Below are 72,089 nucleotides of genomic sequence, written 5' to 3'. Positions count from 1 at the left end.
TCTTTTAAAATTAATACTTTATGACCTTCTGTCAAAAAATTCTTTGACAGCTATTTAATTATCTCTTAATTAATTTTTAAATGATAATTAGTTAAAAAAACTTTTTTAATTTCTGAGTCAGTTAATCAATTATCTTTTTAATGATATGTAACACTTATCTGTCCTCTTTATCCTTTATTTGTAATTTCATAGTAAATGCAACCTTATTAATTACTTATAAAAAATGTGTCAAAATAATAAGGTCATTTAATTTAAAATTATTAACTCTTAAATTAATTATATAAGAATCCTGAGGAATTATACTCTCTTTGGCCAATATAAATTACCAATAAATTTTAAAAAAATCTTTTTAGCACATCTTTATCTTAGCACACTTTTAGCAGAAAAACAGGCAACAAATCAACAAGAAGTTAAATGACAAATACTCTACCCAAAGATAACACAAAAAGTCAACAAGAAATAGCAAGATTATGAGGTGATTCTCTTGGCTGTGTCTAAACATTACTAATATACTACACACTTTTAAATAATGTAAAAGATTCACCTGGAGTTGGCAGGTCATCAAAACTTAATTCTAGGGATGTCTAAAAAAGACTATTGTATCAAAGGGTAATGGAAAATCTTAAAGTTAACTCCCGAGACTTGTTAGCTAAGTAAAGAAATAAAGCTAATGTTAGTGTGAGTTTTAGCACAATTAGGTGTCTTAATAAAAATGGTATTGGTTGTTATGTTACTGCCAGAAAACTGCTTTTAAGGATGACAGATAGGATTGAAAACTGTAAAAAGGAAAAACGAAGAAATGAAAAAGAAAGAAAAAGAGAAAAGGAAAAGGACAAAAATGACCAATTAAAAATGAAGAAAAACAAGAAAAATATAAAAAAGGTATAAACAAATAAAAAGTTTGAAAAATAATTTAAAAAAATAAAAAGAATAAAAAATTAAAATAAACAAAAAATAAACAAGGTTTAATAAAACAAAAATCAATTAAAAGCAAAGTACACAAGTTAAAAGAAAAAAAGTTCAAAAAATGTTCGAAATAATAATAAAAAAAAACTAAAAACAACAACATGAATATTGATCTCCAGCAATTATTCCACACCTTTCACATTCCTCCAAAAATATCAAAAGATTATTAATTTCATTAATTTTTTTTGTAGATTAAGTTTGTCATTTTGATTGCGTAAAATTTGTTATGTGCTGAAGTTGCTCATCTTTTTATTGTTGTTTGATGTTGTTATTAATTGAGTGTGTTCATATTTTTTTTGTCTTATAATTTAATATATTTAAATTTAATTTAGTCACTTTTTTTTTTCTTTTTTAATTAATTTAATTTAAGCTAGCTTTTATTTGTTAATATTGCTGTTGTTTTTTGTTGCTTTTTTTTTTTTTTTTTTGTTCAATTTATTTAGGTGTCACTCCAATTACTAATTTTTAACTGTATGAGTGGCACCTAACTTAATTTTGTTAAATTATAATAAAATTTGTAATTTTTCAAATTTTGGTTGAATGAATGGATTTTAAAAAAAGTTATTTTTTTTATCCATTCATTCAACCAAAATTTTTTTAATGATAATTCTTGATTTATGATTGAAAACCTCAAAATTTAATTTATCACTATAAATCACCTTGGACTTATCTTTTACTGACCAGTGAAGTCTTTCCTTACACCACTTCTAAGTGGTGTAAAGAAAGACTAAGGTCATTTTATAGCGTTAAATCAAATTTTAAGGCGTTCAATCAAAAATCAAGAATTATCGTTAAAAAAATACCTTCAGAGAAATATAAGGAAAGATTTTGTTTACCAAGAGTACAAAACAGTGGTGGCTCGATTGGTATATTGGGATGCATTTTTGCATGGGATGCAAGGGGATAGTATTTCAAAATGATTATACAAGCAGAATTAACAGATATAATAATAAAGCGGTGATGAAAAATAAGCTTTAAGATAATTTTTTGGAAAGCGCAAAAGTCAGATTTTCAAAAATATTTGGTTATGAATAGACAAGAAATTATCAAAAGAGTATGTGGAAACCGTTGCACAATTGAAACTTACACTGGAAAAAATTTATAACAAAATTCCAGAGTACTTATGTATGCATTTTGATTCTATTCTAAAAGGTATTCGAGCCTGCATAAAATGTTTTCAAGCAAGTGTAAAAATGTATTGAGTCTAAAAACATGGTGATTATGCAAAATACTGAATAAAAGCATGACCTTATATTTTTGACACATTTTTGTTATTATAGTTTTTTGACTTGATTTTCTTTTTTGATTAATTTTGTAGCCAAATGATTTTTTTTTTTTTAATTTTTTATTTAATTTTTATTTATTTTTGTTATACATATATTGAATAATAGTTTTTAAGAAAATCTCTTTTCTTTATAAAATAAAAGCATAAAAATAGTTTTAGTAATTGCTAAAAATTCTAATTTTATATTTTTGGAAATGTATTTACGCAATTTGACTAAATGGTAGCTAAAAATGAGTTTTGTTTTATTCATTGATAATAAATAAATTTTTGTTTTAAAATAAATTCTGTTTGTAGTCTAAATATTTTTTTCCATGTTTATAATTATTATTAATAATATTATAACGATTGCATTTTTTTATTTTAATTATTTTAATTGCATAGGTTTTTGAGATGCAAAATCATTTTTCGACTTCTCAGTTGGTTAATGAAACAACAAATGGTAAGTTCTTTGTATACTGTTTCTCCTTCATTTTAATGAAATAATTGTACTCTTTGTTTTATTTTAGTATACTTATTTAAAAAGTTGATTATTGTTTTTTCATAAGATTTTTGCTTAATGAAAATTAAGTTAAAACTTAGTGAAAAAACAAAAAAACTAATTAATGTTGACGGCATTTGCCCAATCCTGTTATAAACTATAACTTTAATAAACTGCACATTTTTAGACAGTTTTTGGCATGAATGTACAGATAATCAGATAGCGAACAAAACAGTTCATCAAAGGTTGATGAATCTTTTAAAGCATCAACAACAACTTCAAGATGAAACAATAAAGAATCTTACTGATAAAGATGTTAAGGTACATTACTACGGTATTATAGCACATTTTTTCTTTTATATGTTATATTTTTTTATCTTTTTTATTCATTGTTTTAATTACACCATTATATTCTTATTATTTTATTTAATTTTTTATTTACTAAATCTTGTTTAATGTATTTCAAAATTAATTTATTTTTAATAATCAATTTATAAATTAAGTTTTTGGTAAATGACATTCAAAATGAAGCTGAGGAAGTTCTTAATTTGGTAATGAGTATCCCTGAGTTAAATGAGGCACTATCTTCACAAAATATGCAACATCTTCAAAATGCCTGGATGATCGAGAAAAATTGTTTACTCGCTGTTATTAACAGTTTAAAAGATTTAGTTGTTAAAGTCAGTTCAAAAAATGTATGTTGTTTATTCTCTTTAATTCAGCTTAATAAAGTTGTTTTTTATGCTACCATTGTTTTCATTGTTTTCAGGCAGCATCTGGAAATTATAATGGTGATCGCAGGCTAGAATTAGTAAATGCATTAGCTGATTTGTTTGAAAAAGAACAAGAAGCTCTTTCTGTTGAATACAAAATAAATGACAAAGATAAAGAAAAACAATTTGACAATGAGGTAACTTACTTTACTTTTTTTTTTTCCACAAATTAATTGTCCAATATATTAATTAAATTGAATAAATTATGTACAATTTAAATCATTCTTTTTCAGATTTCTCCGCTATTGACAACGCTTCTTTCTAAAGATCGTGAAATGCTTGTTGATGAAGTAAAGAGACTGCGCTCTGCTACAAGTGCAGATAACAGTTTTGTTCTTCTTAATAAACAAATTGATGAATTAAAATGTGAAATCACCCGGTTAAATACTCAGCTAGATTACTTAAATAGCAACCTTGAAGCAGAAAAACTTGCAAAAAAACATCTGAGCTTGGAAAATTCAGACAAGTTTGATACACTTAAAGTGTTAACAACGCAACTTCTTCAATATCAACAGAGTAACAATGAAACCAGGTACGTAAGTTTTAACCTTGATAATTCAGAAATATTGTTTCTGATACATTTTTATGTTTTGGGTTTGTGATTTTTACATAGATTGCTTTTGGAGGAAGAGGTCGCTAAGTCAAACCATTTAAGAAAGCTTTTAGAAGATGCTGAAAGTAATGTTGTATCTCTGCATGATCTTGTGAAGAGTGAACGCGAAAGCCTCAACAACCTTTTAGAACAAGATAGTTGCTCTGTAAATGAGCTGGAGAAAATGCTTGATAATGAAATGGAAAAAAGAGCCTTATGCGAAGAAAAGTTAGCAAATCTTAAAGACTTACTTGAAAATGAAAAGTTGAAAGTTCAAGCTTTTGAGACAGAACTTAACAATCAACGTGAGAACAGGTTTAACTCTGAAAAGCTTGTTCAGACTCAAAAGCTGAAAATTGCAGAGTTAGAAAAGCAAAGGTGTGAGTTAGAAACAAAGTTGTTACAAAATTCTGATCAGAGAAAATCTTTTCAAAAATCAAATGATTCATCAGAGTCACTTAAAAATGATGGTGGTAAATCTGATAATCCAAAGTTGATAAAGGATGATGACACTGACAATTTTAGTGATAAAAATTTGCTAAAAGATAAAATTTTATCTCTTGAAAAAATAAACATCAACTTACAGGAACAATTGGAAAGAGGTTTAACTACACTAAATACATATGAAAAAAATATTGACCTTCTCAAAAAAAAGTTAGCTGAAAATGAAAGTATACTATCTGTAAAAGAAGCTCAGCTGGAAAAGTCATATGTCGAGTTATCTCAAAACAACATTAAGTTTGATAAAATAATTAAACTAAATGAATTTGAAGTCAGTAAACTCAATGATGAAATCACTCAGCTACGAAAGTCTGAAGAATATTTTAGATTAGCTTTATCTGCTCTTGAGAAGGATAAATGTCTTGTACTTGAAAAAGCAAATGTTGACTTAAGTAGTCAACTGAAAAGTAATGTATTTACATTAAATACACATGAAAAGCATATTGAGTTATTAAAGAATAAATTAACTGAAAGTGAAAGTATATTATCTGTAAAAGAGGCTGAACTGGAAAAGTCATATCTTGAGCTACAAAAGTACAAAAATAAGTTAACTGAAAGTGAAAGTGTTTTGTCTGTAAAAGAGGCTGAACTGGAAAAATCTTATCTTGAGCTACAAAAGTACAAAAATAAGTTAACTGAAAGTGAAAGTGTTTTGTCTGTAAAAGAGGCTGAACTGGAAAAATCTTATCTTGAGCTACAAAAGTACAAAAATAAGTTAACTGAAAGTGAAAGAGTTTTGTCTGTAAAAGAGGCTGAACTGGAAAAGTCATATCTTGAGCTACAAAAGTACAAAAATAAGTTAACTGAAAGTGAAAGCATTTTGTCAGTAAAAAATGCTGAAATAAAAAAGTCATATGTTGAATTACATCAACAAAGAAATGAATTTGATAAAATAAAAATGTCAAATGAATCTGAGGTAAGAAAACTTGAAGATATAATCCGCCAACTTCGTAAATCAGAAGATAAATATAATCTAGTTTCAGGGGCTCTTGATAAAGAATGGAATGCAAAGAATAACGCTTTGTCTTTGCGTGAAAATTTGTTAAAGGAGAAAGAAGCCGAGTTAGAAAAATTAATTTTAGAATTAGAAAAAGAAAATAACCTACTTTTGGAAAAACGAAAACATCAAGAGAATACAGAGCAAGGAAGTATTAGGAAAAAAAGTGAAATTGATAGGTTGGCTGAAGAACTTAAAGAAAAGATGAACAAAAATTGTTATGAAATCAATGCTGTGAGTTATATATCGAAAATAGCTATTTTGAAAATTAATTATATATATATATATATATTCATTTATTTATTTATTCTATTGTTTACACATTTAAGTATGTGTACACTAACTGGGTGTACACTACTGTAACATAATAAAAATTCTGAAGGCAAGTTAAGAATTAAGAAAAAAAAATTTTATTCTTTTAATTAATGTTTTTATTTTGTTTTAATTCAAATTTAAAAGTTAAAAATTTCATTTGTTAACTTGTTAGTTATAAATACATTTTTCACCTTTTTAACATGCACTTGTTTTCAAAAATGATTTTTAAGCTAAATTTAGAACTCAATTTTTTTGTTTTACTGAGTAAATATAATCTCTAGGAATCAAAAGTGTTAATTTTTTTATTTATTTATTATAAGTTGTTTAAATCATGTTTGTAATAATTTAAGGAAAAGATTTATTATTAGCTATTGAAGGCTTAGTCTTCTTTTTTGCTTCTTTTTGCAGAGCAGTTCTGATTTTAAAGATTTAACAGCATGTGGTAGTGAATCAATATTGGAAAGAACATGATCGTTTATGAGTTTCTTTAGCCTATTGACAGCAGCAGTTTGTTTGTCTTAGGCTAGTTGCTGTGGATTCCTTTGTAATCAAGGGTTAAGTAAATCAGCTACATGTGCATTAGAAGTAGTCCCCTACCTGATTTGTCATGGCAGTTTCCAAAGAAATCAGGAATGCTCACACTAAAGTGTTGTTTTAGTTTTAGAAATGGTAGCTTGCATGGTAGTATAAGATGCAGAGTATGATTTAAGTCTGCTTAAAACTCTCTTAGCATTTAACTCACATAACAACATTTGATGCTTTTAACACAACTGATTAGATTAAATGGGTTTCCATGGTTGTCATTTTCATATTTAAACATGACATGAAAGAATTGGAGCAATTTTTTACAAACCTATAACCTATTTTATTATTATTATTTTGGTCCACAAGAAGGATTACCTCCCAAGGTTACAAGCTTGTCATACTCACACCCAAAATTAATTAATTTATCAGCATTTTCCTTCTTCTAGGTTAATTTCTTTTACATATATATATATATATATATATATATATATATATATATATATATATATATATATATATATATATATATATATATATATATATATACAAGTATTCGTGGTAAAAATGGCTCTTAACAGCTCTTTGTGTTTAAAGATGACAAAATAAAATAAGCTTCATGTAAAAACCATTAAATTAATTAAGGAAACTAATTAAATTTTATTGTTTTTTTAAAAAACTGCAAAACCACAACTAAATATACTAGAATATTGTTTATTATTTTTATTTTTATTAAAAATAATCCTGTACAGACATTAGTCACATTAGTTTATGATTACTGTTTGATGATTAAAGAAACTCTCAAATAGTTGTTTTAAACTTATAAACACAACGATGCAACAAGCTATTTGGCAGCTATGCCACCAGTATTCAATGGTAACCACCATATTAAATAACATTTAACATGCTTGCTACCACAGATCTATTTAGTGCTGAAAGATCTATACCTGCCCGCATATCCAGAAGATGACTCAGTTACCTGTGAAGACATTGAGGAAAACCTTATGAAGCTTTTTAAATCAAAGTTATCTTTAATACTACTCTTTGAATTTTCAACAATAAAAAAGCAAGTAATGAGATTGACAGAATTTTCACTACGGGTTGCCAAAGTTGTTAAAGGATAAAAACTTATAAAGATGAATGGATACAAGACTAACTCATCACAGATTTTAATGACAGAGTTACAATCAAAAGTATATTACTGCAAACTGAAGAATTTATGTTTGCAAAGGTTGTGGAGGTGGCTGTTACTCTTAAACGAGTAACTTAGGAAGCACTACATTTGGATGGCTTTGATAATGTAGTTGCAGCAATATCGTCACTTCCCCAGACAACTGGTGTGTCCGTCAAACAAAACTACATGTTTCAATTGTGGAAAATTTGGGCATTATGCACAGAACTGCAAGGTAAAATGGAAGATATTCTCCCAGAAATGTTGTTGCCATAATTAAAAGTGAAAGCAAATGGAATGCTCCATTTACATTAAAAAAATTTGGAGGAGTTATCATCTATGGAGATAAAAACCATACTGTCAGAATGCTAGCATGTGATACGGTGAAATATAGTGCCATTTCTATAAAATGAAATAAAGAGAATGAAATAAACGGAATAAAATATAGTGTCGTTACTACAACTACAAATAAATGAAATAAAATGTTGTGTTATTAATACAACTTGAAGTAAAAAGAACAAAATAAAATGCTATGTGGTAACAAGAAGTAAAGAGAACAAAAGAAACTCAATAAAACATCAGCAATTCATGGCAAAGTTCGACAGGAAAAAGTAAACAGCATCATGGAACTGCAATAAAGATTCTGAAATTAATGATATCATTTTTGAATTTTGTACCATATAACAAACTAGCAATGGGACTGACTTAAGTATTAATACTGTTAATGTGTGTTGTGCAAGAAAACTAAGGCAAAGAGGTACGTACAGTGGTAAACTTCAGAGCTTTTAACAAATTTGTAAATTGTAATACAGCAAAAGCAGGCGTTTGTTAGGAGAAACTGCATCATTGGAGAAAATTAAAAAAAGGCAAAAAATCTTAAAAAAGCCTACTTTCAAATTCACATCAATAAATTGGATTATAAATTGGAAATGGTATTGTTTTACAAGAATGTGTTTTTGCATCAATATCGCCCTAACGGTAATGACCACAATTCTTTTCCACAAGCTCAATGTAAACCCAACCGTGCAGAAAGCATGTGCTAACAACATTGTTAATGTATTTGTTGATGAAAGTGTAGAAACTCCATAAAATGTTACAAAGTATCTGTATAAATTTAGATTACAATGTAAATCTCCAGAAGAAATTAAAAAAGGGTGTGTTTTAGGATTGAGTATTAAAAGAAATAAAATTAGGGAAATTTATATGTAAATGGGTTAATGTGGTACAGTTCGAATTTTTTAATGCAGTCACACAATTACAGTTTTTCAGGCAGTTAGGTAAACTTGTTGGACACTACCTGGTGGCATAAAGTTTGAAATTACAAGCTTCATCGGTTGAACATTTAGCTAAAACTATTCCTTGGAGTGATTTTATTTCCAAAGATTGTAAAGAAAAACTGAAAGAGTTACTTCACCATGTAAAAAAAAAGGACTCGGTTGGTGGGAAATGTCTTGTACCAGTGAATGGAAAAGCTGAGCCTTAGTGTGGTACATCATACATAGGACTTGGTGTAGTTCTTCGGTAGTTCTTCTCATTGGAGGAGTAATTGTTGAAGATGCAGCACAACTTTTGCCGGCGAGTTGTACACACCATATTAATATAAGTGAACTGAATATGATAATTTGAGAACAAAACTTAGTATACAGTATACAGTGATAACAAGAGTACTGTGGGATGGTTAAACGCAGATTTGAAGGTAGAATATTGCATGAAAAATCTTCATTTCTCAATTGTTAGTACAAAGACAATTGAATACTATTAAGGAAGTAGCATAAGATATCCAGATCATAGTACAATGGATTTCATCTGAAATAAATTTGGCTGATCGACTTTCACAAGTCTCCAAAAAATGGTGCAGAAAAGTGTGTGTATCAGAGGTACTTCAACAGAAAGATATGTAAAAAATGTATTTAATTGGTCATTTTAGTGTCACTTGGATATTCCAACTTTGCTTGCAAAATAACCAAGATGTTTCACGTAAGGGGGTTTTAACAGCAGTAGCAAATTGTAACCAGCGCAACTCTATTCATCCTTCTCTGTAAAATGGTAGTATGGTCAATTAATGTAAGAAGGAAATTTGAATCAGGTTGCCATCAACATTAGGCATGTAGGCGCAGAACTGTACTTATCAATGATTGACTGTGGTCTGTCATGGCATACAATATGGCATAAAATGGTAACCAAAACAGCTACTGAAGTTGTAGGGAAACTTGAAAAAATATTCTCTTTATTTGAACTGCCAGTTTGTCTTCTAATGGACAAAGAATTTTGGTTCAAAATGTTAAATTTTGCTGAAGAATGGTATGTTAATTTAGAATATCAAGCGGCCCATTGAGATCAAGGTAATGGTATAGTTAAATGCATAGGCAAAATGATCAACAGTTACCTGCTCAATCATTGTTCAATCAAGGAAAGCAGACAAGAATGATGTAAACAAGAAATTCAAAGAGGGTGTTTGGGTAAAACCAACTCAAAAAATAAAATGTGACCAGCCGTCCAGGTGTAGTACAAAAGCAAAATATCTTGTTATTTGACATCAAAACTGCAAATCTGGTATATACAGGTCATATCTCGCATATTCCAGACTTTCAGAATTCAAATGACTCACTCAAAATGTTCTTTATAGACCAAAAGATAAAACTAAAATGCTAAAAGAAAATATATCAATGATGTTGTTCAAGTCTGAAATAATTCTCTAGAACGTTTAGTGGTTTTCATAAATTTAGATGCACTTATTTTTTTTTACATATACGTAAGAAAATACTTAAAAATAAAATAAAAGTGCTACCGCTATGTTTGATATATAATTTAATAGAGGAAGTGAAACTCCTATTAAATTATATATCAAAACTATTATAGAGTACCTTAATTTTTTTACAGGATGTTTATTACTAATTCTATAGCAATTAACACAAAAAAAGTTAATAAGCTTGATTTTATTTTATTCATAAATTTAGACGCACAATCAAAAAAGTTTTATATCTTGTTAATTGATAGTTAATTTCCCATATTTCTCATTAATAGGCCTAAATTAGTTGATTTTGTCAAAAAACCTTATATAAGTATGACTTCCTGGAATTAGTTAATCATTATTTAATAAATAAACATAAGTAAAGCTAGTTTTGCACTAAAAAGATACGAAAAATGGGCAAAAGGCATATCACTTAAGGTAAAAGATGGCAAATTATTGCTCACATCAAAGAAGGAACCAAAAGAAATAGAGAAATTGCCAGGTTAATTGGACTTTCTGAGAAATGCATTCAGACAACGAAGCAAAACTTTCTTCACACTGGTGGTGCCAGTGAGAAAACAAGGCCAGGTAGACCCTTGTCAACTACCAGAAAGGACGATAGTACCCTTTTTAGAGCTGTCAGAGCTAATCCAAAAATTAGTTACAAAGAATTGACCACAGAATTCAATACAATGCGAAATACATCTATTTCTCAAAGCACTGTCCGCCAAATACTTATCAAATACAAGATTGGAGTCTACTCTGCTTTGTAGAAACCGCTCTTGGTCCATATGATAAACAAAGGAGGCTAAAATGGTGTCGTGAAAGAAGGTATTAGACAATGGAACAATGGAAAAATATTATGTGGAGTGATGAGAGTAACTTTGAGCTTATCAATCGCGAATCTAACATAACAGTCAAATGAATGGCTCACGAAAAGTATTATGCCAGGTACATTAGACCGACTATACAAAGTGGAGGAGGCTCGGTAGGAATCTGGTCATGCTTCAATTACAAAGGCGTTGGCATGTGCCAAACATACACCAGAAGAATCAACTCCAGAATATATACGTAGAAGTACTGGAAAACAACCTAATTCCATCAATTGACCTGCTTATGCTCAATGATAAACCATGGAAACTTCAACAAGATAACTTCAACTGCACATACTGCATACTATACAAAGGTTCAACAATAATATCAAGACAATACCGTGGCCTCCATACTCACCTAATTTGAACCCGATTGAAAACATTTGGGCTTGGATTGACCGTGAATTAGCAAAGGTTCAAGTTTCCACACTTGGCCAGCTGAAGGACGTCCTTAAGGAGACCTGGTATAGGGTCCCAGAAGCGATGTGCAAAAATCTTGTTGAGTTTATGTCAAGAAGAGTTCTTAGTTGTATTAAAGTAAAAGGCGGTTCATAAATTACGTCTTCTAATGTGTTGTGTGTCTAAATTTATGAATTATTTTTTTTTGTCTTATCTATTTAATACCATGTAGTTGTACCTAATTATTACTTAGTATTTGTATTTTTTTGTAAATTTTGTATTCTGTATGTATTTATCTAATAAATAAAAAAACACTAAACTGAAATTTTTCGTTATTGTTTTATCGCTAAAAAACTAAAAATTTCTATTCTCAAATAAGAGTGCGTCTAAATTTATGAAAACCACTGTATTAAATGGCAAGTAACACTTCTTATAGATTTGTGAGCTAATTTACCAAGAGGGAATGTTCTATTATAATGTTGGTGAATTATAATTGTATGTGTTAGATCTCATAAATATAAATGTATTATAGTCACACATTAATTTATGATTACTGTTTGATGATTAAAGAAACTCTCAAATTGTTTTTTTAAACTTATAAAGGCAATGATGCAATAAGCAACGTTGCAGTATCAACTGATAAATAGGTAAAACATGTGAGGATGTGTGCACACATCAACTGACAAATAAGTAGAACATACAAGGAATGTAAGGTAGAATATGCAACAACTCAGGCTTTTGGTTTGGGCAGGCAATCAATCAATTTTTAAAAATAATTTTTCAAAGTTTTTAATTTTTTTCCATTCTTCTAAATTTATTTAAAAAAAAAAGAAAATGTTTACATTTTATGGGAAAAAATAAAGACAACCATTTTAAATTTTGATTAGCTCCTACTCTTTTTTTTTGTTTTGTTTTGTTTTGGTCTATTGTTTTATGAGAAAAAAAATGTTACTCAAAAAAAAAGTAATAAAGAAGTATGAATAATTTAACAAATATTTTCAAAAAATAACTGTTTTTCCAGATCCCGATTGGTTATGAATTGTTAGTATCAGCTAGTATGATAGCTTTGAAGTCATTTTTGTGACAATTATTTTTGCTACTACTATTTGTTACCATATATTGTTATTGTATAATTATACATTATTATAATTATTATTCTATATTGTTATTACTTTATTATTTTATATACTATTAGTAGTTGTTATCTATGGGACATTATTACTTATAATCATTAAGAATATAAATTATATCATCAATTTATATTCTTCACAACATAAATTTAAAACGTTTTAGTGCTTTTGAATAATAATATTGCAAGGCTAATTTTTAATTTTTTACATGTTTTATTAATAAATCCATGTTTGTGATTAAATATTTAAATGAAAAATCAAAAAGGAAGTAGAAAGTCAAAAACATAAGCGTTGGCATAACTAATTTTAATATAAAAAGATAAATTAACATCTCTGCTTTTGTTTTCTGCTGGACAAATCACTCTTGACCTGATTTTTTGCACAGGGGGTCTTGTTTAACAAGATTTATATTTAAATGTTTTTCCGCAGGGGGTCTTGTTTAACAAGATTCATATTTAAATGTTTTTACGTAGGGGGTCTTGTTTAACAAGATTCATATTTAAATCTTTATGATTAAGAGAGTTTCAACTAATTAAAAAAGTATAAGAGCTTCAGAAACACAAATGTTATAATAATAAAAACTCATTGCTTGAAGTATATCTTTTAATTATTTTCAGACGAAGGAAATTTAAGAATAGGTTTTATCTTTTTAAAGTATCTTTTATGTCAAAACTAGCTCCATATATTGTGGCAATAATGACACTCTAAAGTTTTTTTCTTGAAAAAAATCAAAATTTGAATTGTTAGGGGTTACTATAGCTGATGCTCTGGTTTTCAAAACAATGAGGTACTTTCCAATGACAAGGTAAGCAAGGTTCTTTTGATTCTTGAATAATTCAAATTAATTATTAGACTAAATTTTAACAAAATCAAAGTTCAATGACATTCTGGTCTTTGGTTCATTGACTTTCTGGTCTTTGGTTCAATTTTTTAGTCTTTGTTTCAATGACTTTCTGGTCTTTATTAGCCTATAATTAAATCCTGTTCAATTTAAAACAAAAAAAGAAATTTAATAAATACATTTTTGTAAATACTCGAACTTTCTCTTTTTTTTTAAATAAATACTAATCAAATTTTTTTTAGATGTTTATATATAATTGAGAATTGTCCAATAGTTATATCTAAAAATAACTTATCAAGTTGTAAAACTCTATAGTATTTATGTATGGTTGCTATGGTAACTCAAATGATATTATATTTAATAATTTTCTGCTGCTTATCACTGCTTGCTTACAAAATAGCTTTTGTTTTAAGGATAAATCTTCAAAAGACTTCATAAATTTGGAGCGTGACCAACTTTTAGAAAATATTCATCGTTTGGAACACAAAATTTCTTTCTATCGTCAACAGGATGTTAAATTTCAAGAGCTTCGAGATTTCTGGGAGAAAGAGCGTGATCATATGCGGGCTCAGTTTGAACAGATTAAACTTCAACGAGACAAATTTGAAGAGAAAGGACATAAACTGTCAGCAAAAGTAGTACAGCTTAAAGAAAAAATATTTTTTCTTCAAAAAACCACTGACGAAAATAATCAAATGCATTTAATTGAAAATAATAAGCTTCAAGATGAAATCACAATTTTAAAAGAGAGACTTGCTTCTGTTCCTCTTGAGGTTGCTGGAAATGGACTAAAGTTGCTAAATGCAGGTTGGACGATTGCAAAGGTAAATTTTTCCATTAATATATATATATATATATATATATATATATATATATATATATATATATATATATATATATATACATATATATATATATATATATACATATATATATATATATACATATATATATATATATATATATATATATATATATATATATATATATATATATATATATATATATATATATATATATAATAGCTTTACAAGCAAGTTATCACTATAAAAAATATAAATTTACATAATTTGATTAATTCACTAGATTTTTTAAGCTCTGTTGTTGTTTACTGGCATGTATTCTTTATGTTCTATTGTTGTTCACTGGCATGTATTCTTTATGTCCTATTGTTGATCTAATAAATTCATCTTCTGTGTTTTTTTCTTCTTCTGAATTTTTTGTAACTACTTAATCCTTTAAATTTTTTTTTGAACTGGAAAATTAAATGTACAAACCTAAGTTGCGTAATTATTAAGTTTGTGGGTACCTTTTTGGTGATAAACGTTTAAAAAAAGGCTGGTGTACATTTCGGCCACAATTTATTAGAACTAAATATTTTTTTGATTTCAGAATAAATATTCTTTATTAAATAAAGCGAACTAAAAGATATAGTTAGATCTTTTAGTTCGCTTTACTTTTTAATTTTAAATCAAAATAAAGCATAAATTCCAACTAATTGTACTTGTTTGAGCACTAAAATAAGTCTAATCGATTTGCTAAATTATCGATTTTAAAAAATCGAATAAAAAATCGATTTGCTAAATTGAGTTAGCAAATATAAATAGTATTAAAAATAAGTTAAAAATTATTGAAATAATATTAGATACCAAAATAATTAGTTTAAAGTCAAATTAAAAAGTTATTTGACTTACATTTAGGACTTAAAAGTTAAAAAAAAATTGTATTGACTAATTTTAATTTATGAAAATTCATGATAACTAGTTTTATTTACAGTTCTTTTTATCCTAATTTAAAATGTCTTGTAATATTTTACAATAATAATTTGACAATTTTAATAATGAGTTGAGTTATAATAACAATATAATAATATATTAATAAACTTATTTTTTTAGGTTCAACGTTTGTATTTGAAGTACTTTCGAGCTGAAAGTTTTCGCAAAGCTTTGTCCTACCAAAAAACTTATTTGTTACTTTTGTTGAATGAATATGGAAACAGTAATCAATCTCTGGTTCGTAAAATGGTTCGAGAAAATAATAGTATATCAGCTCCATACAAGAAGTTTAAAGTTACAGCTCTTGTCATTGTTTCTATAGCGCGTATGAAGTTTCTCAAACGCAAATACCAACGTAGTCTTTACAAGTCTTCTGCGGATTATCCATACAAGGATGTAAGAGAAAAAAGACACGATCATAAGAATAACAATCAGAGTAAATTATTATTAGATAAAAAATTTAATCCCGAAAAAGTAAGCCATTCAGGCACTCGATCATCATCCAGCTACGCTCAACCTAATCCCGTAACAATCGATTTAGATAAACAGTATTTTAATAAAACAAGCTCTGATGAAAAAATGATTACCAGCCAGAGTTTAAATTATAAATCTGACAGTCATGGTCAAACTTTGAGCAAATATAGTATAACCAGACTTGAAGAAAGGCCTAAACAGAGTACAACCGATGACTTAGAATCATCCATTGAAAATAACAATCTATTAAAATCCCCTTCTAATATAAGTAATACAAGTCCCTGTTCAGACAGTAATGCTTCAAATACACCTAGGTTTGTTGAAGTAAGCGTAAATAGCCTTAAGAGCAGCATCTTGAATCAAAGTCGAACTTCTTCTGGGTTAAAGCATTTCAGTGATGCGCCTAGATCATATCCAAGGCCTTCCCCTACGCAATCTGATTTCGTTTTCAGACATGCCTCTCCACCTGTTCGAGACGTAGATAATGATGGAACAAATATTTATTCGCCACAAACAATTTTGATTAATAAAGAATTTGCTGATGTATACACTCGTGGTAATCGAGATTCAAGTACTTCGCTTAACCAATATATACAAAAATTAGAGTCTCTTCAAGTTCGTCTTAAAGAACAGCACACTCAATTTGATAAAAGTAAACGTTCGCTAAACTTATAGAAGTACTTTTTTTACAATGTTTTTACCAAAAGGTCTAGCTACATCGCTTTTATGATGTATGGTTTTAGAAATATTTATTTTATGAGTGCTCTCTTTCTATTTTAGAAAGTGCTTTTTGTAATATTTTAAACAAATTAAAAAAAGAGTTAAAATGCTTCTTATATTTTTTAATCATGTCCGTCCGTTAAAGAGTTAAGCGCTTTTTTACGATATTCAAATAACTTTGATAGAACGTGCGTTAGTAAAAACTTAAAAGTTTCTTTTAGGCAATAAATGTTATCATTGTAAATATTGTATTTGTTAGTGTTTACTAAAAAACTAATAAACAACTTGACGATTGACTAGATTGAATAGTTCGGTTAAAAACTACTTTGTGTTTCTTTTTTGTTCAAAATAGGTTTGAGTTTTTAGGATTTGAATTATTTTTAGTACATAAAAAATAATAGGTACACTTTTTCCTTTTCCTTATGCGTGCTTTGAGCGGTAATTTAAAATATATTTTAAGCTGTAAGGAATAATCGGCGAATATTTGTTAAAATTGGGATTACGACATTTACTGAAAAGCAAATTTCGACTTTGTGGTTAACTCGAAATAGAAATTCCGCTTTCAATTAAACTCATTAACAATTGCAAAATTTCATTTAACTTTCAGTTAAATCCAAAAGTTATTAACTTTAATCAATTATAAAAAAAAATTATAAAAAATATATATCGTAAGTAATGTTTTTCAGAGTCAATATCCGAAATATCTTCTTTAAGCACGAAATCTTATTTATTTATCGCTTATTAAATTGTATCTGTCGCTTTCAAAAAATATTGAAGAAAAAGCAGGTGAATTTTAACATATTATTCTTCACGGTCTTTTTCCTTCGACTAGCTGAAGCAATGATGGTTTCAGTGCGTTAACTTGCGGCTCCATTTCACAAGAATTTGATCTTAAATCATTCCTTGATGGAATAGAACCATTTAGGAATATAAGACACTAAGAAAATAATTGCAATTCACTTAGACGTCTTGATTAACACCCTCGCTGTGCCTCCAAAAGAACAAACAGATAGGTAATTGCTTTAACTATCAAGTTTTGTTTAGCTTCATTTTAACTTTTTCGTGAAACAAATTTCTCATTTTTTAACCGAATAACTTTAAAAAAATAAAAATTTAACTTTAGTTTCAATTTTGACTTTTTCATGTTTCTTTGATATTGATTTAGATTTCAATACGAAAAAGATTTTGGAAGATATAATTGGAAAGAAACGTCAACTAAAAATGTCAACTAGTCGTACTGCAGATGTTTTAATAAGGTCTCTAACAAATAAATTTCTTATGAGAATTATAAATGAAGAACATATAACTGCGACCTATAAGTGAGCTAAAATAAGCAACATTTACTCTTTACAACTGAATGGTTCAAAGAAGAATCCGTGAATCAAGCTTAAAAATACTATTAGGGTTTGAACAGACATCATCTGTAAATTTTGTTGTGTTAGCTTGCTAACGCGCCTGTTAAGTTTCTAAGTGTATGCCCGCAAAATGGCAATATCTATACAATGTGCTGAACTTTCTTGTTCACTTACTCTCTTACAATATTGATATCTTGCATTCTCTTTATTACGCTTTTATGAGCTTGGTGCGATTCAAAAGCTGTTAATCTAGTGATATTTTGCCGATTCTACAATATTACAAGTTTCGTAAAAAAAAACAAAAAAGAAAATAGCATCATAAACGTAAACACCTTGGTATAAACCTTTTATATTTTTATAATATAAATACTGTAATAATCTGTAGTGTAATTATAATATAAATAATCATAATCAGGTAATCAAAGAAGGTAATAACGATATGTTTCTTGTCACAACCTTTTCATAGAGCACCTGTAGTCACTCATTAAAAAAAAAAGTTTTTAACTACAAAAACCATGATTACCTTTACTTAATACTGTTCGTAAAATAAAAACAAAAAGAAAACAAAAATTCAATATGAAATGGGCTATGCTTATTATATATATCATAATGTATTACATTGTTTAGTCATAGTTTATGAAATATCAGACAAATCTTTACAATCTAAAAAAAATTAAGATGATAGTGAAAAAATTGCGGAACTATTTTATTTTTTAAAAATGGCGGATTTTATAATCTTGGCGCCTATGTTAAAACAAAAAATGTTAGAAGATTGCGGTCAAAAACAGGAAAACACCGGGTCCAATTTTAGTTGAATTAGAAAATGCTACTATGAGGTGTTTAAAAATGCTTTTTTTTTAAAATAACCCAAAAAGAATTTATTTTATGCAAAATATACCTTTAAGTACCACTGTCGCTTTAAAAGATCTTGGTGTAGTATTTACCTCTGAAGTAAAATGGAAAAAGCAAATAACTAATGTGCAAGTAAAGTAAATAAAATTGTTGAGGAATACATTTTTAGGTTTAAATAGTGAATTACTAAAAATTATATACACAACTTTTGTAAGTCCGTTAATTGAATTCGCTGTATCTGTGTGGTCTCCATGTTTCAAAAATGTAACTAATCTATTAGAAAAGGTACAACATTGTGCTACAAGAATAATATCGCCACCAAAAATGTTATGAGAAAAGATCAGATCAGTTGGGTCTCACTTCTTTAGTTGTAAGACGGGTTCGGCGTAACTTAATTCAAATTGCACAAGTTATTTAATGGAATGGAAAAAGTAAATTTAATTAATGAAATCTTGTTTAGAAGTTATCAATCAGCAAGAGATCATCAAATGAAATATAATCGCAAAATAACTAGTTTGTTGCCTCGGCATTATTTTTCAACAAAAAGAGCATCTTTTTACTGAAATTGACTACCAATTGATATCTTCAGTGCTATTTCTTTGAACACATATAAATCTAAACATGACATATGGATTTTAAATAGCATAGCTATGCTGAATAATGATACAGCTGTACACTCATCGAATTATCGCTCAGAGTTCAAATATATTACTATTACCATTATTAATAATACAAAACGTTTTTATTTTATTACTATTTATTCTTCTTTTTTTCTTTGTTTACTTATACATTTGCCCTGTAGAGGGATGAAGGAAAGAAGCCATAAAGAAGGTAATATTTGTATTTCTTTTAAATTCTATTAAAAATAGCATAGCCTATAATAAGTTGCATGTATTCTGTAAATGTTTGCTCTGGCACTCTAATTTGATATTGTTTTTTTGCATTTTCAATTTCATTTTTTATTTAGACGCAGTCAAGGAATCTTTCTTACCTCTTCCTGCCTTAACTCCATCAAAATCTCTTTCTAAACGAACAGCTATAAGCAAAATCTTACTGCGTCATAGTTGGTTTCCCTCACCAAAAAAAACTGTTCCTAAAGTTAGGGCTGTTGCTTAAGAACTCTATGCAGCATCTATCTTGACAACGCCTCAAGTAGTATCCATGTTAGGAGATACCTGATATAAAAAGGAACTATTACCGCTAAAGAAAATCGCAAACAAGTACGATTGGCTACTGCAGAAAAGAAGAAAAACACACCGACGGCTGGTGTTAAATGAAAGTTGTGATGCTAAAAAAACACACAAAAAAAGTAGAAAAATAATGTACCCTAATTCAGTTTTAATTGCAAGTTTTTATCTTACGCTGTAAAATATAAAAAACAAGCTTTTAAATGTTTTCTTTAAAGTATGTATTTTAAAATTTACCTTGTAGACTATAAAAAAATACTTCTTCGTTTTGCTTCGATCATTTAAGCACCTTTGTTTAAAGAATAATTTTTTTTTTAACTTTACAAAGTTTGAATACTGGAGAGCAAAAACGTCGACCTTAAGATGCTGTCATGTGTTTGACATTTTGACATTTCGGGAGCTATAATCCCTTTATTTATTTCGAGCGTCATTTACTCTTAGTGAATCGTAAAGAGTAACTATCCTTTTATACGATAAAACTTTGTGACCGAAAATTTATGAAATAACAAATGAGAAGTTATTTATATAAGATTAGGTAAAAAGATAAAGAAATAAAAAAAAAACGTCAACCGCTGGGTGGTTTACACTATTTACAATTTAAAAGTATATAAATAAAAACATTGGCGGGTCAACAAGGAGACACTATTTTACTTTATCACCGAGTTCCAATTTTACGTGTTTACAAAAATCATAACATATAAATAGGTTTAAATAATCATATATGAATACTCTATAATCTATTTATTAAAAAATATAAAATAAGTGTTATAAGTCAAATAAAAATTTTTCGAACGATGCTCATGCAAAGAGTAATATACAAGTAAAGAAGAAGAGAAAAAAGAGAGAAAAAAAAAAAGAAAGAGTTTATCTTTAATCTTATTAAAATTGTACATTTTTATGAAAATCTTAACATATATACTTTACAATGTGTATACATATATACTTACAATATGTATACTTTACAATTTATTTATTAAAAAATATAAAAGTAAAATAAGTTAACAAATCGTAGTTAGTTGAGGAAAAATTTCAAGAAGTGCGTAAAGAGTAATATTCTTTTCAATTCAATTCTGCATTTACTTTTGCGGCGAACAGACGTGTTTTTTTTTTGATCGAAGAAATTTTTTTTTTAATTCTTTTTTTAATAATATAGATTTAAAAGTATAAAATACAAGTTGCTATTATTTATTAAATATGGCAGTAACCATGAAATTCGAACGATGTTCAAGGAAATGTTTGCGGAGTACAAAAAAGATATAGTATTACTAATAAAACAAGAAGAAAAAATTCTTAAACTCATCAGTGCGAACGCAAAAATAGCGAGCGATCGACTACAAAAAGCTGAAACAAACGTTAATGACAGCGTGGAAAAAATTAAACGATTGGAAAAGGATGTATTTGATATAAAGGAAAGTTTAAATTTTCACGAGGAACTCAGCGAAAAAAAGGTCACAAATAATATTGAGTCTATTGAAAAAAAAAGAGTTAGTAAAAACGAAACACATAAAAACGATGAGTTTATTGAGATTAAAAAAAAACTTGAAATTGAGGATCGGTCACGAAGAAATAACCTTAGGATTGATGACATCAAAGAAAATGAAAATGAAACGTGGTCTGAAAGTGAAATAAAAGTGATTAAACTTTTTGAGGAGACTCTAGGGGTGGAAAATGTGAGAATTGAACCAGCGCATCGCAGTGGATGCCGAGATACAAAAACACTACGCACAATTATTATTAAACTGTTAGACTACAAAGATAAGGTAGAAACTTTAAAAAATTCTTCTTAATTAAAGGGTAAAAATATCTACATAAACAGAAGTATAAAACCCGAAGTCTAACTAGAAACCTGCTTTAAATGGGGATTTTAACCAGTTCTGCAAGCAATATGATCAAGCATTTCCTTAAAAAGAAATTATTGTAAAAACCAAAACTGTTTTAACTCCATGGAAGTCTTACAGGTTACTAAAATCTTCAAAAAGAAAACAAAAGTTATATAATAAGTACTCGAAAAAAAACTTATAAAAACAAAATGACATATAAAAATTATGAAAATATATTTGAAAAAACAAAAAGGAACTCAAAAAAGCTTTATTATGCAAAACTATTAAGTAAAGCCACCGGAAACCCTAAAAAAACATGGAGTGCAGTTAAAGAAATATCGGAAAAAATAATTATGCGAGAAACATTCTGCCAAAAAAAATATTTGATAAAAACACAATTTATGATAAATCAATTGAAGGGCTTATTGTAAAACAATGACAAGCCACACTTTTTTCAAAAATGAGTTATTATCATTTTTATAATCATAAATAGTATACGCAATAGCCAAAAAGATATTGAGGCATAATTCTTAAAATTGGAGCTATAATTATAAAATCATCTTACTGTAAGCACTGATTTTATAGATTTAAATAAAACTTAAAAGTCATTTTTCTCAAATATTTGTTTTTGTGGCTTGCTATTGTTTCACAATAAGCCCTTCAATTATTGCTGAAAAACTAATCAGCTTCTTTACTAATGCTGGTCCGAATTTGGCATTAAAAATTCTTATAAATTTAACATTATTTGAATCTTATTTAAAAAAAAGTTTAAAACTAATTGAATTGCAAACCGCCTTTTTTACCTTAAAACTAACAAAAGTGCTGGATTTGATAAAATTACCGTTAATGTTGTAAAATCAGTACATAATATAATATTTAAATCCGGAGATGGCTCAAATATCTCTAATTATAGGCCTATATCTATTTTACCTTATTTTTCAAAATTACTTGAGAGAACAATGTACAATAGGCTTTTTAATTAATTATCAGAAAACGACATGTTGTATTCAAAATATCAAGTGCATTCATTAGTAACTACTTTACCTAAGGAGTTTTCATTGGTCTGTTAAAATTTTTCGATACCGTTAATTATAATATACTAATAAAAAAAATTGAACACTATGGAGTAAAAAATAACAATTTCCTTTGGTTCAAAAATTATTTGACCGATAGAAAATAATTTATAGTGTATGAACACAAACATTCCCACCAGCCGTAACTTGTGGGGTTCCCCAGGGCTCTATTTTAGGACCACTGTTGTTCCTAGTGTATATTAATGATTTAAATTTAGCAACAGACCTGTTAAATTGTATTCTTTTTGCAGATGACTCCAATCTTTTTTATTCCTACAGAGATATTAATACACTATTTGAAACAACAAACGAACAATTATCGAAAGCTAACGAGTTTTTTATAAGTTATAAACTTTCTTTAAATGAGAATAAAGCCAAATTTATTTTGCTCCACAAAGTGAATAAATCAAAAAAATAACCCATCAAACTGCCTAATCTAATAATCAATAACACTAAAAATAAAAGAGAAAACTCAGTAAACTTTCAAGGCGTAATCTTAGATGAACATTTACGTTGGAGTTTACATATAAAAAGTATCGAAAATAAAATACCAAAAAATTTGGCAATGATATATAGGATATAAACCATTTTTAAATAATAATTCTTTAAAATTTTATTTCTCTTTTATTCATTGATATTTAACCTATTGCAATATTGCATGGCCAAGTACAAACCATACAAAATTAAAAAAATTGTAATGTAAACAAAAACACGCGGGCAGAACAATATTTGGAGCTGATAAAAGTGGACCTTGTAAGCCTCTTCTGCGTATACTTGGAGCATCAAATATATATAAAATAAACTTACACCAAGTTTTAATGTATAAAACAAATATAGGGTTATCTCAAAATATTTCACCCTATTTTGACAAAATAGTTCATAAATATCCAACAAAATTTTCAAATAACAACTTTGTTGTCCCAAAATATAATTCAAAACTAACTTCATATTCAGTTCTTTATCGTGGACCTTACTTGTGGAAAATGTTTCCCAAGATTGCAAATACACATAAAACTAGTATAGAGCAGTTTAAAAATGAATCAAACGGGCATTCTTACTTAGGGATTTTAATATATCCGATTTTAAATATGTGTTTTTTAAACTAAAACTCAAATACAAAAATAATTAATACAAAAATTATGTCACTGAGTGTATCAGCATTTTTTTTTTTTCATTACCTTAGTTATGGCATGACCTCTATGGCGTTTGCTAATTTATTTACGTTATTTCTATGAAGTATACTAACTTATTTATGTTATTTCTATGGTGTATATTAATTTATTTACTTTTTATTTTTAAATCTTAGTTTAAATTTTTAAGTTTTAAGCAAATGATAAAACCTTATTTATTTTTTCTTATTCACTTGATCTTACTCTTTCCTTAAATTTTGATTCTTTAAATTTTTCTTTAAATGACAACAAATTGTTATTTATTTTACTTTTATATTTTATTAAATAAATAGTTTGTTAACTATAGAAATTTGAATATTGCGGTTTTTGTAAATACGTGAGAATGGGGCTCGGTGATAAGGCTAAATAAGTCTTCTTCTTGCCCCGCCAATATTTATTTTTATTTATATGTTTCGAAACAATAAACATTTTAAAAAAGAAAAACTTAGAATAAAAGAGTACATATTTACAAAAACTATACAACTTAGTTATTATAAAATATAAATTTTACACCTATTTATAGAAAAACATAATAGTAAAATAAATAACCAATCGTTGAGAGTTGAAAAAAATTTCAAGAATAAAATTTAGATTAGATTTCAACAATAACATTTTAGATTAGAGGTCTTACCATGATTAAGTTCATGAAAAAAAAATTGATATATTTTGTATAATTAATTTTTCTTATTTTAAAAAAAAGAAGCATTTAAAATCGGATAAAGTAAAATCCTTCAAAAATAACACCTATTTGATTCATTTTTGAATTGTTCTATACAAGTTTTTAGTGTGTTCATTTTTTTTTTTTTTTTTTTTTATTCAACCATATCAATAATAATTTACAAATGCTGATCGTTAATTAATAGAACTTGGTTAGGTGCCACTCATATAGTTACAAACTAGTCAATGGAGTTGCACCTAAGAAAGATGCAAAATATAAATAAGAGAGAAAAAAAAGAAAAGATTGTTAAACAAATAATAATGATATATGTAATAATTATAGTAATAATACAAAATAGTAATAATAAAGTATCAATAATATGAAGAATAATTATAATACAATATAAATTGTATGTACATATCATAGATAATAACTAAATAATAACATAAAATGTAGCAACAATAACACAATAATAAATAAATACAATATAGATAAATAATAAATAAAGCAAAAATCAAACCACTTAAAGAAATTATATATCGTTAAAGAAATTATATATCAAAGGCAACTTAAGCACAGAGAGAATTTATAAAGAAGTATATTCCAACAATATATTTTTAAATTGAATTCTGTTGAGCAGTAAATATTCCGTAGCGAGGGGATATTTTTTAAAAAACTTTTTTATTAATGCAGGAATACACTGGTTCCATTGGGAAATACATTGTTGTTTTATGGAAAACTTACCATATTTAATTGTGTTGAAAAAAGAAGAGTATAGCTTACTATTTTCTGTATTCCTGGTGTGATGATTGTGAATTAATAAAAATCATTTGTTTTAATAAAAAAATTTAAAAAAGAGTTTGGTAGTTTGTTTTGGAGAAAGCAAACACAAAAAGATAATTGTAAAACTTTACAAGATCATGGAGTTTTAGGGTTTTTAGTTCAGAAAATTTTTTTTGGATATCAGATCTCATTGGTGAAAACGTCATTATTCTAATAGATGATCGTTGTAAACTAGCAACGCCATTAAGCAAAAAGTTACTTTTTTAACCCCAAAAATTACAACAATAGCAAAAGTGAGAAGAGAATAAAGAAGAATAAATCATTCGAAGAGTTTGGATAGGAACATAGTAACGAATTAGAGATAGCATACTGTTAGATCGTGTAAGTTTTTTAAGATAATACAGTTGATTATACCAAGATAGGATTTCATCAAGATATAAATAAATAAATAAATAAAGATTTACTAGAACAAGTTTAAAAAAAAAAAAATACATGTTTTAAAGGACATACAGGTCCAATAAATAGACAATGACAATATGCCCTTAAATAAGAAAACAAAGTACATAGGAACAAATATAGTTTATAATAGAAACATTAAAGATTTCGTTCATTTACTTTATAGACACAATGTTTATCGAAATTGCACGATTTTATTTTATTTTTAAAAATATACTCCAAGATACTTTACATATTTTGACGGAAAAAGTTTTTTTCCGTTAATTTTAATTTTAATATTATCAATAGTTTTTTGAGGGGAATGAAAAATAATATATTCAGTTTAATTGACATTCTATGAAATACGATAACTATTTAACCAGTTATTTAAGCGATGAAAATCTTGATTAACTTTTTTACAAAGAGTCGTAATTGATTTGTTGATATATAAAAGATTGGTATCATCAGCATAATGATGTACCTTAGAATTTTTTAAATGAGCAAGATAAACCATTTATATATAATAGAAATAATAACGGTCTAAAAATGGAACCTTGTGGAATGCCATATTTAACAACTTTATGTGTGGATTCAAATTCATTAATTGAAACAAACTGAGTGCGATCCCTAATATATGAAGAAAACCAATGATTAGCAGTACCACGTATTCCGTAGTAGTTTACCTTTTTTATTAAAATGTTGTGATCAACCGTATCAAAAGCTTTTTGAAGATCTATGAATACACCACAAGCAAAAGAACCACTGTCAATTGCACCACGAATCATTTCAATAATGCTAATAAGAGCATGAGAAGTGGAGTGATTTGAGCCAAAACCAAACTGTCGAATATGAAAACAAGCTGAGTTATAAATACGAGAATACAAAAGTTGTAAATACGAGAATACATAAGTTTTTCTAAAAGTTTGCTGACATTTGATAATAATGAAATTAGTCTGTAGTTATTACATTCAAGTTTTGAGTCTTTTTTATGAATTAGGATAACAGAAGCAGTTTTTAAGATATCAGGGAATACAAGGCCGTAGACAACTTTTTTTGATGTTTGAGCTAAGCAACTTTAAAAATGAAGAAAACTCCATATTTAAGAATGTTCATATATATGAGGAATGAGGATGCTACACAAAAAATTGCGGTGATTGGAGACTGGGAACAACAAAAACCCCAAATCCATAGCCCCCCGGTCCCAAATCGGAGGGAAATGAGTCAAATTTGTTATTTTTTTTTTAATTTTAAAATTTATTTACATTCATCAACAAATTTCAAATTTGATTTAATAATCTCTTTTTGATCGGCTTTTATGACTTTATAAAGTTTACACCCCCCTCAATTTGAGGGGGTGTAAACTTTAAAAATAGGTATTGGAATGCTGTTGGCTTTAAAAATAGGTATTGGAATGCTGTTAGGTCCTGAATCCTTGCTGTCATTAAGAGAATGAATCATAGATAATACTTCGTTTTTGTCTGTAGGTTTTATGAATATTGATTTAAGATTAGGATTTTCAAGATATTTATTAGATATTTATTAGTCTTTTTCTGTAATTCTTCCGGAACTGGAACAAAAAATGAATTAAAAGATTCCGCAATTTTAATGGGGTCATCTATTATGGAGTTGTTAAAAGATCACCAGGAAGGATATGAGTTAACTCTCGAACTAATGTTTGAAAGATCCCTAAGACCATCCCATGTAGATTTAAAATTTTTGGCATTATTAGAGAAGAACTTAGAGTAATGGTTTTTTTTACTACGGCGGGTAAAAGTAATATAAGATTTTTCTAGATTTAGTTTGTTATTAGGATTCTTTGTTTTAAGAAATTTTTTGATTCCTCGTGTTATCCAAGGTTTAAGACCCCTTGATAAGCTGCGATTGCTGACTTTTTTTAATGGCGCATATTTATCTAAAAGAGAATTAAAACTTGTGAAAAACTCTTCAAATGACTTATTAGTATTACCTTCGTCGGCATTGATTTCATTAGTCTAGCTAATTTTTGAGAAATCACTACACAATTCCTCGCAATTTATTTTTTTTAAATTCCGACAAAAAATGCAGCTTTTACGAGGATTAATTTTGGTTCTATAAAATGAATGTATTAAAAATTGGGGTAAATGATCTGATACCGTAGAAGTAAAATTACCGGATAAAATATTGCATTAGAAAATATGTTATCAATTAGAGTTTTGGAGTGATTCGTGATTCTTGTTGGCAATCAAATAAAGGGAAGAAAATTATTTAAAGCAATGGTGTTTAAAAATTCAGAGACAGAATTATCTGAGTTTGCTAATAAAAGATCAACATTAAAATCGCCCATCAAAAAAGTAGTTTTATTTTTTTCCATAGATAGCTTTTCAAAAAGTGGAATTAAATATGATTTAATAAATTCTGAAATATCTATTATAGGATGGCGATGAATACAACCAATAATGATTTTTGATTTTTTAGGAAAGGTGATATCCATAAACACAGATTCTAAAAACTTTGGTTTATATTAAGATCGTTTCGAGGTTTGTAAATTAATTTATTAGATATAAAAAGTAAAGCTCCTCCAAAATAAGATTGTGTTGGAGTGTACTCATAAACATAACCGGTAAGATTTAATGGGATAGTTGGTAGGATGTCATTTTTTAGTTTAGTTTCAGTTGTCAATAATACTGAATTCATGGTTAATAAGAGATAAAAGAGAGTTTAATTCGTCAAAATTTTTAATAAGAGAAGCAATATTTAAATGAAAAAGAGAAAAATTATTTTTTCAATGTTGGCAGAGTTGAAACATTCTATGTCCATATATTTACAATTAATAGGGTTTTCTTCGAGGTTTACGTCATTGTCATTGTTGTTATTAAGTTGATGGGAAATGAAGTCATTAAGCTCATTTTAAAGATTAGACTCTATGGTGTTTGGAAAAGATGATATGTTGTTTAAAAGTTCATTAATATAAATCACTTATCATTTATTGTTTGCATACGCAGCTCCTTATCAGATAAAGAACTAAATGGAAAAATATATTTTCTACATGAAATACAGAACCAAGATGTTTTAGAGTTTTTCAATATCCTAAATTCCATATCATTCAGACGACAGCACTTTTTATGAAAAAGATTTAGGCAATGATTACATTGAATGTAGTGATGGTTTATATTAATTTTTTTTGAAACAATCTTTGTGGTGAGTAGACATTTAAGTAGTACAGTTTATAAAATGAAATGATTGAATGAAGTAAAATAAGGAAATAAACAGTAATACGAACAACAATTTAACCAAAAATACTAAAAATAATAATAGTATTTATTAATAATATAAATATAATTCAATTAATAAAATAATAAAATAAAAATAATATTTATTTAGCAATTAAAATAAATAATTGAAAAAATACTATTAATAAAGTTAGGGAAGAATAACGTAAATATATATTAAAAATAGGTTATAATTAGTCAAGTTATAAGTATAAAATAAAATAAATTATATTAAAATAATAAAAAATTATGAATGATTATAAGTAAAATATTCTAGTTATAATAAGTGAAAATATATAATAATAAACTATTATATATTTTCACTAAAGTTTATACTTAGTATTATAAGTTAATAAGTAAAACTAAAGTAACTAAGTTAACAAACTATAAAGATATATAATAATAATAATTTTAAGTATATATAAAATAAATTAACTAAATTCTTTATAAATTTCACTACAATCTTCTAGTTCTACTATTGCTTTTTCTTTCTTTTTTCTTAGTTTACTTAATTATTCTTTTTTTATTTTCTTTACTTTTTAATTTTTATTTTTACTTTATTTGTTTACTTCATTTTCGTTCTTTTGTTTTGTTTTAACTTTTTTTTTTTTATCTTTATTTAAGTTTATTAAGTGTTCTTTTTTTTTAATTCGAAGTTCTTTTTTCCGTTTTTTTTTTTTTTTTTTTTCTTTCCTTCCTTTTTGTATGATTTTATATGTGCGTTTGTTTAAAGATGGTTCTTAAGATTGTTAACGAATTATTTGTGCATATGAAATAAATAATTATCTACTTGTTATTATAATTTGGTTTTATCTTTAATATTTATATTTTTCTTATCTTTTTCTCTTTTACCGTTAAAAAAACGCGACAGCCATTTGCAAAGACTTACCACCGTCCAATTATAATGTTGAGAAACTTTTTTCACAAATAAGGTCCACGATATTGAATTGAAAATGAAATTATCTGAAAAGTTATCTGAAATTATTATACTATTTGAAAAAATATTATATTACCTGAAAGATTTGTCGGGTATTTATGAACTATTTTTGTTTGAAATATTTAAGGAGATTTTTTTTTTTAATACATGAACGTTAAAACTCGTAAGTTGATTTTATAAACAATTTATGCGCCGTGATGGCAGTTCACTTGGATTATTTTCTGATTTATTTAACTTATGAAATGAAATAAATTTAGTCTTATCCACATTTACTTATGAACCATTCATTTTGCCTAACTTTAGTAGTTACTTACCTAACTGTTCGTTAGATGTTAGATGTTCGTTAGATGTTTGATGTTCGTTAGATGTTCTACGTTCGTTAGATATTCAATGTTCGTTAGATATTCGATGTTCGTTAGATAGTTATTCGATGTTCATAAGGATAGATCTGTTCGATACGTTTTTACGGCGATAAAAATTGATTAGTAAAATTTCTTTTTTACCAAGTTCCAACAAAGTATTCCAAAATTTTAACGAATCTGATCAGAATAGTTCCTTTTAAAATACATTTCGCTGTTAAGAGCTTAGGTAAAATTAAAATCATTGAATGTTTTGATTTGCGAGATTGTTAAAAGCGTTCACATTTGTTTGTTTCAGCTAACAAAAAAAAAGTTTTAACTTTCCATACCTTCCAATGTTCGTGTTTGTAACTTATATTAAACATTAGAAACGAGGGATATATCAGGAAGGCTTTATTTCAAAAATATCTTTTGATTTTTTGTTTGTTTTTTCCTACTATTTTATGTGAATAATTTGGTTATAAATCAACTTTAAAAAGTTCATTTAAAAGTTTAGAAGATCATACTCATTGCAAATCGAAAGCATTATTCTAACTTTACAATTTAAAGTGAAAAACGCATTTTTTAAATCAAAAATTAAGGTAGGGAAATGAAATCTAAGGGTTCAACTTTTCATGATGTTATAAAACGTTTTTATGAAAAAGTTTTTAAAAAATTTTTTTCAGTTGTTTTTTTTTTATACTATTTATAATGTTTTTTAGAACGACATTATTTTTTTATATTTAGAACGACAATATTTTTATATATTATTGTAAAAGTAAGTGATATTATAGTAAATAAGTGATATTTTTATATATTATAGTAAAAATAAGTGATATTATAGATATTTGAAAATAATAACTTATTTCTTAAAAACTTGATATAAAACGACCTTAACTACATCGAGTTAATACTTAATGCGCTTGATATTTGATTGATTTCAACCTTTGCATGTTTAGTTGAACTTTTTTTGTAAACCAAACTGTTTTGAACACAACACAAGTTTTCTGATGTTTAATTATAGTTGATTATACATTATACGTTCAAGCAATTTTAAAAAACAAAGTAAGGTAGATATATGTCTGTAAATAGAGATACTCAGCGTAGTTAAGGAGCTCCTTAAGGAGCACGGTCCTTAAGGAGCTCCTTAAGGAGCACGGTCGTTTTCAAGAGCTATGTTTAGGCACGCATGCGTTAAAATTTTTAAAAAAGTCTTGAACTTTTAAAATGGCTGCGGCTCTTAACGACATAAAATATTTTATGTGACAACCGTTAATTTGTTAACATTTTCTTTGAAATATAATGCTGTACTCTTGTTTTTAACTTATATCAGTATATTAATACATATAATTTCATAATTACATCAATAAAATAGTATTAAAATGGTCTTAGCGCGCTTAAACTTCATCTCTAGTTAGTTACTTTTTAGAGTAAAACACAGATTTGTTTATTTATTTAAATTCGATTTTTTAAAAATCTGACTGTAGGAATTCAAAATTTTTTTTTTTTAACTTCAGATAAATATGTTCCATATTAATGATATTTTTTTGGTTATTGCTTCAGCTTTTTTTTGGCTTAAAAGTATGCTTTTACTGATAGGACTATGTCCCAATATAATAAAGTTTCATTTTTTATTATTACTTTTAATTTTTCTTACTTATCTTAAAATTAATATTGTATACTTTGTTATCTGACTAATGAGTTATTCCATAATTATCTCCATCTAAATAATAATAATAACAATAATAATAATATTATATATATATATATATATATATATATATATATATACACACACGCACACACATATAAATATACACACACATATAAATATATATATATATATATATATATATATATATATATATATATATATATATATATATATATATATATATATATATATACATAAATATATATATATATTTTTATATATAAATTATGTTAGTGTATTCTACAAATAGAGTGCTCAATGTTATTAAAGAACAGAGCAATAATAAATTAGCAAAAATGCTTATATAATTTTTTTCTTCTGTGAAGAAAAAAATTTAATAAGAATTTTTACTAATTTATATATTTATATATATGTGTGTGTTTTTCTTCTCTTTTAGATGGAAGTAACATGGTTTATTGTATGTACATTTTGTTGTGTTGATAGATACAAAATCAATTGAGATGTTGATTGATTTTTGATTCATTGACACAAATTTGAAAAAATTCTTTGAAATATGAAAAATAAAGAATATGGTATTTAACTTTCTTGGATTACAATCAATTGGATTTGACAATTGAGGATAAAAATACAGTTAATTTTTTGTTATCGGTAAGTTCTTTGAATTACCTTATACTTTTATGGTGTTTATTAGCAATGGATATAATTATTTGAAATTTTTTACTATTTTGGATACATAATATTCTCATATTACTCAACTTTTTAGTTTAAGAAATTTTGAATGATTATAAATTTGTTACATTTATTTAAAAACTAACATAACTACCTTGCTTAAATTATTTGTAGCATATTTACATTTAATCCTATTACTTTATATCCTCTTATTAGTAACTATTTTAACAAAATATAATTTCTTTTTATGTTGATAAAAACAAGAATAATACCCATAAGAAATGACAGGTGTCATTTCTTAAAAATATAGCTTTCTGCAATGTAAAAAATTCTTTCTTTATATAAAGTTATAAATAAATACCTCTTTTAAATTATTTATATTTTCTTTTTTCAACTTTTTATATTTGCTATATATACATAAAAATAATTCAAATAAAAAAGTTTTCTGAAATAAATAAAACTCTATTTTTTATATAAAGTCAAAAATAAATATCAATTTTAAATTATTTACATTTTCTTTTTTGACTTTTTTTTATTGACATATAATTTTTAAAATGTAACACAGATATCATTTCCTTTTTCTTTTTTTAATTTTAGGTCTCAGCGCTCTATTTTTAGGATTAGTTTTTAGATGGTGCGATTTAAGGATGCTTTTTAATCGCATTGTTGGTGAAGGAATAGATTGATATATAATCTTTAATTTGTTTAACTCATGATGAATTGATTCACCTCCTTGTTCACCATAGAATCCAAAGCCAGCACCCCATTTTTGTAAGAATGGTATCGCATGATCTTCCATCATGTGCAACTTAGGTGGCACTGAACCCTGAGGCCATTTGGCATGATAAAATTGCATTAAATCATCAACATATGTTTCTGTATACAAAAACACAGTTATCAAATGGTTAAGCAGAAGAAAAAAAATTACATTATATTATGTCTTTATTCTTATTATATAATTTATTGTTTAGGTTTTTGCAATTTAGTTTATAGTTGTCAACTATACCATAAAATTTAAAATATAGCTATTAATTATTACATAATTAGATTTTTACGTTTATGTGAGAAAAATTTAATGCAATACAATAAAACAAGCAGTAAAGAGGCACTACAATGTTAAACAAATACAAAATAATTATTTAAAATAGTAACTATTTTATTTACAAAACTATTACATAAAACATACCTAGTTGTGTTAATTCAATTATTGTCATAGTACCTTTTGAAGAAAATATGCTATAACAATTGGAAAGCTTATTGAAAAGTTGTTTATACTTGCTACTGATTTCAACTGATTTTTCATGAACAGTTGTTCCAGACAATCCATTGTTATAAACAAGAAGCGGAACAGAATTACAAAGCTCTAATATAGATTTTTTCTGAAAATACACAAATGATACATTACTTGGTACTTTCAGCTTATAATTATCACTATTATTTTATCATCAGCACTATCACCGTCATCATCATTATTATTATAATAATTATTAAATATTATATATAAAAATATAAAATATTATATGTAAAACATATAGCACATATTTACTTTTAGCATTTTATGTATATGGTTTCCTATAAAACTTTTCCCATGATATGCTTGTCGCTGTACCTTGAGTTTTTGCAAAATCAACTCAATCTGTTGAATGCATGGTCCGTCACTTTTCTTAAAAATCAGTTCGTTTTCCAAACCATTACACTCTCTAACCTAAAAAAACATGTTTTTTATCCGCATGTCAAAAATAACATAAAACAATCTTATTTTCACAAAATTATATTTATTAAATTTTATAACAATTTTTACTTTTTCCATTTTTGTTTCGTTTAGCAAATTGAGTTGAGGGATGTAAAGTGACTGAATATTTTCTACACAATCTTCATTATTCAATATGGCTATAGCTACAGTATCATTAACCAGCTGGATTTGGTCATCTAGTTTATCAATGCACCTTTTTAGATTCAAAATTTTTTGTTGTTTTAAAATATAGTCTTGATACGGTTGAGATAAAAGACAATTTTTATTTTTTAATGATGCTGCCATCATAATGTCCACTTCATGGGCTTCTTCCTCAAACATGTTAAAAAACTTGAGATAAACACCAAGAGCAATATGCAGACTTGGTAAAGACACCTAATTATGCAGAGAACAAAATAAATTTATTATTTAAATATAGTCGATGTGATTCTATGGGAAATAACTATGGATTAAATATTAACAAAATGTAAAACAAAAACTAACCTGGTTTAAAGGTATTCTCAGGATAGGCTCTGCTATAACATTATTATAAAACTTGGCCTTTTTCTTAATGCCACCATCTTTCATAAATCTTTCAAAATCAGCTTGCAGATTTTCCAAGGTACGAGATTCTATGCCTGTTCTTTCTTTTTTGCAAACCTTCATTTCATTTGTGGTTGCGTAACAGAATAAACAACAATGTTTACCTAAAAAACTACCAACTATTAAATACTAATCCTATTTTGGTGAGGTGAATGAACAAAGCAGGATTTAGAGGTCAGACATTATCAGCCTCCTGGGCAGTTCTAAAGACCTACCCAACTTAAGTTTATTTTGTCTTGAAATCCTATCCTGAAATACATAATTAAAAAAATTAAGATAAAAGTAATGAAACTGCTCACCTGAGGCTCCGGAAATTCCATACAGTGAACAAAGGAATTCATAATCTCCAAAAATAAATACTCTGATACTATTATCCCTATAAGTATGTACACAAACATTAAATATATATATATATATATATATATATATATATATATATATATATATTATATCATATATATATACATCATAATTTATTAACATACTTATATTTCATTATTTGTAGCGCTTCTATTTGTTTTTCAAATCTTGCCATGGCTACTTTAATATTAGCTCTGAGGTCTTTTGATTCAAATATGTTAAAAACAATAGTATTTTCAGAACTATTTGGATTTATGGTATTAACTATCTGGTAGCTCATCTTGAAACTTCCACCACCATAATCTCCTCCAATTTTGATGTGAATTTCTTTATTTTGAATAAAATTATGATTCACAAGATCATTGCAACTAGAAAAAAAAATTATAATGGACTGAAAAGTTAAGTAATACTGAAAAACTATAAGTTATATATATATATATATATATATATATATATATATATATATATATATATATATATAATATACATAATATATAATATATATATATATATATATATATATATATATATATATATATATATATATATATATATAATATGATTATTTATTATCTTTCTGTAATTCTAAAATATCTTACTTCTCTAACTCTTCTAGATGTCTAAATATATGTTTGGGTAAATCAGAAATATAAACCCAAGGAACTTCCTTAGTTTCTAACTTATCTTTCTCATCTTTTTCAAAAAAGAAAGGAGCATTTTCAACAATAACTTCATTGCCTGACCAATTTTCAGCAACTACTCTTTGTGACGCATTTGATGCAGTGCATATATTATAAGTCTTAAGCCACCTGTAAAAACAATATATATATATATATATATATATATATATATATATATATATATATATATATATATATATATATATATATATATATATATAAATTAGTAGAAAATCACTTATCAAACTTTTTTCACACTGTGTATCATCAATTAGACTTATCTATTAAGACACATCAGAAATGAATTCTGATGTGTCTTAATAGATAAGTCTTATTACACTGTGTTTCATCTATTGTCTTAATAGATGAAACACAGTGTAAAAAAAGTTTGATTTTTTTTTTTTCAACAACTTGTTGCACCATCAGTAAGTTCATCAGAAAGCTACTTCCCTGATGAACCTTCTGATGGTGAAACAAGTTGTTCAAGGAAAAAATATATATATTAACCTAGACATAATTTTAAGTTTTTCCCATGGTACTCCCATATCAGTTTTCATTGCAACCATCACACTTGCACTTATTTCAGAGTGGTTTAGTCCTGCATTATCTAGTATGGAGTGCCTTGTGTCTTGTGATAATGAATTTAGCAATTTACTTGTTTGATTTGCAACTGCATCGTTTAAATTGCCTGCTAAAGTCTCAAAATGCTTTGCAATATTTATATTACGCAATCTTAATGTTGATTGTGCTGCCTGAGCACTATTGACATAAGCTTTTGGTGCATGAGTAAAAATCATTGGCTGAAAAGTAGAAATAAAACACGAAAATATTTATTTATAAAAAATAAATTTTCAAATGTTTATCTTTATAAAGACATATCTTTATAAAGACTTACTCGAGGTCCTCCACTTTTAAATTCAATTGTTTTTTGTCCACTTTTTGCCATTTTTTGCTTAATAATATGAAGGGCTGCTTCTTCTAGCTCTTGGGGAATATCACTGTCTTTATTTATTTCAAAGATATCATTTATACTTTTTTTTGAATTACTTGATGAAGTCAGTAATGATGTTGATAACAGTAATTCGTTATGACATAAGCTTTTATGAGTTTTGAATATTTCATACTCTTTTAATGCATTAAATTTTTGCTTGCATAAATTACATACAAGAGTTAACATCTGAAGAAGAGAATTAGTTTTTTTACTGGTCACCATATCATCAATATAAATTTTTTTATTGCACTTTGGGCAGAAAGTCTCATCAATATATTTATTTTTCATTTCTTCCACAAGACATAAAAAACAAAATAAATGTTCACAGCATTTCAATGTAACAGGCATTTGTAGTATTTCATTACAACTGGCGCATGCGTGCCTAAACATAGCGCTTTTTCCTAATATATAAACGACCGTGGGAGAGATCCGAACGATTTGTATATCTTTAAAACAAAAATTTATATTTTTAAACTTCAATTTTTGTGTGTTTTCCGCTTATTTTTAACTATTACAGTTATATATTTTTGAAAAGTAGAACTTAAGTTTTTCTCATATAATTTATTAATATCATAAAAATCTTTTTTTTAACTAAAGCATCAAGTTAAACTACCACTAAAATACATAAAACGCGACTGGGCAGCGTCATAAAAACAACTGAAACAAATGTGTTAAGTATTTACATTCCAAAAATGTCTCTTTTATTCGAAAGTAAAAAGTCTGCTTGTTTACGGCATTAAAATAATTAATAAATGACTAAAAACCTCTTATTTTATCTTTCCGTAAACAGTAAAAACGTTAAAATCGAAGTTTTCACATTAGTTTTCACTCATAACAATTTACTTCTATAATCTCTTTATAATCGTTTGAATAAATTGCTAAACAAAAACGTTTCAGCTTTTATGTAACTTCTGCCCCGTAGTATTAGGCAAAACATTCAAACTCGTAGACAAAATCGCTGAATGTTTGTTAACAAAATCAAACGATGAGCTTCGTGATTTTTTTTAAAAAAATAAACCAATCAAAACGCACACAAAATAAAACGGCATTTTTTGAAAACGAAAAGGACTAAACGCTATATTTTTCTTCGGATCTCCTTAACTACGCTGAGTAATCAAATCATCTCCGGTCTTATAAACCTAATATAACATATTTGGTGTAAAAAAGGAAAAAAAAAAATTGATTTAATAAACAAACAAATTATAAAATCATAAAAGCAAAAAGAGTTTTTAAAATTTGAAAAAAAAAATTTTTTTACCTATTCTTGACGCAGATGTCTGTGTTAGCGGTGTATTTCACTTTTTTTTTTTTTTTTGCCTTAAAGAAAAATTTTTGTACTGGTTGAAAGTTCTTTAAAAAAATGCTGTCTGCTTTGTAGAAATATTGGTTGAAAGTAACTGATAAACAATGTAGTATCCAGTTTTTTTTTTTTTGTTTTTTTGTTTTTATTTTTATTTTTTTATTTTTTTTTTTTTTTTTTTTTTTATTAAATATTTTAATTTAGTTGCACGGCCTGAGGAGGAACCATCTCTTCAAGGGTACGAGTAAATTGTAGCTTGCTCTTTCTTAGTGTAAATTTTACGTTAAAAAAAGCAATTGTTTGCTTTGTTATTAACATAGTTTAGATTAGGGTAATATGAGCACCTTAAGCGAAAATTGGAATATTTTCAAAAATAATTATGCTGGATCCAAATTTTTTGCGAATAAACAATTTTTAGGGATCCCTACTCATGATCCACTTAGATATTTGGGCACCCGAATATTTTTCTTAAAAACACAGAGGTTTTAAAAAAGTAGCAAATGTGCTTATATTACCCAATATTAACAAAACTTATCATCAAAAGATCAAATTTTAAGCCACTTTTTGTTGTAACAATACTATTATGTTTTCCGCAAAAAAAAAAAAATTAGTTGGTTATTTTTTCAATTTTATTAACTCAAACCATAGAATGATAAAAATTCAAATTTTTTGAATTTAAATTACAGAAAAATATTTAGTATTGTTAAAATATTAACATTTTTTACTATGTTTTGTTTTAATTCAAAAAGAAATTAAAACCACTGCTATTTTAAGACATTAACCTAGGTAATTTCAATGAAAAACACGGGTTATTTGAGCAAGCTTATATTAAACAAAAATGGCAGCTTTGAATAAATTCAAAACTAAATGTTTCTATACATTGTCTTTCAAACAAAAATGGAACGGATTGTTAGCTAACATATTTTTCTTTATAAAAAATAATTTCATTATTTTAGCAGCGAAATTTCGCGCCACCGATTTATTCGTGCGCGATGATATTATTTTAACAACGCAAAAAATTTAAGCGCATTTTTAGATGATAGCCGCTAATATTACTGATTCCTGCTATCACCACATAAAGTCGATTAAAAAAATACAAAGCAACTTTAACTTCACTGCTTACATTTAAAAAATCTTTATGTATGCTCATATTACCAAGGTACTCATATAACTCTAATCTACCCTATAACACAGAATGTAAACAATTATTTAGATAAATTTAAAATAAAGTAAACTTTTTACCATTACATTTTTACTTAATTATGTTATGATTGGCAAACTAAAGTTTTTTTTAATTGTCTAATTTTAATTTAATTAGTTTAAAATATATCTTATCTTTAAGTTTTAGGTAAATAAAGCTTTCAACTGCCTCACTCCTAAAATTTGTTCGGTTCATTCCTAACCGTGTAAGCGTAGGAGTAAACTCACAGATACTCACAGAATATTGTTCAGTAAAAACTAAGCTATCTTGGGCTCCTTATTATATATTTTTCTCATTCTTAGTTTTTCTTTTTAAGTCTTTTTTCTACGCGGTTTTCATTTTTCCTCAGGTAGGGTTTGATATTGAGGCAATACTTAGCCTTTAGCTCATCCAAAAATCAGAATTAGATTCCAAATTTGTCTGATTTTTTAGGCATACACTGTTAATAGTGACTCTGAGCTTAAGTAGTTAACAACTGCTTATCTTTTTTTAAATTTTCTCAAATATATGATATTTTTGACTATTTTCTAAAAATATGTCAATATCCATGGCATAAAGTTACTTGTTCATCAAGGAGCTCATGCTCCCAAACCCAAATGCGTTGATGTGTGTATGCTATATATATGCTATATACGCTTCGTTAGATAAATTAGTAGATTAGTAGAAACTAATACAGTTTTTTATAAAGTATATGAACTTTTAACCATAGTTAGCCAAAATACAACAACTAGTGTTAAAACAAAAAAGGAGATGCTCCGCTTTTGGCAGTGAACACGTTCTGAGTTTACAATTTATTGGTTTTGTCATTTTTTGACAAAACATTTAAGTCATTACACGCAACACAAGGGTTTACTTCTATGGCATTATCAATACTACTTTCTAGATTGTTACTATTAGGGTAATTCCGCATCAAATCACCCAAAATTTAGAAAATTTTGAGCCATGGGTTTTCAAATTTTTTAAAAACCTCTTTGGCTGTTGCATCTTAAAAAGAAAAGTTAACATATAAAATTTTAGCTAAAAATGTTGAGAGGTTGACAAGATATTGCAATTTTAATACTGACCTGGTTTCCTAAAATGACCTGGTTTTCATAACACTCTGAAAAAACATTTTTCCTAAAATAATAAGAAATAAAAATGGCAAAAACATGAAAATAAACATATATAATGTTTTTTTGATGCTGAATTCAATAAATGTACTTAAAATGCTAAAATATAAAAGGAACATGCTTAAAAATTAATAAAACAACTAGTTTCTATAAAACAACTTTGGGGCCCAATATCTCAAAACACCCCCATCAAAAATTTTTTTTTTTTGCTGTTAATATTTTCAGCTATTTATAATCTTACTAGGCACAAAAAATCTAACTGGAAAAACGACTGAAACATACGGAACTTTAATTTCAAAGATGTATCAAATTTTCAATAAGCTATTTTAAAAAACTTCCAAATAGAATTCTGTAAAATATTATATTTAGTTAAAAGACTCCTTAAAAAAAAAAAAAACTTTGTTATATTTAAGGAAGTCTTAATTATATGATAACTTAGTTATTTGAACTTAACAACTCAAAAAAACATCCTGTTTTGTTTTATATAAAAACTGAATTAGTGTGATATGGATGTGCATTTGTTTTTAAAATTTTGACAACTTTTGTAAAAGTTTATTATTACAATTTATTACAGTTGTGCAGATAAGCTATATACAACTATACATACAATTATACTATATACAAAATACATAAAGCTATATGCAATTATATATACAATTCAATTACTTTTAGAAAATCTTAGAGTAGTTACGATAAATGAGTCACAAGACATGATGAGAAGTAGCTTAAATATTGCTCCTGGGAAGAAACTTTGCAAACCCTGTGAGCAAAAGATTGCCAAAAAAGCAGATCTTAAAGAAGAGAAGCAAAGTCAGGGTGAACAAGATGAAGATTTTCTAATATCATCATTCAAATAAAAAAGACAGGAGATCAATGAAGAACTTGAAAATTTTAATATATCTCCTCTAAAATCTCATTCAAAGTCATCAAAACATATACTCTCAGAAGGAAAGCGAAAAGTTGCGCGCATCAACGAAATGGTAAGTAACCTTACTAGAAAAACTAAAAGTCAATTCAATGTTCCCTCAAAACTGTGTTATGAACCAAATGGCATTAAAAAGAAGGCTGAAAACTTTGATGAAATTATGAGCTATTACAAAAGAACTATTGTTCAACTTCTAACACTGGCACCCCCAAGTTGGTCAATATTAGAAGTACAAAATAACTTTGCAGTTACAGAATACCAAGCAAAAAAGGCTAGACAACTTTTTAATAAAAAAGGATTGTTGGCTATCTCACCTTTGTATAAAGGGAAAGTCTTACAAAAAGAAATAGAAGATTCTGTTAAACTTTTTTATGATTCAAGTGATTTATGTAGAACTATGCCTGGAAAAAAAGATTATGTTAGCATTCAAAAGAACGTCCATAAACAAAAAAAACTGCTTTTGTGTAATTTAAAGGAACTATATTTATTATACAAAAAAAAAATCCAGAAATACAAATAAGTTACTCAAAATTTGCATCACTTAAACCAAAGTGGTGCATTTTGCCAGGTGCAAGTGGTACACATTCTGTTTGTGTTTGTTCTTATCACCAAAATGCCATATTTCTAGTAGATGCTTTAAATATTGGACTAAAGTATAAGGAGTTACTTTCAAAAACCGTTTGCTCAGTAGAAAACAAAGAATGCATGCTTGCACAGTGTGACGATTGTCCTGGTAAAGAGCCCCTCACCAAATATTTGTATGAGATTTTTGGAGAATACGAAGATGATTTTGAGATACACTACAAGCAATGGCAAACTACTGACCGTGCAACACTATTAAGTTTAACAGCTGATGTTCCAACGTTTGTTGAACTATTAGCATCTTGTTTTGAAAAGCTACAAGCTCATTCTTTTGTTGCTCACTCTCAATCACAGTACTTTAACCAACTGAAACAATATATGGATCAATCAAACATTATCATTATTGGCGACTTTGTTGAAATTATGCTTTTGTTGTCCAAGATGAAATACAGAGCTATCATTGGAACACCCAACAATGTTCTTTACATCCATTAGTCATATACTATAAAGATGATAAAGGTGAACTGAAACATATTTCTTACTGTTTTATATCAGATGACATTATACATGATGTAACTTATGTGTACAAAATATTCCAACTAATCATACCAATATTAAAAATAAAATTTTCCAATCTGTCCAAATTACATTTATTCACTGATGGTTGCGCAGGACAGTACAAAAATTGTAAAAGCTTTTACAATCTATGTCAACTAGAAAGCGAATTTTGTCTTAAAATTGAATGGAACTTTTTTGCCACGTCGCACGGAAAGTCACCATGCGATGGGATTGGTGGTACTGTAAAAAGATTAACAGCACAAGAAAGTTTAAAACAACCGTACAGAAACCAAATTCTCACATCAGAAGCTATCTATGAATTTTGTATTGATAAAATCAAAGTTGTTAACTTCATTTACATAAAGGGATTGGACTTACAATTGCAACGTGAAGTGCAAAAAGAAAGGTACACTGGTGTAACAACTCTACCTGGTACTCGTAGCTTTCATCAATTTATACATCTTGGAGATAACAAGGTTGGGGCAAAGAGGTGTAGTGCAGACACTAATTATACAATAATCCACAATCTTAAAAAGAAACAAGACATATCTCAACTTGATACTGTCACTTTAGGTTGTTATGTCGCTGTAGTCTGTGATGATAAGTGGTGGATCGGCATTGTAACTAAAACTAACTTAGAAGAAGTTGATGCTAAAGTTAAGTTTCTTCATCCAAATGGTCCATCAATCTGTTTTAACTAGCCTGAAAGAGACGACTACTGTTTTATACCAAACATTAACATATTGAAAAAACTATCTGTTCCACAAGCTTGCTCTAGTTCTGGTAGAAACTATGTGTTTGAAAATGCTGAAATAGAGGAAGTACAAGTAAAATGGGAGCAATATTGTAAACTATTACAAACACAGTCAAAATAACTTTCATCTTTGATACCTTTACACATCTTGTATATTTAAGTAACTTTTTAAATTACGATTAACTTTATTTTATTTACAAATATTTTTTGGGAATTTCTTGAAAAAGTAATACATCTTTGAAATTAAAGTTCCGTATGTTTTAGTTGTTTTTCCAGTTAGATTTTTTGTGCCTAGTAAGATTATAAACAGCTGAAAATATTAACAGCAAAAAAAAAAAATTTTTGATGGGGGTGTTTTGAGATATTGGGCCTTAAAGTTGGTTTATAGAAACTAGTTGTTTTATTAATTTTTATGCATGTTCTTTTTATATTTGAGCATTTTAAGTACATTTATTGAATTCAGCATCAAAAAAACATTATATATGTTCATTTTCATGTTTTTGCCATTTTTATTACTTATTATTTTAAGGAAAATATTTTTTCAGAGTGTTATGAAAACCGGGTCATTTTGGGAAACCAGGTAAGTAAAAAAATTGCAATATCTTGTCAACCGCTAAACTTTTTTAGCTGAAATTTTGCATGCAATATTTTTGTATAATTAGGAATAATGTGTCAAAATACAACACAAAAGGAAGACACATGGTTCAATGGACTGGGTGATTTGATGTGGAATTGCCCATTAGTATTGCTTATATCGTAATCAGAAATATTCTCATCAACAACATTTGCCTCATTATTTTTGGCTGTTGATCAATCTTCGACGTTGTCGCTTCGTATGTGTCGCTCTATCTGTCGTTCTTTTTCTCAAGAAATAAATGCAGTAAAAAAGTTTAACTTTAAAAGATAAGCATTCAAAATAAAAAAAGCTGAAAATCAGTTTTTAAAAGAGAAAAATGAATTGATTTAAAAGACTTTTACATAAGTTTGGAAAAACAAATGAATTTGAAAAAAACAACAAAAGAGTTATTTACATATTTCAATATATTACATATTTAGTTAATAAAAATTTTATGCAAAAATGCAGTTATATACATAGGGTCCTGAAAATTACCCGAAATACATGATTAGTTGTCTGTAAATATAGATCTTAATATTAACCAGTATATATTATTGATGTAAGATTATATGTTTAATCTATTTACTGGAAGTTAAGTGTTATTAAACGAATAGCAAAGTACAGGTGTAAAGTAGTTAAACAAAGCTTTTATGATACTGTTATCTTATGGTCCGTATAATTGTTTTTTTTCAGTTTCAAATTTTAAAAGTTTTAATATTGAATTCACATCTTCTCTCATTTTATCAAAATTTTCCACGGATTTTCTAATGTGATCTATTTCTGTCTTTATTTCGCATATAGATTGATTTAAGTCTTCCTGTAGGCAGTCATTTTGTTTATTTTGATTGTTTGAATAATCCGTTACATAAATAGAATGACCAGGAAAAAGATTCAAAGCAGACGCCAGATTCGAAGCAATAAATTTACGGTTATGAACGGAATCATCATTGTGGATGTTTTCCTCTTTTTTATCGAGTAAACAATTTTTTTTTTTTAATTTTTCTAGAACATTTTTACGCTGTTGATTAAGATTGCACAACGAGCTACTGAGATCTTTCTCTTCAAGCTGATTGAAAAAACAGAAATAAAACATTTATGTTAACATTAACAAAAAATTGCAAACTTTTTCTAGTGAACTAAAAATTTATAAATCCATCTTTTTTTAAAAAATAAAACTTATTATGAATATATGTACCATATTATGAATGTAAAGTGCCGTAGATAATCTTAGAAAATCTAAAGAGATGGGAGTGAGACATTGGGTTTGTTGGATTTTATTTTATCACCTAATTTGTTTAAAATTAAACCAAATTAAACACAGCCTTGTAAAATAAACCTTGTGCAAACTAAAATTTTCTAGTTAATTATAACTTGCACAAGGTTGATTGCGCAAGGTTGATTGCACAAGGTTGGATTTTCAAAAATAAAATGGTACAAATATTTTGTGCACAATAAAAAGTATTAATTCAACTGTGCATCAAATGAGCATAAAAAATAGTTCTAACTAAATTTGTTGAGTTTAAGGTTTAATTTAAAGAAAGTTCCACAATAGGGGTGAGGTAGAGCAATTTTTTTTCAAGTAAATTAACCAATTTATTAACTAAATTTTTAAATCATTTCTTATCATTACATATTGTTTTAGTACAAAATTATTCAGCTTTTTTAATTATTAAAAACCTAGTCTTTTTATTAAGCAAAAATTTTTTTTGAGGCATTATTTTAACTAATTTTCTTCTAGCAGAAGAAAAAGAGTTGGAAAAGCATATCGATGAAACACCAAGAACAAAAGTGTAAATAATAATAAAAATTAATTATGTCTTTTAAGCTTCCCCAATTTAAAAACACTTAATTACTTCAAAAACACCCTAAAAATAACTTCACTGTGATATTAACACTTGATATCTCAATAGGAGGGGTTGTCATCTATTTAAAATAAGTTTTGCATAACTCTTGCACAATACTGAAATGTTCATAAAAAATGCATCTTAAGCACAAAGTTTTTTAACCAAATCTTGAGATATATTGAGTTTCGTGAAATAGAAATATAAGACTGTTTATTTACTCATGTATAAAATGAATAAATAAACAGTGCTGTAAATAACTTTAGTCGTTCAATTAAAAATAATTTTTAAGATAGATATCTTAGTTGTTTAAGTTCTTATAAATAAGGTAATGTTTCTGAGCCGTGCAGCTTTTACCGTATAATACTGGAAGTGTTTGAATTCATTGGTCTAGAAGTGTTTGAATTCGAAATTGAAACACTAAAAGTGTTTGAACTTGTTGGTTTGAATTCGTTGGCAGAAGCAAATGGGAACAAGATTGCACGTATTTTACAATTATTTAAAAGCACAAAGAAATCTATTCATATTAAAAAAATTTTATGTAAAAATAACTATTCATAAAAAAAATGTATAAAAAACAGACGTCTCAACATCTATCAGATGTCTAAAAAAATACATCTAATATCTGATTGTCTTTAAAGTTACTTTACCTGATTTTTATCTCATTTGCCTCAAGAATTTTCATACAAATCAGACTTCTCATCTGCGACTAACAGATGTCTGAAAAAAGATATCTTATATGTGATCGTCTTTTGGATGTCTCAATTTTATCTTAGATATTTCAAGACGCCTGAGACACTAAAAAGACTTCAAATAGACTTCTTTGTGCTCGCTGGAAATCAGTGTTTACTTGAATTAATGGTTTTCTTTCAGAATATAATTGATTGAATAAAAGCCAAGGTATTGCACAAGATTATTCCAAAAAATGTCATTGCTGTTTAAAAAAAAATTACTTGTACCAAATTTAGCTGCCCATTGTTTAGCCATCTAATTGAGTTATCTGTTAACAAAATTCTAACTTATGAAAAAAAAAAATTATTATTTATAAAAGTTAAAAATTAGCCTTGAAATAAAACAAAAAGCCATTTTGCTAAAGCTTTAGTACTTGCAATAGCGCTTCACAAAGTTGTCCAGGTAATAAATTAATACCAGGAAAGTTATCGTAATATTAATGAATCTTCGAGCGTGGTAAAAACAATGGAAAGTTTCAAAAGAGAGTTAAAAATTAAGAAAAAAATATTCTCCATTGAACTGAATTTTTTACTACAAAAGAATGTACGGTGTTGTAAATTTTGAAGTGTTCGATCCTATAACAAAGCCTCAATGGTAATTGCGCTTTACAATAAAACTACTGCAAAGACCTGTGGTCGCTAATAACAACCATTGTCACAAGTGTGTCAATTGTGTTTCAAGATTGAGCTACTGTGATTAGCTATGATTACATTCTTGTTGTGGATAAAAAAAAAGTTAAAAGAGCAAAAATGAATGATTGTTTAGAGCAAATGCAAAGCAAGGATAAGTATATCCTGCTTCATACTAAAAAAAAAATTAAAAATTTCTACCTTAGGGTAGGATATGTGATATAACCCTAGTAAGTTAAAATATTTTACCTTTAGGTAGAAAATTATAATAAAAACAATGATTTGTCATACAGTTTTCTAACTTAAATGTATAATTTTCCATATTAAAAGGTAGAAAATAATACCTTACTAAGGCTATATCACATATCTTACACTAAGGTAAAAATTTCTACCTTTTTTTTTTAAGTGTGTTCAAGGAATGCTTTTGATTGGAGAAAGAACAAAACTCAAATGGTTAAAAACATAACTCAAAACAATTTCAATAAATCATACAAAAGTGTGGTTGATCATGTTTCACCCTCTTTTAGGTCTGTTGAAAAAATTGGAAGTAGCATTATTTCATAATTGAATGAAACTGGGATTTCGTTTCATAAACTTGGCGTCGTTTGGTGTGGTGGCGCTGTTAGTAACATAGATTGGAACACTGTCATTATAAACACAGTTAAAAAATATATTAAAAAGTCTACGGCAGTGGGAAGTTTGTCTCCCTAGCGTATTACCTTTCGAGCATCTTTTTTTTTCTCCAAATGTTAGACGGAAAAACAACTGGATCAAAATCATTTAGTGATCCAATTGGCACAGAGCCTAATAAATGTCAGGAATCAATAGTGGAAATATTTATCATTTTTGATTGTGAAATTCAAGAGATTGACTGCAAAATTTTTATAAGGTGATTCTTGAACAAGATTCTTTTGCCATGGTATTGAAGTTAATAGCTCTAATAATTGAGAGAAACGCATTTACCGCCCAAACGAACTATTTTATTATACGATTTTATAGCGTAAATAAAAAACATTATTGAAAATTCAAAAGTGGTAATAATAATACTTTCTTACAGGACCAATGACACGAGCTGCAAAGTGGATGGGCACAATTGTCTATTTCTAAAAAAAGTCCTCTATATCTAGTAATTTAAAAAAAAAGGTCCTTTAGAAAAAAAGTGAAAAAAAAACCCTCCGGTGTCGTCGGCCTTGTCCTAACAATTTAATCACATTAAATTGCGCAGGTAATAAAAACTTCATATTTGCGCAGATAATAAAAACTTACTTCTAGATCTCTTAAATTAAACGTCACTTGAAAGTTCATGTTAAACTTTTTATGAAATTCAGGATAAGCACGCATAATTGATAACAAATCATCACGTGGCATGTATTGGATGTCACAGTATGATAGTGCACGCACACTAGCACACGATTTACCAACAAGACGATTATGGACTTTACCGAAATTTTCTCCAAATGAATCACATTTTCCTAAGATATTTAAAAAAATATGAAATTCAATTTTACTTTGATGAAATTGCAATGTAGTTGCATTATTACGCAATAGTATCTTATTACACTGCAATGCTATTGCATTGCAGTGTAATGTTGTTGTATTGCAACCCGTTTTTTTTTTTAATTATTATTTTTCTTTTCTCTATTCTAAAATAAAATTTTTACAACTTCATAATATAAAATATCGAAATAATTAACAGACAGGGGCTCAAAAAATATGAGTATGGAGGAGTAAGATACGTCTTTATTAGAGTATACGTCTTTATATTATTTGTAGTAACGTTAAGTAATAAGACAACATTTTTATACTTGTCTTATTATTATTAATATTCTAAGAATGTAAAAAGCTTTAAGAATTTATTTTTTTTATTATTTATTCAATATTTTTTGTTATCGTTTTTCATTAACAAATAATTTAATCCATGGGGTATTTTGATGCCTCGTTTTAATAAGAATATATGATAACGATCCCTCTTTAGTCGAAAATGTAGTTACAATAATCATACTAAATTTCAACAAATTAATTTTTCAGATGAAAAACGATTAAAGAGACTTTTTATTTAGAAAGATGATTTTTGGAAGAAAAAAAATTGCTGCAACTAATTCAAAAACAAAATGATGCTTCGATTAAACATTTATTTTCTTCTTGATTTACTTAAATACTAACGTACTAGACTTACTTATTTGCTTCTCGAAGTATTACTTTTGCAACTTCTATATAAGCTTCTACTGAATATGGTTTGCATTAAATGGTTTTGTATGCATAGAGGATGATCTTTACTTCAAAAAATGTTTTATATAAAAAAAGGCTGAAAAGATTTGAACTAAAAAAAATAATAAAAAAGAATTGAAAAGTTAAAAATTTGAAACTACCAACTCTATGAAATTTTATAATTGTCTGATTGTTAATTGTAGAGTTTTTGAATTTTACTCGATAACTAAAGATGATAGTGTGAAGTATTATCCAAAAGAAATTTGTAAGTAAGAAAATTAGAAACAATTTTATTACAAGTAGTGCAGCAAAAAATTAGAATAATCAACCAATTAAATTTGTAAAAAAAAAACGAGTAAGCAATGTTACAGGTAGGTTATTGCTGGCGTAGTGTTATTAGTGGCCGTTGTCTTGTTTATTTTTTTTTTTTAATTTTAGGTGCCCCAAGAAGTCCTAACGGTCTTGTCACAGAGCACCGCGGAAGTGCATTTAACCAGGAAGTTCACGCCTCCTTCCTTACCGTGACGCGAAAATATGTCCAGAGCTCGTTTCGAACCTGGATCTCCTGCTTATAAAGCAAGCGTTCTAACCACTGCGACACGGCCGCACGCATCATCAGAAAACTTACCGGGTTTTAATTAATGATATTTCTTAATTCTTTAAAATCAGTGAGGAAATATGATTGTAATTAATTTAATAAATAGAAATATTTACCTAAAACAGATAAAACTTTATCTCCTTTGATAACTTCCAAAGTACCTCGTTCAACCCACATTAAGTTTACTATTTCATCTCCGTAATGGATTATATAGTTACCCGGCGTGTATCTGGTCGTTTTTAATTTAAGAGATAATGACCGCAAACAACCAGGTGATAAATCGCGAAAACCTGAACTTCGCGAAAATAAGTTTCTGTTTAAGTGTAGACATATATCTGCTTGGAGACCTTCTGGAAAATGCCCTAATACCTATTAAACGACAATGGTTAAAGAGAAACAAAAAAAAAACGTTTACACGTTTTATAAGCAATGCTGGTCACAAACCTCGTTCATATCAATGCCGTTAGTGTATGAATAATTGTATTGGGAATAATCTTCTAATCGTTGACGTAAAGGGGAGGGAATTTGATAAAATCGAATGAACTGTCGAACCTTACGCATAGTTGATTGATAATGAGCAATACCTGAATACAGTCTCTGAATAACTGCGGTGACATTGCCAAATATGACAGCGTACATTAAAGCTAAATAAATTAAAAAAAAAATTGTTTATTAAACATAACTCATACAATATATAATTTGTATAACAATATACTTTACCTCCAACAAGCATTATAAGTATGGCAAATATTTTTTCCCCATTCGTATTTGCAGAGACGTTTCCGAATCCAACACTTGTCATACTGCTTAGTGTAAAGTATAGCGCTGTTAAATATTTAGTTTTCAAATCCGGATTTATTTCTGTTTCATTAATTGATTTCAAGTCATTACTGAGCTTCGTTAACCAGCTAAGACTATTTTTGGCACGATATTCATGAACTCCTATAGCGTACCATATACATGCTAACCAGTGAGCTACTAAAGCAAAGCCAAATACAAGAAGTAATAGCAGTGCTATATTATATTCAGAATACATGTCAATCTTGCGTGCCACTTTAGCCAAGCGGAGTAAACGTGCCGATTTAACCAAATTTATCAGAGTAATCTAAATAAAGATGTTAAAAATTTTTTATGTAAACTATTTAAATTTTTCGGATTCACGGATAATAATACTGAATTATACGTTAATTAAAACAAAAATATATCGGATAAAATGGATAGCATAAAAAACAGTAGTTTAAGGTGTGGCGTGTAAAGTGTAAAAATACTGCAAATCAAGAGGTACAACGAATCAGATAAACTTAATAAAAATCCCAATTATACAAATTTGTGTTTATGCCGCTTTTTATTTTTTGCAAACATCGTATTTTTTTGAAGTTTTCAAAAAAATAATCGATACCTGTATTCTTTGAGAATTTCGAATAACCAAAACCGATATATACAAATATCGATACTTATTGATAAAATTCGATACAAGTAATCTACTTTTTTAACTAAAATATTTGCTACAATAGTTGTTATGGATATCATCGCAAGTATAATATTTACAGTCTCCAACTTTTTTTTTTTAAACATTTTTTTTTTAACATTCAACTATGGTTAAGTTAAGTTCTCTATGTATTAAAAACATGAATAAAGTTTCCAAATATTCGTCGTCTTCAAACTAAATTTTCATCCGTTGAATCTTACCTTTTTCAAAGTTCTCCAAACTTACTTTCTCTTTCTGATACTAACTTAAATTTGATTGTTTCAGAACCACTTCATTCAATCGCCTTTCTTTTTATTCTTTATTGTTTTCCTTCTTTTCAAGAATGTATTCATTTTGATGTTGCTTTTGATCAAATTTATATTGGACATTTTATTTATCCCTCAATCAAAATTGGCTTGAATGTTCATAACACTGAAAGGCTTGACTAAAGTACGACCTATCATATTGCTTGTCCCAATTCATTATTTCATCAACGTTGGAAACATTAAATGAGTTAGTAAAAATACAAAAATGATGGAGATATTTATAATAAATATCTATTAGCATTTAATTTCATGATCATGATGTCAAGAGGGGCGATTCTTGAATAGAACGACAAATTCCTACTGGTTAGACTTTTTAACACAAAATCACAATGTCAAAAGTTAATTCTTTCGGGCGAGATCACAATGGAATAACTATAAAGAAAACGTCAAATTCCAATTGGTTAGATTTCTTAACAAAAATCATGGTGTTAAAAATAAAAACGATAATTTTTAGGCAAGGTTACCAACGAGAAGTCTTAAATAAAACGACAAATTCCATTGGGCTAGATTCCTCAACCCAAGATTAGACTTTTTAACGCAAAATCACAATGTCAGAAATTAAATCTCTCAGGCAAGATCACAATAGAATAATTGTGAACAAAACGACAAATTCCAATAGGCTAGATTTCTAAACCCAAGATCATGATGTCAAGAGGGGCGACCTTGAATAAAACGACAAATTTCTACTGATTAGACTTTTTAACACAAAATTTATTTTTTTTGGGCTAGATCACAATGGAATAACTATAAAGAAAACGACAAATTCCAATTGGCTGGATTTCTCAACCCAAGATCATGGTGTTAAAAATAAAAACGATAATTTTCAGGCGAGGGTACCAAGAAGAAGTCTTAGATAAAAACGACAAATTCCAGTGGACTAGATTCCTCAACCCAACATTAGACTTTTTAACGCAAAATCACAATGTCAACAGTTAAATTTCTCAGGCCAGATTGCTATAGAATAATGATGAACAAAACGAGAAATTCAAGTTGGCTAGATTCCTTAGCCCAAGATCATGATGTCAAGAGGGGCGACTCTTGAATAAAACAACAAATTTCTACTGGTTAGATTTTTTAACACAAAATCACATTGTCAAAAGTTAATTCTTTCGGACAAGATCGCAACGGAATAACTATTAACAAAACGACAAACTTCAATTAGGTAGATTTCTTAACCCAGAATCATGATACTAAAATTAAAAAGGATAATTTTTAGGCAAGGTTACCAGGGATAAATCTTAAATAAAACGACAAATTCAAGTTGGCTAGATTCTCTAACCCAAGATCATGATGTCAAGAAGAGCTATTCTTAAATAAAACGACAAACTTCAACTAGTTAGACTTTTTTAACGCAATATATTCAATTATACACGAACCTATATAATACAAAAGACTATACTTAGACAGTTGTAAAATAGAAAGGAATATGTGTACCTACTTCTTCTACATAAGCTTTAGTCTTTTACTGGACATCTGTCCAAATTTTAGTAATCTGATACTAACACTTAATCTTACTAGTTAATTCTTCCTTACTTCTCTCAGGCTATTACGGCTCAAAGTGTTCCAACCAGTACACGAACCCTGTTCGTGTACAAAATTATACAAAAATATTAAAAGAATGTCTTTTATTAAGTTATGTCTTTTTTTATAAGTTATGTCTTTTTGTAAAAACATAGTAAATTTCATGTACGAAGGAATAAAAACTTATAGTGGTTATTAAAATTTTTTTAAATGTATGGTAAAGTGTTGTTAAGTTCATCTAAGCTCCTAACAAAAATTTAAAAAAATTTTTAAACTTTAGAAACGTTTTTGGTTAAATTTACTCCGAAATTATTTTTTTAAACATCTTTTTAGTTCATTTTTTTTATTTTTTATTTTTTTAGCGCCTCAAACTTTCTTATTATTTTATTAGGGTTTTTTATATAATATATTTATGGATATGCTTTATTGAAACTTTATAAACTTTTCTACAAAAAAATTCTGATTAAAAAATAATAATTTCAATAAAATCTTTTGTAAAACTCGTAAAACTTTATTTAAAGTCATCATCAAATTTTGTAAAATTATTCAAGGACTGTTGCGCCGGTTTTTATCTGGGCAGTTAAGGAGGCGGGACCGGAATAAGGAAAATAAATTGGTAAACATGTTTTTTGATTTTATATCAAACTTTATACTTTATTTAAGTATGCGGGGGAGGGGGTTGTATCTAACGGTTCTCCGGTATCATCTTCCCCGTCACCGCAATCTCTCTAATAGTTTAAAGTATCAATAAAAATATAATTTAACTTATCTATTAAAAATTCATCTATAAAAGACAAGTACAGCAAAGAAGTGAAGCGTAACAATTTGATTGATTTGCTTTTATGTATAGCGACAAATGGTAAATTTTTATAAAAGAAAACAGTATATAAAACATATCTATATAGTAAAAATTTATATTCCTACAATTTATTTTAATACCTGATTGATTTTTGAAAGTATGCATAGGTATTGAAATGGAAATGCTGCCAAAAAGTCCAAAATAAACCAGCCTTTTAAATAATAGACTGCTATTCGACATGAATTGGTGACAACCTAAAATAGTCTAATAACTTATAACTCAATTTTTAAAATACGCAAAAAAAAATCTTTTTTTCCCAATCTACCTCGTCATTTGAATCCACAAAAGTAGTTCGAAAATTTATAGCAATATCAGCAATAAACATGACGTCAACTACTACATCGATAATTTTTAACGATTTATTGGGAGGGATACAAGATTCGGAGGTTGATAGAAACGTCACCACATAAGGAGTCACTATTGCAGTGTACATAACCAATAGTAAAATAAACCAATCCCAGATTGCTTTGCATCCAGAGTAATGAAGAATTATAAAAGAATGATTGCACTCTTCGTTGCACCTGATTTGTGGCAATGTATCTGAACCCAAAGACATTACCTAAATTAAAAAACTATTACTGTAATTTTATTATCAACAATGTTTTTATGAAATATATTGCTATGTTAACCTTAAGTGCAGACAGTGTTGAACGTAATAATGTTTGGGAATTAACGGTGGATTTACGGTAGCTTCCCTTCCATCGTTTTACTGATCTTCGTACAGACATTAATAACTAAGTTTGAAGCTATTATAATTTTTTTCTTTTTCAAAGATATTCTAAGTATTCAAACATGAATTGATAACTTTTTTTTTACATGATTCTTTTTTCAATAATCGTATATTTCAAAGCTGCGCAATAGACACAAAATCTACACAAATATAATTTTACATAACAAAATAATGAAAATAAATATTGTATTTGTATTTTGCTTTGGTTTTTTTGTTTTTTTTATTATTGATTTTTATTTTGCACTTGTTCTTGATGGTGTTGATAAAATATTATTCATTTATCATAACGCCGCCATATTTACGCGGATTTTGAAGGATTTACTTAAATTTCAAAACCACATTATGCATTTAAAAAAAGCAGGTGGGTTGTTCTAAAAGACAAAAACATAATTTATTGAAAGATTGATAAAAACTCTTTATTGAATTTCGTTTTTGATAAACATTCATGTGTTTTGATCGCTTTATCATTTGCTATTAAATGAAGTTTCTGTTTAAAATATATACTCATAACTATTCTTTTGAAGCGATCAAATTAAATAACATTTGAAACTCTTAGTTAAAACATTTTTTTTTTAATATAAAAATATTTTACGTCAAGGGTGAAGGGGCGTAGCTTAAAAAAAGTACCATATAAGTTGTGTTAAATAACAAAAAAATAATTAAGGAATGTATGAAGTAAATATATTTATAAACCAGTCCTGATCTAAATGCAAATACACATACACACAATACTTTTTAAAACAAAGATATTTTTTCAATTCCATTTAGAACCATATTTTTATTCACAAAAGATGTTTTGACTACTAGCCAGTTAAAATGTAACAAAAAATATAATCATATATGAACCTACTGAGATGGGGTGGGGGGCGTGGAACACACCCTTGTAAAATCGCCTCTGGCTGCAAGTAACCCGAAGGCAGATCCATAGTGAGGGGAAGGGGGGAAGAGGAAAGGGCGCCCGCCTCCTTATGGATATTTGGAAAAGAAGTATTACTTGTATATTTATATATTTAACAAAGCATATTGTTTGAAAACGGAGGTAAAGTAGAAAGGCTGTTTAAAAGTGATAAAAAAATCGGAGTAAAAGACTTTTATTTTAAAAAAATTAACTATAACTAGTAGATTTGCCTTCAAATCATTTTACCTAAAAATTGCTCCCTTAGTCTATACCCAACAAATCAAAAAATTGCCCCCTCCTTCTTTCCTAGATAATCTGGGTCTGGATCCGCCCCTGAAGCGACACTAATAAGTTGAGTGTAACTAGAAAACAAAGAAAAGAGTTCGAGAGCAAGGAAACGGTTGACAGAAGACTTGAAAAGTTGAAGGTTGTATGAGTCAAGAAAACATGAAGATAGTAAAGAGTTCCAAAAAGATTAAGTGTGGGAATAAAAAACTAGAAGAATCGTAGTTTTTAGAGCATGCAGTGACAGATACATTAAAAGGATGATATTTTGCTTAATGATGAGTCAAACAATAATGAGTTTCAGGAGCGGATGCAGAATTTTTTATGAGCGACGCCTATTTTTTAATGTAGCCCTATCCAACATATGTAAACGGATAACCGTAATTATGCTCAACCAGAGGGTCAAAAAGTCTTTCAATTTTTTACTCTTGGGAGCTTAATACAAAGAAGGTGGGGGGAGGGGGAGGGGAAGGGAATTAAAAACATGGGTGGAAATTTTAGTCAAGATCTAATAAATAGAGAAGGGGGTGGTCTTATTAAAAGGGTGGGTGGGAATTTTTTACAGAACACGCATAAAACAATTTGATTTTGTGCGACTTTTGGTCAAATGTTCATTATTTAACAACTTGTCAGCCGAGAACCAAGAGGCTGTATGTCCACATTTTGTGCTTTATTTTTTCTGTTTTTTTATCAATAGTTTCAATTATTAAATAAAATCAATCATTTTTTTCTATTTATTATGAATAAATATTCAACAATCAATGAACTATGTGTCCAATAAGTGTAGTCTCAAGAATGATACAACTTTTTAAAATATTTGAAAAATTAGTCTGAAATCTAGCAGAAAATCTTTACAAATTTAATTTTAAAATTTGATTTTCTCGGAAACATAAAAAATGGATAGACGGCCTTTAACTATTTTAAACTGAGTAAAACAAAAAAAAAATGTTTTTTGTTTTACTCAGTTTATATATATATATATATATATATATATATATATGTATATATATATATATATATATATATATATATATATATATATATATATATATATATATATATATATATATATATATATATATATATATATATATATATCAGTAGATTCATCAGGAAGAAGCTTCTTCCTGATGAACCTACTGATGGAGAAACAAGTTGTTGAAGAAAAAAAGTTAAATAAGTGTTTTTACTAATTCGTTATTGCTCTGTTCTTTAAGAACATTGAGCACTGTATTTGTAGAACACACTAACATAATTTTTATATACATATATATATATATATATATATATATATATATATATATATATATATATATATATATATATATATATATATATATATATCAGTAGGTTCATCAGGAAGAAGCTTCTTCCTGATGAACCTACTGATGGAGAAACAAGTTGTTGAAGAAAAAAAGTTAAATAAGTGTTTTTACTAATTCGTTATTGCTCTGTTCTTTAAGAACATTGAGCACTGTATTTGTAGAACACACTAACATAATTTTTATATACATATATATATATATATATATATATATATATATATATATATATATATATATATATATATATATATATATATATATATATATATATATATATATATATATATATATGTATATGTATATGTTTGTAGTGATGCTATTTTTAAGTGCATATACTATCAAGAATGCACTCGATGAACTGAGTCAGAGCTTTAATATAGTTAAAATATAAAAATAAAAATTATATATAAATAAAAGGCTTCAAGTTTAACGTTCCATTAAAACCTCATCTAAGCAGTGTATTTGAAATAAGGTTGCAAAACGTGGAATAAAGGTTGCAAAACTTGGAATAAAGGTTGCAAAACATGGAGTAACTGCATGCTTTTAAAAGTTGATATTTTTGATGAAGAACTCAATATTCAATATAATTGTGATGGTATTATATAAAAGCATGTTTTTCAGCCTTGACTATTATTTCAAATACTCTGCTTAGATGAGGCCCTAGTAAGGCATTAAAGTGTCTCGGGGACGTCCGTCGGACGTCTGGATGTCCAGGAGACCTCTTACGGACGACCTCCGGACAACACGTGCCCAGTGGGATCTCTTGGTTCCCTTTTTTAGCTGCAGATTTGGTAACTTTATTCTAATCAAAGTTATTAATAACTTTTTTTTAATAAAATTTCCGCCAACAAAGTTTGTTCCATTGTTCGTTAAAATTTTATTAATTCTCTTCGGTTTATCATTTGATAAAAAGAGGAGTGAGCCTGTATTTAAATTATATGCATTCACGAGATGTACTGCTTGCGATCATCTTTGAAGAATTTCTCCTAAGCCTTAAAAAGGGTAATGTAGGAGAAATTCTTTGAAGAATTTCTCCTACATTACCCTTTTTACGCAAAATATTTGCACGTTAACAGCTACTTATAAAATAATATATTCATCTTTATCATAGTAATTGATTTGTTAATTTAGTGAATGAGACAAAGTTCATTAACACGGCATTATTTTTTGCATCAACTGATACTTTTGGTGTGGCTTCAACTCAATTTAGTTATTTTTTTAATTAAAGTACTCAAAAAACCTAGTCATTATACATTATTATTTTGAATAAACCTCTATTATTATGTCATCATACACTATTATTTTTAACAAACCACTATTACCTTATTGGTTTAAATTTTGATTGAGTTCTTGTCTTTTGATGAAGTACAAAAAATGTTGTATCTTCTGTGTAAAATGTTTAAGCAACTTCAACAAGCTTCAGATGTCAAAAGTAGCTTGTATGCGTACTTTCTTGCGTGTCCTTGTGTTTCAAAATAAGGATGAACGGGGATAAGTTGATCCAAATACCAGTCAATTTATTGTGTACATATCAGGCTCTGTAGTTGGATTCATTTTTGCATAAAATTTCTAAGTACCTTTGATTATCTTTAAGTAATCTGATTCTTAAATAGATTTTTGATATATCACATGTGATTTTTGATATATCACATTGGAAACTTTCGAAATTGTGACAGAGTAATATTAAAATCTTTTTAATGTTTTTGGTTAATTATAAATAACATTTTAATTTGATTTATCATTTTGTTTTGCAGATTTTGACTTTCGTTTTTGATTTGTAGGAACGGAGTTTTTAAAACGTTGTAAGTACTAACTACCACGAATCTTTGATATATATATATATATATATATATATATATATATATATATATATATATATATATATATATATATATATATATATATATATATATTTATATATATATATATATATATAATCGAACACGATTTTGACTTTCGTTTTTGCTTTGTAGGAACGGAGTTTTTAAAACGTTGTGATACTAACTACCACATCGAATCTTTTATATATATATATATATACAGTGGTGGCCAAAAGTATGGAAACTTTTTTAAATTATATTTTTTTTTATTTGTATTAAATAAAACCAAAATTATTTAACCCGAGTGTACTTGCAATAGTCTACTTTATATATACTACAAGTTTGAACTTGTCTTTTTTAAGACATTTTATTACATACTAATATTTCTTAATTTCGATTGGACAAAAGTATGGAAACTTGTTCAAACTTGTCACTAAACATAAACAAATCTTATCATTTAGAATTAAAACGTGGTAGAATTGACATCTTTGTTAGTTCATCATAGTTTACTTTTATATTAATCAGTATGACACCGCGAAAATATTATTCTAGTGATATTAAAAATAAAATAGTTGAGTGTTTTAAAAACGGTAATAAACCAATTGATATTTCTCGAAATTTTTAAGTTCCAAAAGGTACAGTTTCAAAAATTATTAAAAAATTCAAAGAAAGGGAAACTGTGGAAGTGAAAATGAAACCTGGAAGACCAAGAAAAACAACAAAAAGATTGGATAAAGTTATAAAAAATACTTCTACAAAAGATCCTAGAAAGTCATCAAAGGATATAAAAGACGAAATCTTGGAACAGCATGGAAATTTATTATCTGACAGGACAGTTCGTAGAAGGTTAAATGATGTGGGCTTATTTGGAAGAGTGGCTGTCAAAAAACCGTTAATTTCTAAGAAAAATAAGATGGGTAGATTATTGTTTGCAAGGGAACATTTAAAATGGTCAGAAGAAAAATGGGCAAATGTGTTGTGGAGTGATGAAAGTAAATTTCAGTTGTTTGTAAGTGATGGAAGAAAATATGTGAGGCGCCCCAAAGGTAAAAGATTTGATCCCAAATACCAAATGCCTACAGTCAAGCATGGAGGTGGCAGTGTTATGGTGTGGGGATGTTTTTCTTCATCTGGCACTAGTCCATTAGTGAAAATTGATGGTATTATGGACCGATTTAAGTATAAAGACATATTAAATAATATAATGTTACCATATGCTTCAGAAAAAATGGCTCCGGGGTCGTTATTCCAACAAGATAACGACCCGAAGCACTCGTCAAAATTAATTAAAGAGTGGAATTAAATACTCACAGGGTACCTTGTATGGAATGGCCATCTCAAAGTCCCGACTTAAACCCTATAGAACATCTTTGGGATGTGTTAGACCGCCGAATTCGGAAGCATATTATTTCAAATCACGATAAACTTTTTGAAATTTTACAAGCAGAATGGGAAAAAATACCTACTGACACTTGTGCCAACCTGGTCAAACCTATGCCACAAAGATGTTCCATGGTAATAGACTCAAAAGGATATGCAACTAGATATTAAAATTTTCTGTGTTTTTTTATGTTATTTTTAACATTTTTTGGTCCTGGTCATAAGTTTCCATACTTATGACCAGGCCTAATTTAAAAACTTAGTTTTTTTTTGTATATGTTAATAAAAAAAAAAATGTTTTATTTTATTAAAAAGTTGTATTACGACTTCAATAAACATATGCATAATATGTAGTAAGTGTTGCATTTTTTATAAATAAATAAAAAGCATTTTTGAAAAGTTTCCATACTTTAGGCCACCACTGTATATATATATATATATATATATATATATATATATATATATATATATATATATATATATATATATATATATATATATATATATATATATATATATATATAAATAAATTGATATTTAAGATTATAATAATAAAACAAAACTCATAGTTGTAAAAGAGTGCTCAATATTAAAAAGATACTTCAAATAGAGCGATATACATATATATTAACGAAGAAAAAACAACTTTTTCTATGGTACTTTAAGTTTCATGCCTATAGGCATGAAACTTAAAGTACCATAGAAATTGCCGTTGATGATTGCCGTATATATACGGCAATCATCAACGGCAATAATCAGGTTTTTGAATTTGTATTCAATGGCTGATGATTGCCGTATATATATGTATATAAATATATATATATATATATATATATATATATATATATATATATATATATATATATATATATATATATATATATATATATATATATATATATATATATATATATATATATATATATGATAAACTGACATATATATATGTATATATATATATATATATATATATATATATATATATATATATATATATATATATATATATATATATATATATATATGTCAGTTTATCGCGATTGTATAATTAGCACCTGTCTATTTTCTTAATTTAACTCATATCTTCCGTTTTCATTGATATTGGCTTCAGTGTTGTCTTCTGAACTTGTGAATACTATTTTTAATTGCATATCTTTTTTTAGTATTAATTTTAATTGCATATTTTTTTTAATTTCCCATAAATTGTGTTTGGATTTTATTTTGGTTTTTAAGGATACTCTCAAGACGTATTCTAATGAGACTCTCAAAAGAAAAAGTTCTCAAAAAGATCTCTCAAAAGAAGAGATTCTCAAAAACCGCATACGTATATGCAAAGAATGTGAATCGAGAAACTGACTTATTTAAATAAATTTTTTCTTCTTTAGCTGTGCAGCGCATCTAAGCATACTTCACACTAATTAGAATGTGAATTTTTAATCAAGTAATGTGTGTAAGTAACTGTCAAGTAGCGTTTTTTAATAATCCTTTAAATTGTGTAATTGATTGCTTCATTGTATAAAAGGTTTGTTTAACTAAATTAATATGTATTAGCATTTAATTTTTAATTTAATATATATTCTTTGTAAACGGCCAATTCCTCAGAATTAAACAAGTACTCCCATAATTTACAAAATAAACTGACTCTTGATGAAATATTAGGACGTTGTTGAAATTTTAACAATACTTTTAAACAAATTTCGACTATAGCTGAACTTTTTATATAGTTGTAAGTATACCACTTAAAACTATATATAAAAAATGAGTAAAATAATATAAAAAAATGTGTAACTATGTAAAAAAGTATATGTATAAATGTGTTAAAAATGTGTAAAATAATATTAAAATATTAAATTAAAAAAGTGTAAAAAAATATAGTTAAAATTTTTTTAGAATTTGAAGCATATATGCTTTAGTGCACCCTAAAAAGAGATATAGAGTATACGATGAAGGATTTTAATAACTAGGTCTTTTTTTATAAATTCTTTTGTTTCCACATTTAAAATTGTGTTTTTTAAGAAGCATAATGGTCATTTTTATATTTAAGAAAAAAATTTTAAATTTTAAGCCGCTTATTTTTTTTTTTTTTGATCATTTTCATCAAAGAAAAAGTTTCTTTGATGGTTTATTAATAGTGTCTTGTTTTAACCCATTTTTGAGCTTTTGTAGCTGCTATTTCAAACCTTTATATCTTATTGACATAATTTCCACAATCTTTTTAAATTTTATTGATATAATCTCCACAACCTTTATATTTTATTGGTATAATCTCCACAACTTTTTATATTTTATTGATATAATCTCCATAACCTTTTTATTTATTGACACAATCTCAAGAACCGTTTTTTGCAGTTGATGGTAAAAAAAAAATCCACGACAAATATTTTCAGTTCTGTTTGCTTCATTTAAGTTTAATAATGTCGCATCCAAAAAGTCAGTGAATTTTTCGACGTCTCTTAGTTGTTTTTTTCTAAAAGATTTGAAACTATTTAATTTATCTAAGTAAATACGAACCGTTAAATGTGTCGCCTTATAAATATTTGCGACACTAAAGTAATGTTAAATTCAGTTGTAGCTTCATCAATACGTTTGCTTGAAAAAGGATTTTCATTTTTATTAATTTACCTCCAAGTAAAACTGTTGCTAAATATCTTCATTACGCTTGTTTTCAAATCCTGTTGTAAAATCTTTTGTTTTATTTATCAAATCCTATCAAAAGCCTTAAAGTTAGTTGTTGGTAAGCCTTATCGGTAAATACCTTTAAGTTACTATGTTGTTAGATAGCTGCAAGCAAGTCGTAGTTAAACCCTGTTGGTAAATACCTTCATGTTAGTTGTTGTTAAACCCATTCAAAATTTCATTGAAAAATTTAAATAATTGTTCTGTTGAACAACTTCTTGTAAAGTCTATTAAGTATTTCGAATTTTTCAAAACCACGCAAAGTTAGTCTGTAGGTCATTAATGGAGATTTATCTGCTCACGGTCATATTTTTGTCATGTGTGCACAATTGTTTTAGCAGAACATTAATAAAATCTTTTTATTACTTTTTTCTTCTTTATTATACCTGGTTAAACATGTTGTATTTTTTTTAGTACTTTCTATGTTATTTTTAATACCTTTTGGTAATAGAACTGAATGAAAATACGCTGTAGGGGAGAGTGGTACTGAATTAACCTTTTAGTGAATGGACCAATAGAAAAAAAAGAAGCTAAAAAGCGGTTAATATGGTCATTTTTTTCATTGGATATAATACTTATAAATTCAAAGTTTCTTTAGTATTTTTAAGTTATTTTTATTTGTTAGAATGCATTAATATTTGAATTTTTTGTTTTTTTAAGACAAAAGTAATTTTTATCTTTTAATATATTTAGTTTGGTGCGGGTCACATTTATCGCTAATTTTAACTATGTTGTGTTTGTGCAATAGTTTACAGCTTTCAAGAATAGTTAAGATATCAATCTTACGATCTAACTTAATATATCTGCTATAGTTATTGGCAATATAAATATTGATCATATTTATAAAAAAGGCTAAATGTGTGGTCTATTCAGTACAATTAATAGTACTGAATGGACCACTAAACAATTTGGTACGGGTCACATTTATCGCGCATTTTAACTTTTAATTTTCGCAGTGTATAACAAAAACAAATTTACTCATGCTCAATTCTTCCTGGAACAAATGAACCCACTAAATATATTTCAAATAAATATTTATCAAAATATACTTTTCATGTTTAAATAAGTCTCGTTTCAGAACATTTTACAGCACACTTTTTTAAAAACAATATAGATAAATACAAAACAAGAGCAACAGGCAACTTTAAGATACCTTTTGAAACAACAAGACTCTCAAAATTCTCAATTACATATTGTGATCCCTATTTATTTAACAAAATAATTTCCAGAAACGAATCACTAATAAATTAAAATAACACTCTCTGAAAATAAAGTTTAAATCTACAATAATCAAATTAATCAACTATGAGGAATTTTTTTAAATTCTAATTTAAAATTTAAATATAAAAATAACAAAAAAACACCCCTAGTAATAATAATAAAAAAACGTAACTTAATTTTAAGCAAAAATCGATAATATATAGATAAATAAATATATATATATATATATATATATATATATATATATATATATATATATATATATATATATATATATATATATATATATATATATATATATATATATTAATAATAAGGTATATATGTAACACATATATATATACCACCTATGCAACTGACTATTTATGTGTATTACACGTCTAGAATAATGTTACTCGATGACATGACTGACTTCAGTCTTATGCAAGCTTCCTGTAACTACAAACAATCAATTTTATACAAATTTCGTTTTTATAATATTTATAAACAAACATTTTTTTGAAATGTGGTAAACAAACATATAGTGAAACATCTTATAACACCTCCAAAAAATTAGCAGATTCATTTTTATTTATTATTTTTCTATTTTAATTGCAAGAATATAGAGATATATTTCTCAGATTATTTTTCACGTTCACATTATTATATTGTTGTATTTGATATTTATTTTAATCATGTCTCGAAGTTGCTATGCAACTATATTTTTATTTACTTGGTATATTTTTGACTTTATGTTTATGACTTATATTTGTATATCTTTACCGCCAATCTGTGATTGGTTACTTGTAAATACTTTGCAGTGTAAAATTGTAAAATATGTATATTTTAAAAAAAATAATAAAAAAATAAGGTTTACAACTTTTAAGGATAGTTAGGTAAGATATCAATCTTGTATTCTGAAATAGTATAACAGTTATAGTTATTGACAATATAGGTAAATATTGTATTTATCAGAAAGTCAAATTTTGTGGTCCATTTAGTACCACTCTCCCATACGCTTGATGAATGAAAATACGCAGTACCAAGCTAAAACGACTTTTTAAAAATTTCCGAATTAGCCCTAAAAATTATGACAATAAAAAGAAGCTGTAAAGTTTATAATAATAAAACATTAGTAAAGTTCTTAACTTGAGAATTAAAAATTAAAGTTTATTATGTCAACTTATTATTTTTTTTTAATTTTTTGTTGAACTATCAAACGCATCTTTTAAAGCGCAATGACAATATCTCGGAAAAGCAGCTTTACTTTTTTTTTCACCCTTTTGAGTTATTTTATTTCAATTCCTTATTTGTTTCTAATTTGATCACAAAAGCTTTAATTTCTAGTGCATAAAAGTAAAATAAAATCTTAAAAAATTGTTTTCATTAATCTTTTGTATCAAAATTTGTTCACAGAAATCTCGAAATAAAAACAACTATGAAAAACCTTTATTTGGTATATGATTTTTGCTATTTATTTAAGAAGTATCATATGTAAAACTTATAAAATTAAAAATTTCCACAGTCATAATAAAATAATAAAATCCATCTAATAAAATCCAAGGTCAAAATTAAAAAAGGAAAAAAATATCATCGATTTAAATTACCCATACCTCTGCATAGTTAAGGGCTTTGGACAATAACAATTTTCCAAAATGCAATTAATATTTAAAGAAAATATATAGCATTATCACCATTTTTTAACTCCTGATAACGTTTTAAGGCTGACACTGACACTTTACAAAATATATTAGGACAAGCTGAAACTTTTTGTCTTAAAATAGGTTTGGGATTCTCCACAACATGTTATGAAATGATTCAGAGACTTCAACTCCTTGTTAAAGACAAAGTTCACGTGTCTTAACAGTGATCCAACCATTGCAAACATCTTTAAAGATGTACAAAATGATATAAAAATTTATATTATCTTTTATTTGCCATGATGCGCCAACTATCGATTAACTATCTGGCTAAATAACTATGCTTCCTGTGTTATGTAAACTAAGCAGTTTACATAACACAGGAAGCAGTTTACATAACACAGGAAGCAGTTTACATAACACAGGAAGCAGTTTACATAACACAGAAAGCAGTTTACATAACACAGGAAGCAGTTTATATAATATAGGAAGTAGTTTACATAAAAATTTGTGTTCTACCTACAAAGTTACCACCACAAAATTTTAAACTGTATTTACAAGAAAATTTGGATTGTTAACTACTTTTCAAAAAACTGTTCCTTCTATGGTATTGCAACGTGGCATGAAAGCAAATTTCTAATAAACTCAAATATCAAATAGAAGAGTTTTCATGCTTACTGTCAGTTAAGTTTAAAATTTTATTTGTAGATTTATGTTTTTTGAGTAGGTTTCACTTTATGCATCTTGTAATTTTTGTAATTAAATTTGTTTAACTATTATCTACTAATTACTAATTGTAATTACATTTTCAAGATAGATAATAAAACTCATCATAAACTGAAACTAACAAGTTAAAAAGCTAAGAAATTTATTTATAGTGATTTTCACCATAAAATTTTTTTTTCAAGAACTTGCTTTAGCATTTTTTTGCACAATTCAAATTTTGTTTAATTTCTTTGAGAATTCAAAAGTCGAATCTTCTAATTTTGCATCAAGTTTTTAAAAAATTTTTTTATAGCGAATCTATATAGCTCTTGCTGTATTTTAAAATATTAAAAAAAATTTAAGCGCAATCTTATATCAGTTAAACTTATATCTTTGTGGGCAAATCGGATTCTAGATTGAACAAGATTCTGCAGCTTTAAAATTTGATATTCTTTCATCTAAATTAGAACAACTGAGTGATGCAAAAAACGATTTTAATTCTGGGTGCTTGACATGTATCTTAAAAAAAATTTTAAAATTCGAAAGAGCGTATTATTTGTATCTTAACTGAAAGCAAGAAAACGATTTTGTCAATATTTAGTTGAAAGTATATAATCTTTTTGAGACCGGAGAGGCCTAATATAATACTATATAAATATCTTATAATGAAAACAAAAATTAACATATATAAATGAACCAACAATACTTCTATTTTTAATGGTTAATACTGATGTGCGACCCTATGATTAAGGTTTTGTTATGTAGATGGTAAAAGTTGTTTAAAAGTACTATATAAGTACTTTTACAGTTGAATAGAATATTATTTTTGTTTGCAAGTTAGTCACCCATTAACAAGAGCTGTTTTTGAGTAACAATATATATATTTAGTATTTATTTCAGATATATTTAATTATTCTTCGACAATATTCATCCAGTGATTGGTCTATCTATTGATTTGCCTATCCATTGGTTGGCTCATCTATTGATTAATCTATACACTGATTGATCCATTCATTAATTGGTACATCTATTGATTGGCCCATTCGTTGATTAGTCCATTTATTGATTGGTCTATTTGTTGATTACTTTTGTTTTATAATCTAATATTTATTTTGCTTTTGATTCCACAATGAAATGATTCATACCAGAAATTGTTATTTGTTTTAAGAACAAACAGACGAACTTTTGTTATGCAGAGGTGTGGAACCAAATCCATACATATATGTATGTATGTATATATATATATATATATATATATATATATATATATATATATATATATATATATATATATATATATATATATATATATATATACATATATATATATATATATATATATATATATATATATATATATACATCATATGTATATATATATATATATATATATATATATATATATATATATATATTTATATATATATATATATATATATATATATATATATATATATATATATATATATATATATATATATAATATAGAAAAAATTAATTCTCATGCTGCTGAATTCTTTTTTAGATATGTTTTTGTCAACATTTTCCCAAAGTTAAAACTCCAAACTTTCCAAAATTATTATGTTGATAAAACTCTCAGTATTAAGAGTTTTCAACTATGTCACATGGCTTCAAGTTGTGGAAAACATAAAAATAAAATTTTAAAAGACTTAAATATTTTGTATTTCCATATTTTATTTTTGTTGAGACTTCAAGTTTTTTTATCAGATTATATGGTTTTTTTACTACGAGCAATATTAGTGCATTTTTAAAAATATTTTCAACAACTATTACTGTAAATAAATATATAAAATTACACAAATAAAAAAAAAAGTGCCATAAATAAATAAAAGTACACAACTTAATTTTTAGATTTAAGTTAAAAATACGCAATGGAAAATTGCGCAACAAACAATGCTTTTGTTTTACTACAATTTTTTTTCCCCCAGTGTTGTAACTAAGATAAAAAACAACTCCTAAAGTGGCTAGGAACTGTACAAAGCTTAAACGGGGCCCACGGTGAACAAAAAATTTTACTCCTATTTTATTTATAAATAATATTATTAACATATAGTATATGTTACTTTGAAGCTGGTCCTAGTATTGCGCAACAAACAAAAAATAATTTTATTTAGATTTTAGTCTTATTTTACTTATTTTTCTTATATTACTTTTTTTTTTACTTTATTTTTATTATTTTTCACAAATTAGATGCTTTTTGATTGAACGTGTTGCATTGTGGTTATTACAGTTTATGCTTTAACTACAGACGTTTTTAAATTAATGTGCTACAAAAAAATGCATTTAATTAAATTGAGTGGTGAACCTAAGTTGATATCTGCAACTCTTGAGGGATAGCCAGCACCAGAGTGTAATTACGCCAAAAAAGAGGGTTTTGACATTCAGCCATAAAGTTTGATTTCAAAACTACGTGATATTTATACATACTACATATATATTAACATACTACGAGCACATAGTAGGTATTATACATACTATATTTTACATACTACATATATATTAACATATTATGTGTACATAGTAGGTATATACTAACATACTACGTGCTGTATTTACATGTTGTGCTAACATACTACGTGCTGTTCACAGAACATACAATTTAGTTGTATTTTTGCGTATGCACTGAAAAGATGCTGCATTAACTCCAAAAAGTTAATAATTGCTACAGTATATCTTTGAGTGATGCCACTCAAAAATGTTTTAGTTATTGATTTCAACAAATCTAATATATTGTTTACAATATATCAGATTTGTTAAAACCAATAAAGCTATAACTTGATATTCTAAATAGTGCTTTAGTTATGACGTTGTGAACTATAGTTGAAGCATTGTTAACATTGTTAACATAACAATTCCTTGTTTATAAAGTTATTTAAATAGAAATCAATAAAAAAAAGTCTATTTGTCAAACAAAGTATTGCGAAATAACTAATTAAATTAGATGAAAATTATCTGTTTATCTCCACCGTAATTTAAATATATATATATATATATATATATATTATATATATATATATATATATATATATATATATATATATATATACACATAAACAAACATATATACATATATATATATATATATATATAATTATAATGTTACTATATGTAATATAATAAATATAGTAAGTGATCTAATCTTAACTAACAAGTGATATAGATCAAGGATTCTTAAGTCAAGTAGGAAAATAGGACATTTAGTAAAGTATAATTTACTTTAGAGTACACAAAAGTGTAAACAAAATAAAAATTACATATATGAAAATAATTATAATACTGTAACCTACACGTGTCATTTCAACAGAAATTTTTCTTTCAATTGTTACATGTTTTCGTGGTTTTAAATTTTGATTTCCAATCATTAAAGGTTTTAAATCCATGTCGACTCTTGTAAGCATAAATCATATGCAAATAGCTATAAGGTTTATCCCATTAAAAAAATTAAACGACTTGATTATGTTTTTAAACAACATTTAAATAGTTAATACGCTTTTCTATTTTAAGGAAATCACTTCTATTTTACCATATGGCTTTTTTTTAAAGGCTAATTGAAAATTATTCAAACCAATGAATGGTTTTGTAACAAATTTTATAAAATGTCTGGTCTTTTTTATTGTTGTTTTATAAAAAAAGTACACTATGAGGGAAAATGCAATAACTCTATGTACTCTTATCTTTTGCTAAAAAAAAATCATATCTATTTTAATCATATCCATTGTTAACAACTTTGTCTCTCACGTCACAAGAAACTTTTATTTAGTGCATGAAGATCGTGTTAGTAAGTACACGTGCATATATGTATGTATGTATATATGTATATATGTATGTATGTATGTATGTATGTATGTATGTATGTATGTATGTATGTATGTATGTATGTATGTATGTATGTATGTATGTATGTATGTATGTATGTATGTATGTATGTATGTATGTATGTATGTATGTATGTATGTATGTATGTATGTATGTATGTATGTATGTATGTATGTATGTATGTATGTATGTATGTATGTATGTATGTATGTCTGTATGTATGTATGTATGTATGTATGTATATATGTATGTATGTATGTATTTATGTATTTACAAATAATGTTAAATACAACTGAATATACAACAAATACGTTAAATATACAAATATTTATAATTATTCTAGAATTATATTAAAATAGTTATAAAATCTATTTAAAAATTTAGTTAAAATTGTATCATCATTTATCATCACTACTTTTAAAATGCAAAAATTTCATAATTTCTAAAATTATTTATATATAATATAATATATATATATATATATATATATATATATATATATATATATATATATATATATATATATATATATACATATATATATATATACTTAATAGTTAATATATAAATTTTTATATTGTCTTTATTTTTTCAGTGCATACGCAAAAATACAACTAAATAATATGTGCTATGCATAGCACGTAGTATGTTTGCACAGCATGTAAATACAGCACGTAGTATGTTGGTATATACCTACTACGTACAGCACGTAGTAAGTTAATATATATGTAGTATGTATAAATATCACGTACTTTTTAAGTCAGTTTTTAAATGTTATAAAGTTTAATGATAAGATTATTAATAATATAATTAAATTGAAACACGAGAAAAAGCGGTTATACGGTTAAGACGGTTAAAGCGGTTAAAATAATTTGAATTATGTGAAGTTGTAAAAAGATTTTTATAAGAATAAAGAAAAAAAGTGAGTTACTTAAAATACTTTTTAAAATTTATTTACACTACCTACACTAGAGACAAATGTTTTAGTTATATGATAACATTTCTAATCAATACGCTTTTGTAATTTTTTTTTCCTTTGTTAATCTATAAACTTTGCATAAAATTTTAATGATTTTAATTCAACTTAATTTATATTTAGTTATATAGACATTTAATTATATAAATATCTTTAAAAAGTTTTATCTTAATTTAAATTTTCAAACTTTTGAATAACTTTTTTTTCGACAATATTCGGGACTTTACCCCAATTACTAAAGATTTGAACCCAAATTTCTTTACAACTTGACGTCATGCTAAAA

At 26.8% G+C, this 72,089-nt stretch overlaps 3 protein-coding genes across 6 annotated transcripts in view; 1 reads left to right on the top strand and 2 right to left on the bottom strand.

The window, feature by feature from the left end:
- The window catches only part of LOC100214852 (golgin subfamily B member 1), a 100,836-nt gene extending 84,187 nt beyond the window's left edge, over nt 1-16,649 (top strand). For both annotated transcript variants that reach the window (XM_065811006.1, XM_065811007.1), the window contains exons 29-36: nt 2,633-2,690; nt 2,917-3,050; nt 3,233-3,424; nt 3,499-3,639; nt 3,736-4,034; nt 4,116-5,826; nt 13,987-14,397; nt 15,469-16,649. In XM_065811006.1, coding sequence (XP_065667078.1) covers nt 2,633-2,690; nt 2,917-3,050; nt 3,233-3,424; nt 3,499-3,639; nt 3,736-4,034; nt 4,116-5,826; nt 13,987-14,397; nt 15,469-16,497 — 3,975 coding nt within the window. In that variant the 3' untranslated portion in view covers nt 16,498-16,649. The remainder of the gene's footprint in view (nt 1-2,632; nt 2,691-2,916; nt 3,051-3,232; nt 3,425-3,498; nt 3,640-3,735; nt 4,035-4,115; nt 5,827-13,986; nt 14,398-15,468) is intronic.
- Nucleotides 16,650-33,201: 16,552 nt separating this feature from the next.
- Nucleotides 33,202-38,172, bottom strand: LOC136087630 (uncharacterized). Of its 2 annotated transcripts, XM_065811004.1 has the most exons (10): nt 37,012-38,172; nt 36,624-36,916; nt 36,036-36,245; nt 35,562-35,804; nt 35,376-35,452; nt 34,978-35,180; nt 34,543-34,869; nt 34,288-34,446; nt 33,928-34,120; nt 33,202-33,617 (listed from the first exon to the last, which is right to left on the bottom strand). In XM_065811004.1, exons 1-10 carry the CDS (start codon nt 37,495-37,497, stop codon nt 33,310-33,312), a joined length of 2,499 nt encoding a protein of 832 aa, XP_065667076.1. In that variant the 5' UTR covers nt 37,498-38,172; the 3' UTR covers nt 33,202-33,309. The 2 variants fall into 2 exon arrangements, with proteins under 2 accessions (XP_065667076.1, XP_065667077.1); XM_065811005.1 differs by lacking the exons at nt 35,562-35,804; nt 36,036-36,245 and having other exon boundaries at nt 37,012-38,171.
- Nucleotides 38,173-44,473: 6,301 nt separating this feature from the next.
- LOC100204899 (potassium voltage-gated channel subfamily H member 6) lies at nt 44,474-70,455 on the bottom strand. 2 transcript variants are annotated; one of them, XM_065811002.1, is made up of 8 exons: nt 70,302-70,455; nt 54,600-54,893; nt 54,415-54,528; nt 50,881-51,265; nt 50,605-50,804; nt 50,277-50,529; nt 48,621-48,826; nt 44,474-45,218 (listed from the first exon to the last, which is right to left on the bottom strand). In XM_065811002.1, the coding sequence occupies exons 1-8, from the start codon at nt 70,410-70,412 to the stop codon at nt 44,817-44,819; spliced, it is 1,965 nt and encodes a 654-aa protein (XP_065667074.1). In that variant the 5' UTR covers nt 70,413-70,455; the 3' UTR covers nt 44,474-44,816. The 2 variants fall into 2 exon arrangements, with proteins under 2 accessions (XP_065667074.1, XP_065667075.1); XM_065811003.1 differs by lacking the exon at nt 70,302-70,455 and adding an exon at nt 54,964-55,388.
- Between the last annotated feature and the right edge of the window lie 1,634 nt (nt 70,456-72,089).

The sequence above is a fragment of the Hydra vulgaris genome, chromosome 11 (assembly GCF_038396675.1).
Source record: "Hydra vulgaris chromosome 11, alternate assembly HydraT2T_AEP".
Taxonomy (NCBI): Eukaryota; Metazoa; Cnidaria; class Hydrozoa; order Anthoathecata; family Hydridae; genus Hydra; species Hydra vulgaris.
The sequence above is the reverse complement of the archived record's forward strand: the minus strand, read 5'-3'. Positions and strand labels throughout refer to the sequence as shown.

Excerpts from the sequence above, each read along its gene's own strand:
- LOC136087630 (XM_065811004.1), bottom strand. The coding sequence starts at position 37,497 with ATGTTTAGGCACGCATGCGCCAGTTGTAATGAAATACTACAAATGCCT. Across the intron at positions 36,917-37,011 it reads TTAAAAGTGGAGGACCTCGA|CCAATGATTTTTACTCATGC; the intron begins GTAAGTCTTTAT and ends TCTACTTTTCAG. Across the intron at positions 34,870-34,977 it reads TGAGAATACCTTTAAACCAG|GTGTCTTTACCAAGTCTGCA; the intron begins GTTAGTTTTTGT and ends CTGCATAATTAG.
- LOC100204899 (XM_065811002.1), bottom strand. The coding sequence starts at position 70,412 with ATGCTTACAAGAGTCGACATGGATTTAAAACCTTTAATGATTGGAAAT. Across the intron at positions 54,529-54,599 it reads TTGTGGATTCAAATGACGAG|GTTGTCACCAATTCATGTCG; the intron begins GTAGATTGGGAA and ends AGACTATTTTAG. Across the intron at positions 45,219-48,620 it reads TTAATTTAAGAGATCTAGAA|CTTGAAGAGAAAGATCTCAG; the intron begins GTAAGTTTTTAT and ends TTTTTCAATCAG.